Source organism: Nelumbo nucifera, chromosome 2 (assembly GCF_055504915.1).
Source record: "Nelumbo nucifera cultivar China Antique chromosome 2, China Antique-T2T, whole genome shotgun sequence".
Classification (NCBI taxonomy): domain Eukaryota; kingdom Viridiplantae; phylum Streptophyta; class Magnoliopsida; order Proteales; family Nelumbonaceae; genus Nelumbo; species Nelumbo nucifera.
Genome location: NC_142650.1, coordinates 99725475 through 99783844, shown reverse-complemented (window position 1 = coordinate 99783844; position 58370 = coordinate 99725475). Strand labels below are relative to the sequence as shown.

At 36.5% G+C, this 58370-nt stretch overlaps 2 protein-coding genes across 2 annotated transcripts; one reads left to right on the top strand and one right to left on the bottom strand.

The window, feature by feature from the left end:
• Positions 1–3286: 3286 nt before the first annotated feature.
• Positions 3287–5667, bottom strand: LOC104606300 (xylan glycosyltransferase MUCI21-like). The gene is made up of 3 exons (XM_010271420.3): positions 5251–5667; positions 5086–5160; positions 3287–4955 (listed from the first exon to the last, which is right to left on the bottom strand). Exons 1-3 carry the CDS (start codon positions 5525–5527, stop codon positions 3649–3651), a joined length of 1659 nt encoding a protein of 552 aa, XP_010269722.2. The 5' UTR covers positions 5528–5667; the 3' UTR covers positions 3287–3648.
• A 40251-nt stretch (positions 5668–45918) lies between these two features.
• On the top strand, positions 45919–58041 carry LOC104606299 (Cyclin-like family protein). The gene is made up of 7 exons (XM_010271419.3): positions 45919–46460; positions 47961–47985; positions 54818–54947; positions 55038–55168; positions 55316–55404; positions 57503–57579; positions 57670–58041. Exons 1-7 carry the CDS (start codon positions 46108–46110, stop codon positions 57801–57803), a joined length of 939 nt encoding a protein of 312 aa, XP_010269721.1. The 5' UTR covers positions 45919–46107; the 3' UTR covers positions 57804–58041.
• Positions 58042–58370: the final 329 nt, after the last annotated feature.

Here is a 58370-nt window from a genome sequence, read left to right as displayed (position 1 = left end):
AAGAAGAAAGGCCACTAGCATTTTTCAACAAAGCAATGACAACACAGAAATGGACCAAGTCAGTATACGAACGTGAACTGATAGCAATTGTTCTCGCAGTTCAGAGGTGGCGACCCTACCTTCTAGGGAGGAGGTTCATCATACGAACTGACCACCAGAGCCTGAAATTTCTGTTGGAGCAGTCCGTACTATCCCTGGAATAGCAGCGATGGATAGCCAAATTACTCGGCTATGATTATGTCATTAAATACAAGGCAGGGCACACTAACAAGGTGGTGGATGCACTGTCACGCCAACCACAACTATTTCCATTACTTCTCATGGGCCCAACATGCTCCATCATGGGTCAGCTAAGGGAAGAAGCTGAAAGGAACCCACAACTGAGCAAGCTACGTTCACAGGTCCAAGAGGACCCTACTAGCCACCCAAGGTACAAAGTGGAGAATAACTTGCTGTTGTATAAACACCGAATGGTGATACCACAAGATTCAGCCCATATTCAACAGCTTCTGGAAGTGTTCCACTCATCACCAGCAGGACACTTAAAGATCCTACGCACTTACAATAGACTAGCCACCCAATTCCACTGGAAAGGCATGCGGAATTCGGTCCAAAAATTCATAGCTGAATGCGTCATTTGCCAGAAAAATAAGGCAAATACCCAGTTTCCAGCAGGACTGCTAAACCACTCTCAATTCCTACACAAGTGTGGACATATATATTTACGGGCTTCATAACGGGGCTTCCCCTTTCATATGGCAAGTCCGTCATTCTCGTAGTGGTTGATAGATTCACCAAATAATGTCATTTTCTCCCTCTTTCCCACCCCTTTACAACCTCAATGGTGGCTGAGATTTTTACTAAGGAGGTGGCACGACTGCATGGTACCCCTAACTCTATTGTCTCAGACCGCGACCCTATTTTTATGAGTTGTTTCTGGGCAAAACGTTTTTGACTACAGGGAGTGAAACTCTATTGTCTCAGACCGTGACCCTATTTTTATGAGTTGTTTCTAGGCAAAACGTTTTTGACTACAGGGAGTGAAACTCTTCAAATCTACCAGCTACCACCCTCAAACAAATGGGCAGACTGAGGTGGTCAACTGGAGTTTGGAAACCTATCTAAGGTGCTATGCAGGGGATAGGCCACGCCAATGGCTCAAGTGGCTTCATTGGGTGGAATGGTGATACAATACCACGTATCACAATGCAGCAGGAATGACTCCCTTCCGAGCTCTATATGGACGGGACCCACCTCCCCTATCCCATATGAGAAAGGGTCTACAACAGTAGCAACAGTGGAAGACCAACTCCTCCAGCGAGATAGGGTGTTACAAGATCTCAAATCCCACCTCCATCGATCCCAACAATGGATGACAGACTCCTACAACAAAAAGCATAGACCTGTCTAGCACCAGATTGGGGAGCAAGTCTTCCTTAAACTACAACCATACAAGCAAGTTTCAGTAGTAGGCCACAGGTGGAACAAACTGAGCCCAAGGTACTTCGGCCCATTTCGGATTGTGGAACGCATTGGGTCTGTGGCATACAGGCTTGACCTCCTAGCAACTTCAAAATTGCACCCTGTATTCCATGTATCTCTACTAAAGAAATGGCCAAAAACAGGAGCAATAACAACAACCACCCTCCCATCATTCTCGGAAGATGGCCAAGTTCAAACTGAGCCCACTCAAATAACAGATTTCAGGTGGATACGCAAAGGGAATCACATCAAACCAGAGGCATTGGTGGTATGGTCAGGTCTCCCAATTGAGGATGCAGCTTGGGAACCTTACTTGGACTTACAGAATAGATTTTCACATCTTGACCTTGAGGGCAAGGTCGCTTTCAAGGGAGGAGGGACTGTTGAGACACAAATAAAGGGAATACGAGTGTACAAGAAAAGGCCATGCCAGCCTTTAAGTAATGTAACTAACAGCCAACCACTAGAACAAGCTAAATAACAAACTGGACAAGTGGAGAGGCTGGTATAATAGGATTGTAACAGAAATGTCTAAATAAGGAAAGGAAGCGAGGAGGGGAATTATTGATTTTGGGAATACAATCTCTCTCTCTCTCTCTCTCTCTCTTCTTCTTCTTCTTCTTCTTCTTCTTCTTCTTCTTCTCTCTCTCTCTCTCTTTCAGGAGGCAGGCTTCCTCGAAAAAGTCCCTGAGTTAGGCAGTTCCTAACAATCTCCAAATAAAGTTTTTGATTTTAGAACCGATGCATGTGGTATGAACAGAAGAGTTGAGTTCACAGGCTAAGCAACCTAGAAATTTATATGTTCAATGCCATTGCTCATTGGTGTGTTTCAAATGGTACTAGGACCTCTCATGACAGTTGCACCGATACAATGATGGGTGCCTACAAACAAGCATATCATCCATGGTTGAGGGAAAATTTTAAACATGGGAACTTAAACGATTAGAAATGCAGAAGAATGCTCAATTGCAAGAATTAGTCTGCATGTTTAGAGTTGGATGGGATGAAGTTGAACATGGTTTAGGGTAGTCCCAAACAACAAATGTGTTTATGTGCTTCTGGGATATAAATGTATTTCCTGAAAAGCAAGTTTCAAGTAGAAGTGCAAATATGCAATACTTACCAAACTATCCTATATATCAAAAGAGTCAAAACCAATTATTGGGTGACAGAGGAAGATGTGGTTGAAGAGGAAGATCGAATTAGCAGCAAGTTTATGCATTGGATCTGAAGTGAAAATGACAGAAATACATGTTTTTTTTTTTTTTTGGCTAGGCAAGGCAGACCTAACGGAGGCGGTGGGGAGTGAAAAGGAGGGATTCGGTCCCAGATCAGTGAGAAACTACATCCCAGCTGGTTGAAGTCAATGTTCCTGATTCACATTAACAATTTACTGACACAAAAGCTATCCATGTTGTTTAAGTAGTAGGATCAAAACATATAAATGAATTAGCAGTTTAATATGACAGATATTTCAGTGATCTATGAAAATTTTATTCATAAACTGTAATAATGTCCATCAGACCACAAACTAGCATATTTGGGCAAATAATGCATTACACCTCATGATTCCATGGTGATTGCATGGTTTAATCTGTTAGAGTCATCATCATTCCATTCTGTTCAGTTGCATGGTTTATCTGTTAAAATCGGTTCAAATTTTATTCATGTGGTAAGGAAATTTTAAGATAGACTGCCCACAAGACATGTGTTTGAATAAAAAGTGTATAGCATTATTGTTTTCCATGATATAGTCAAATAAAATCTGAGGGCCCATGTACAAACCTAAAATATCAATTCCACTATAGAAAAGCATGAATTTTGCAAGCCTTAGTGTTTCACATGATAACAAAGAACTTTACAATTATTTCTATAGATGGTTCATTGAAGCAAATGAAATTTACAAGGGGCCAAAACTGAAACAAAGACTATGTATAAAAAATTTGGTGATTACTTATCACATCTTGGTTTAATACAAAGTATGACTAATTTCTGCTACTTTATATACAGAGGCAGGATTACAGCAAACCAATCTCTACATGCACGAATTCTTTCATCTTCTAGTGTTGACCCCATGAAGTAGTAATACATAGTGCTGTCCAAACAATTGATTGAATAATGTATAAAGAGAGAACCATGGAGTTAGAAAAATGGAAGCTATTAAGTTCATTGTGGTTGCCACTGATGACCCTGGTTCTTCTTTGAGATGTAGTTATAGGCACAAACAAGCCGTTTGCCAAATCGACTGAGGTCCAACATGACATTCTGCCCATCTAAATAGACCTTCTTAGTGAATTCCCATCCCTTGGAGGTTATGCTCTTGGGATCTCTTAGGACAGGATCTTCCTTGTGATACTTCCTGTACAAAGAGCTCTCTCGAGGAAGGATTTTATAACCAACATACTTGAGCCCAAGCTTCATGGCAGGTTCACCGTAGTATGTCTCTGCAGCCCAGTCAATGCCCAGTGGGATCACTTGAATGAAGACAGAGCCGGGCCTCATGAAGAGTAAATGTGTCATGGCAGCACCATGGACTCCTAGCAAGGCATCACTAGAATTGAGAGCCCGATAAATCTTTGCTAGCTCTGTAGTCCGGCTTGGCCTCAACACTTGAACATGAAAACCAATTTCCTCAGCTAATTTGATCATGGCATCCTCGTTCACTATCCTTCTTGACCCCTTTCGCAATATAATAACCAGTTTTGGCTTCTTCCCTTCTTCTTCTTGCTTCTGTTCCTCCACTTCTGATGACAAAGGTGATGGAGATAAGGACAATCTCTTTTTAAATTTCAATTGGGCTTCCCCTCCCAAACCTCGAATTAATTCTTTTATTCTAGGCCGATATGCCTGGTCTAGAAGGTTGCGAAAATCCAAAATACTCTTGTTCCCCTGCATTTGGGAAGAATCCACCGTGAGCTCATTGTGGATTCTGAGACCAACTATGGCTTCAGGAAAGCAATGGGTTCTCTGGTCTCCATTAAAATCTATTGGGGGATAATCAGAGAGCCGGGAGAGGATGTCGCCATACTTGGACATATACCACTTATGATATTCAAGCATAACAAACACAACCTTCTTTTTGAAGTGCTGAGAAGTAATATAAAGAGGGATAATTCCATCATTGAAATCATGATAAACATTCCCTGTATACCCACCTGTCGAGAAGAAGATAGCAGGAACAGAGTGCTGGACTTCGCATTCATGGCGCCCCCCAAATTTATATTTCTTCATAATAAGGTCTAGTTCGGGAATGGTATCCATGATGCTTGTCTCCCATTTCCGTGTATATGGCTTGATCTTCTCGTGCTGTAACTCCTCTTCCTCTTCCAAAGAAGCCATAGGATAACTATGAGAGCTAGTGTCGTTGTTAGAACTATAAAGGAAGATTGAAGAAGATGCAGATTGAGTCCTTATATCCCCTTTCATGAAACAGATGTCAAAACGGAAGGCACTTCTATCACAGAAAATGCTCCCTGCATGTATAGTTTGTTCCCAGAAGAAAGTAAATATTAGAAAAGATAGAAACAGCATTCTTTCAATCTGTTTCTGTTAGTTCGGTATAATGAAGAAAGGAAGAGAGAGAGAGAGAGAAGACTGAAATACCACTAGGGATTGCAGAACAAGGGGGACCATCTGCTTCTTTATGAGAAGGCGGCCCATTATGTTCTTCAGAGGGATCTGTTAGAAACAAGAAATAACGAATTTAGAGAGAAACCCAATAAAGAAAAACTGAAAAAGAAACCAGAAAAGAGAAAAGAAAATGCTTACACAGGAGGGAAATGGTGGAGGAAGAGCTGAAAATCAGAAGAAGCAAGAGTAAGCTGCAAGAAACAAGGGAGAAGAGGAAAAGCGGAGGCAGAAACTTGGGCCTTGTTCGCTTGAAATAAGTAGAGATCCCACACTCCAAAACGAGGGTCTGAGCCTCCTCCTCATCTCCACACTTTTTCATCTGATGGTAACGCTGATAATGCACCATCTCTCTCCTCCCTTGTTGCTTAGCTTCTTGAGCTGACGTGAACCATGAAAGAAGTGGGCTTATATACATCAGGGAGTTGTCACCTTATGGGTTGTTTCTGGGTTTTTTTTATTCTTGAATTTTGATTCTTCTTCGACCTCTCTGCACCCACAGAGAAGAAGAAGAGGAAGAAGAAGTCAAAGGAGATTCGTACGTATGTATGTGACCATGAAGGTTAATTTGGGGGAATATGGAACGTCGGAAATAGTCAATCAAACGCGTGAACCAGCGGAGATTCGAGGAGTTAAAGACATGGACAGCCCAACTTCAGAAAGTTTATTTATTCCATTTTTGAGTTTAAGCCTCAATTTAATACGATTTTAATACATCCTTATTCAATTTCAAAGCGTCCACGAGACCACGATGCTTGTTTGAGGCGAGGCGGAGCCAAACTTCCATTAAATTTAGCGCCTCAATTTGCAAGAGATCACACTTCTCTAAGTGTAAGGATGCATACATCTAAACCCAATCTGGTCCTTAGACCCCACATTGTTAACTAAGTAGGGCTATCAATCGATCGGATATTGGTCTAACCCAATCTGGTCCAATATAAATCCGTTATAGATGGACCAAGTCCAATCCAATCCAATAAATATTTTGGATTGGATTAGTCCAATTAATGTGATATTGGACCATGCATCCAACTTGATCAAAATGGTTTTAATTCAAATTGTGTTCAACTCAAACCTAATCCATTGACACCCTTATTCTTATTTTCTGTCAACGAACTGGATATCGATTCAATCCGATCCAGTCCAATATAAATCCATTCCAGATGGGCCAGGTCCAATCCAATCCAATAAATATTTCGGGCCATAAGCCTGTACTGGTCCAGTTCAACCCAAACCCAATTCATTAACACCCCTATTGGCAAGAGTCTCATGCACTGGGCTGCCCTTTTTTTATTCTGTTTAAGAGGGTTGGTACTCTCGTTTATTTTCTGTTTAAAATTCTCTTCTTGGATTGTCTTACTGGATAACCATTAAAAACATTCTAATATTTTGCTGAGGTGGCAATTGTTTTTGTTTGCAATGCAAATTCATTTGCACTGGTGTGTAAAAAAGAATGGGTATGCATATGAATGAAATGCAAATTCCATTTTATTTTTTTTTAATTTTAGTTTGTAATTAAAAACCCACAATAAAAGTGAATCAAAATTTACTCTTCTACTGGAAATTAATTTTTACTGAAAGCAAACAAAGCCTTAACAACTTAATAGACACAAATTCGAATAATGATTTACCACAACAAATGAAAAGAAAAAGAAGAAGGAAGATTTGCAAGATATAGCAAGCATCCTTAAGTCTTAACTAAACCAAAATACAATTCTAATTTTAAATTTTAAAATGCTAATATATATATATATAGAGAGAGAGAGAGGAGAATATCCTTTATATAAACAAACAAGAAACCCCCCCCCCCCCATATCTTGAATTCAAACAAATAGGAATTAAAAGAAAAAAAATGGAATCTCTACCTTCCTCTTCCTCTTACATGGCTTTATCCAATGAAACACGTTTTTATGTTTGACCTTCATTTTTCTTATTATATGCATGATGAGCTAATAGCATTAAAAGGGGGACCATTAATTTGAATTTAGTTTACTATTAGTTCATTATATTAATTATATTCTTATAGGAAAGTAATATCCATGTAAATCCTCTTTTAATATATTCTATTTAATACATTTTTCCTTTATATTTGTCTTACTTATTAGCTCATCTTCAAGTCATCTTGTAAAATATAAGAATAATGCTTTAATTACTCATGAATTACTACAAGACGACCAAGTCTTTTTTTTTTTTTTTGAATATTCTATTTGAGGCTTAGGGGGAAGATCTGCCCTACAAATCTGAAGCATAATTAAATGTGCACTAGATCCGCTTGATTTGCATTCTTTACATATGTACGTGTATATATTTGACTTCGAGGTTGTTCTCGTCTAGGATCCTTACGCAATCAAAATCATTAGTTTGTTTTGCTTCAATCATCAATTCATCCAACCAAGCTAAAACCTATCACCCTTTTTGTTCAAAGTTCAAAACCATACAAGGCTTGCATTTCCAACTTGATTCCTAAACTGTTTGCTACTTAAAACTTCCTCATTCAGTTTTGGGGTTTTAATTTGATCAAATAATAAGACCTGCCCTAAGCTTTTATCTCTCATCTAAGAGAGAAATATGTATTTTACCAAAAACCACTTCATAATATCACCTTTGCTTCTAAAATATGTACTTTGAAAGTGATCAAAGCAACCTCATTTATAAACCCTAGATACAATTTTACCAACCCAAATTTGTAATATATTTTCTATTATTCATTTCCACAAGATTATGGCAGAAAACAAGTCCCTCTAGGGAGGTATTTTTACCCATAAAATATAAAATAATGTACCATAAAAGGGTACAAATTAATTTTTAAGCACTAAAATTGATGGCAGGTTGAGGGGCGGAATAAATAACTCAATCCCAAACCACAAGGGTGAGTAAGTTAATAGATAAATCCAAGGAGAGGTCTTAATACTTGATCAAAACACTAAGGTTGTGTTTGGAAACGATGCAAATAAGTGTGAATGTAAAAATGTAGTGTAAAATGGTCAATATAAATTGTAAAGTTTGGTTAGTTTTGCACTGACAAATTTACCTTCTTAACAAACATATTTTTAGCTGTAATGGATGCAAACATGAATTCCAATAAAGCATATGTTTTTTTTTTTTTTTTTTTTATATCAAAAGCCCACTTGAATGCAAATTTACTTCTTTTTTATTGATGTACTTTTACATCTTATTATCAATGTAAATATGCATTGATCTATCAATGCATAAATATAATGTTGCCAAACATAGGCAAAAGTGAACCAAAGTACAAATTTACCCTGAATTGGAATTTACACTCCATTTGCATCGTTTCCAAACGCAGCCTAAAGAAGATATACCGGGTTTTTTAGTGATTATTTTACCTCTAAAAAATTTATTGTTTATCAATAATAGCACTGGATTGGCAATTTTTAAGTTTTGAAAATCCTTTCCACATTGTGTTATTGGCACCATGCATGGTTATCTGATACCACAAAGATAAATGCATCCTAGAAAGTAGAAAACCTTGTTATACCTAGGACTTTGGCATTTCTTACAAACTTATAAAATAAGCATATATATTCATTCTTAATGAAAAAGATAAAAAGATAGCCTTTGCTTGCTATGGTAAAAATCGCAACTTGGTTGCTTTATCTTTTTTGAAAAATGTGTACTTGTATCTAATTGATCATGTGTGTACTCTTCCGAATCAGAATAGAATGGTCCATTTCCGTATCTTGTTTGATTTAAACGAGAAGAGAATTAGAATAAGCCGGAATGAGATTTCACTCCCAAGAGAAGAGAGAGAATGATCATTCCATCAAATGGGGAAATGTCATTCCACTAAGAATAATAATGGAATTCTGTCTAACTAAATGGTTGAAATTGGAACGGGTCATTCTTATTTCGGTTCTAGACTCTTATTCTCGCAAACCAAATAGGCCCTTAATGGGCCCTCACATTCTAAGCAGTTGCAACTATATCAATCCTGTAAAACCATTATCTTTAATTAAGGGGGTGTGTCCAAATCACTTTTTTTTTCTCTCTCTAACAATCACTATCCAAAAATTTGAGTTTGAACTAGTTGTTAAGAGGCAAATAAGAAGGACATGTCATGAAGTCTTCAAAATTTATATAAAAAGGGTTCTTAGTTCAAAGTCCAAAAGCAAATAAGAGCTTGAGTTTAAAGCGATTAAAAGCCATTGATAGCGGCGTCAGCAACCAGCCAACCAGCAATCAGCAATCAGCAATTCAGCATCGTGAGAAAAGAAAAAGATTTCTCATTATATTGATCGTTAGTCGTTACTTTATGTCTTCCCCAAGCAACCACAGTTGCTGGGTTTTTCAAAATTTCGACTTTCCGTCCAGTAATTCCAAACAGGTCATTGGGGAGTTAAGGACTTTAAGTGGAAGTGTGGGACCCACTAGATCCTAGTTTCTGACGTTAAATGGTTGGAATGGGTCTTTATCAGAGACCCTTCAGGATTTAGAGCCCAAAAGGCCCATGGTCATATCCCTTACTCGTAATTTTCTTTTAATATTTTTTTTCGACTAAAAAACGCCTTCGGATCGATGCACATGTGGGTCACGTATCTGGTCGGAAACATCTACATAATTGGAATATTTATAGGAAAACAATCGGTCAGCATCCATAATCTGAGCAGAATTAATGTATTTGGAACCCACTTTCTAATTGAGCCCATGAGCAGCAGATCATGACAAGAACAAGATCTCCCCGTGGGCTCAAGGCCCTGACACCAATTCAATTCACATCAACCATACATTAATGATAGTAGTCATCAATAGGGGTGTCAATGAATCGGTTTTGGGTTGGATTTCGTCCAAATTAAAATCAATTTACACGGATTGGATGGACCAACAAGATATATTGAATTTGGGTAGACTAGTATGACCTATTAGATTGGACTTGGTCCATATATAATGAATTTGTATTGGACTGAGTCAATATTTAATTCATTAATAGAAGATAAAAATATAGGTGTCAATGGATCAGGTTTGAGTTAAAATCAGTCTAAATTAATAGGAATTTGAACAGATTGGATTGTCTTTGAACAGGTCCAAAATGATCCATAATATTCATTGGACTGGATTGAACCAGGTTCATTTGTAATGGCTTCACATTGGACTGGATTGGATTGGACCAAATCCAGTCCAATTGACACTCCTAAGCATCAAAAGATCAAGGGGGACCGGTCCAAATCTATCTGTTTTTTAATTAGAACCAAGTTGAGCCCATTGAATTAGAGTTATAATAAGCAGATCTTGCCGACAACTTGGGTTGTAGAAATCTGTGAAACAGTAAATCGAGCTGGTCCAATCCAATTGTTTAGCCATCCGGTCCACAAACAGCCTGACCCACCAAGGGGTCCAATGTCCGGTCTAGTACTGGTTTGTTACAAAATGAGCTCCCTTGAATAATTGAATGCAGATTTATAATAAGCAGTTCAACTTAGGAATGGCAGTGGGGCAGCGCAGGATGGGGAGTAGGGAGTGCTCTCTCCATGCCCGTTCATCCCTGTCAATAAGGAAGAACCCGTGAGAGAAAATCATCTCCACCCCCACCCCATTTGGCGTGGGCCTCATAAAGATCGGGGCAATGGTTAAAATTGCCATTCCTATTTCAATTATGATGCATTTACTAACACACGCTAAATTTATATCTCAACCAATTACATTAAAAACTTCTTATTTTTTATTAGTTCATATTTCATAAAATATATTTTTATCTTTGTGAACTTAAAATATTATTGGTCCACATCTTTTAATGCAAGGACCAGCAAAGAATCCACCATTGACTTTTCTCTAGCATTGGTTGAAAAAGCTATTCTTTGAGATTAATGATGATTGATGAGATGAGGCCAAGCCTGTTTTTCTGGTAGGTGAGATCGGTTACAAACAAATCAAAAAAGGAAATAGTTTGTTTGGCATCAAGCAAAAGAAATAATAGAAAGAGAAGAAGATGTTAACTCACATGGCTGAAATAAAGAAAAATCCAAACCCACATCATATCTCTGTAGCTGCAAGGAGAGCTGTTGGGTTTAGTCTTGTTAGTGCAGAGAAATTAAAGATGATGCAATAGGGATTGTGATTGCCACCATTAGATCTTAGATGAGTTGTCATGATTGCTACTTGATGAAAAGGGACCCAAAAATAATAGGTTTTTGAGGGAAAAATCCTTGATTGTGACTTCCTATCCAAAGTCCAAACAGACCAATTAATCAGTTTTTCTCTTCCCCATCTTATTTTCAAAGGACAAGGGCCTCCGCTCTCAATGCTGCAATTTTGTGACGATTTTTGTGATGCAAATTGCAGGTATTTTGGGTTCCACCATGAGAGATTGCTTCTTGTAACCAGGCGGTTAGATTGCAATCTTGTATCTTCTAGATTGGAGAAATGTATCCATTTCTTGATGGAGCAATATCTGTGTATGATGAGGATTAGAAATTGAATCAGCATGTTATTGGGTCATTTACATGAATAAATTTAGAATCAGTATTTTCAACCCCAATATATGGTTTTCAAAATGCCATTGACCCGGGCAGTTGGACCACCGTTCAGGCAATTAGTTCTATTTTACCCCAAACCGGTCCCTGGCAAAAAACTGTTGAATCGGTCAACGTACTGTTGACCTGGACAGTCGAACCATCAATCCATTCAACCAGTTTTTGTCGTTTTTAAATTTTAATTATTTTTTTAATTTATTTTGTTAGAATGGGCCATCCGTTCAGACCGAATGGTTGAACTATCGACCTAAAAACCGATGGCCAGAACGGTTCCAATGCCGGGTCATTTTTTAAAACATTGCTCTCAATAGGGAGTTTGCATCTACAACAACCGAAGTTGTCACAACTTACGCGATAGCCAATGAAAATTTGCCACATTAATATGTTAATAAAACTCATAATTCACGATCAACTTCAACGTTAGCAGTTTGGACGTAAAAAATAAAAAATAATTTTCATTTAGATTGGAATTTGGATTCATTTGGGTTACAGAAGTTATAGTTGTACATGACACCATCTACATGTCTCCTCACAACCTCCAAGTGCCGAACAACTGGTGATGACTCTAGTGCTAGAATCCATCAATTCTCTCTCTTGACATCATATCATTAGCACTGAAGCCTTGGTTGCTAAATACTACAAATACTAGTACTAGTTCAGTTAGGTTTAGATTATAGTATTATATGTGATAGGATAGAGAAGGTTAGGATCAAGAGTTATCTTTGGCAGAGTCCATGTAATCTGGGGTCTTGCATGTCTCATGTATGTGGCTTCGAACTATTGTTCTATTAGCCCCCCGCAAGCTAAGTGGGGTGACGTGAAGCTTGGATCGAATGATTTCAAACTGAGAAGAGGAAAGGGGTTTGGTGAAGACATTCACAATATGATCACCTATTGGTATGCACCGAATCTAGAGTTTCTTGTTGATGATGTGATCCCGTAGAAAATGAAAATCAACTTCAACATGTTTGGTATGAGCATGAAAAATGGGATTGATGGCTAGATGTGTCGCACCCATATTATCACTCCAAATAATAGGAGGTGGTGAAGTGTAACTAAGTTCCTTGAGAAGGGATTGGATCTACAAAAGTTTGGTAAGAACATTGGCAAGAGCATGGAACTCTAATTCCATGCTAGACCGAGCTATTGTTGGTTGTTTTTGGAACTCCAAGAGATAAGAATTGAACCAAGAAAAATAGCATATCCTCTGGTTGATTATCAGTCATCTAGATAGCTCACCCAATCTGCATCAATATAGGTAGAGAACTAAAGCGAGGGAGAAGAATTGAACTGAAGACCATAAGAGATGGTGGCTTTGAGGTATCTGAGAATTCTCTAAACGGAAACCCATTGTTCACTAGTGGGGGAATGTAGGAACTGACAAACATTGTTAAAAGAAATGTCCGAGCGAGTAATAATAGCATACTAGAGAGCGCCCATAATGTTGTGGTACTCAGTTGGGTTAGGTAATGGAGTGTCAAAGTCATGGGATAACCAGTAGGAAACGGCCATGGGTGAGGAGATAGGCTTGGCTCCTTCCAGATTGGTATGGTGTAAAAGATCTAGGATGTATCTTTGTTAAGAGAGAAACGGTCTACGAGGGGAGGAACTTACTTTAATTCCTAGAAAATAATACTGAAATCATTGAGAGGAAAGATAGTAGATAATGATCAAAGAAATTTATCAATGGTAGATGAGGAATTCCCAGTTAGGATAAAATCATCAATGTATATGAGCATAACCGTACCTCCATGATCAAAGATAAACAATGATGGGTCAGTAGTGGAGTTGTAGAAACCCATGTGAAGAAGAGCAGCACTTAGACGAGAGTACCAAGCTCAGGGTGTTTGTTTTAATCCATAGAGAATTTTTTCAAAATTTGCAAACATGGGTAGGACGATTTAGATCTGTAAAACCCTTAGGTTGATGAACATAAATATTTTCATCAAGAACCCCATGAAAAAAGTCATTGTTAATGTCGAATTGTCGCACCGGGCAAGAGTGAGATACTACGAGGGCAAGGACTATACGGACGTGTCTGGTTTCACCACCTAACTAAAAGTATCAAAATAATCAAGTCCAGGAACCTGATTAAAACCTTGGGCGACCAGCCGAGCTTTGTAACAGTCAAGAGAACTATCTGATTTCTTCTTGATTTTGTAGATCCATTCCATTCCAATAATATTCATAGTAGGGTCGTATGGTACTAACTCCCATGTGCCATTGTCAATTAACACCTTATATTCCTTTAACGTGGAAGCATGCCAATGAGCATGTTTGGCTGCCTGAGCAAAGGAACGTGGCTCTCGTTCTACACTGGAAATAAGAGACATGAAGGTCGATGGGATTGGATACCTCGTGGCACTATGAGAATGAGGAAGAGTACCATCCATCGATCTGGTTCGCATAGAGTGAGAATGGGTGGGTGGAGGTACTAGTGCACTGTGATCAAGAATCTCCTAGATACTCTAGTATCTGATTGATCATCTAGAGGAAGAAGCAAGTTTGATAGTGGTGGAGACGATTGTAGGTAATAACCAAATCAGTACAGAAGATGTCGAAGATGAAGGACCCAAACTGTAGGTTGGACCTGATGGATCAGTAGGTGGACATTCATGTCGATGTGGCATTGGGGCAGAGATATACACCCCAGTTGATGGAGAGGAAGTGTTGATGGAAGGGGGTTCTGAAACTCCTGGGAACAATGTTTCATCAAAAACGACATGGCGAGTAACAAAAGTGCAGCCTGTAGGAACATGAAGACACTTGTACCCTTTTTGAGAACTACTATAGCCAATAAATAGACATCAAAGAGATCAAAACATGATTTTTTCATTGTATGGATGCAATAGAGGGTAACAACCACATCCAAAACAACAAGCATGGAATAATCTAGAGCTCTATGAAATAGTTTTTCATAAGGAATCATACCATTCAACGAGGTAGTAGGCAACCAATTTATCAAGTATATAGTAGTTTTAGCTACTTTGGCCTACAAGGAAAAGGGGAGTTTAGAAGTAGCCAATAGAGATAGCGTCAATTTAATAACATGTCGGTGCTTGCGTTCAACAAATCCGTTCTACTCATAAATGTGTGGACAAGGTAGTTGGTGAGAGATGCCTTGTGAATCTAGATATCGAGACAAATTTCAATACTCTCCTCCCCAAACAAATTGGAAGGATCGGATTTTAGTATCAAAGAGGGCTACAACATGCCTTTCAATTTTTAGAAATATATCAAAGACATCTGACTTGCAAGCCATAGGATATATCCAAGAAAAGTTTGAAAAATCATTCAAAAAAATAACATAACAAGAATAACCATTGTTCGACTTAATTGGAGTTGGACCCCATACATTAGAGAAAATTAAATCTAATGGATGCATAGATTTGAGAACCAGAAAACTGCAAAGACAACCTATGACTCTTACCCATTTGACATGATTCACAAATTGACTAACTCGACCTAGAATTATCAAAAGAAATACCATAATTTGAAATAACCTGTCGTACAATACATAGTGTTGCATGACCAAGATGTAAGTGCCAACCATGAATAGAAGTTCGTTTTCCAACAAGAGCTTTCGGTGCTTGAGAAATTGTAGCTGATGATGGAAAGTTGTACAAGCCATCTCAAATAACTCCTTGTAATAAAACTCCCCAAATAATCCTTTACAAAGCAATAATCACGATAGAATTCAAAAAACAAGTCATCATCCCTTGTGAATCAACTGATTGATAATAAGTTCTTGCAAATAGAGGAAACATGAGAAATATCATTCTAAGTATAAGGCATGTTGATTAAATAACATAGAAGATGAACTAGTATGATGTATGTGCAAACCTTGGCCTTTTCTAACCTTCACCTGGTCAGATCCCATATATTTAATGTGATTCTGGATGTTTTCCAAATCTGGAGTCATGTGATGTGTTGCCCAGAGTCTAAATACTAGGTGGGGTCAAACATATTGTCATTATGAGGATTCATGAATTGAGGAGTGTCAATTCCTCCATGAAATGCAGATGATTCATTATAGGTGTTATCGTTTTGGAAGCCAAAAGCATACTTTGCTCGACGACATTGAAGAGCACCATGTCCAGTTTTGTTGCAAATTTGACAAATCACATTATTCTTACCTCCACGTCCACCATTAAACTGATATTGCAAATTGGGAAACATATTCTGTTGATATTGTTGATGATTGTACTGAGGATAACCACGTCCTAGTCCTCGGCCTCTGTTGTTATTATTGAATAAGGGAGAAAACTGTTGTGGAGACTTTTGTTGTTGAGAAGTGCTACCTTTGTTTTTCAAACCGACCCCAACAAGATTAGCATTGTGAGGATCTGAGAGGTGTGTCTATTCCTCTAACCAACTCTCATTGAGAAGGGCTCCCATGATATCTGAAAGTCTGAGATTAGCTACATCAGACTAGTTGGTAAGAGCAGTTACTACAAACTCATACTCACTTCTGAGGCTAGCAAGGATATAGAGCACCAATTCTGACTTGAGAACAGGTCCAAAGACAATGGGCAGGCTGTCGGTAATGAAATTTGCACGTTGAACATAGGCTGATATAGAGAGAGACCCCTTCTTGAGTGGGTAGAATAACTCCGACCAAGAGTGGTCCAGACTTCACCTACTACTGATAGGCCCACAACTTGAGCCATCACTCCTTTTGTAAGGGAGGAGATCAACCAACTTAGTACAAGTTGGTCTAGGTCCATCCATTTCTCGAATTTCGGGTTTGCAATTTTTTTGGCACCGGTTGAATCTGGTATCTCACTACCTAGTTTAATAGGCAAATAGTGAGTCATATTCTAGATTGAAGGGAGTGAACTCATTCCACTCAAAGGAACATATTGTTGAGCATTGTTGGAGGAAGCTGGGCTGCTATCTTGAGCTCCAGTTTCAGTCGACATGGCTCTAATACCAAGATAAAGCTCTAGATAGATAATAATAAAAATAATGGACAAGATAAATTTCTGATGAAGAAAGCAATCTACCGGGTCATACTACATGGCCAAGACTTGTATATATTTATAATAAGAGAGTTAAATTTACAACAAACTTCTATCATAGATAGGGAACACTAGCTAGAGCTCAATACAAACACTAGTTCAGTTAGATTTAGAATACAGTATTATCTATGACGGGATAGAGAAGATTAGGATCGAGAGTTATCTTCAATAAAGTCCATGCGATCTGGCGTCTTACATGTCCCATGCACATGGCTTTGAACTATTGTTCTATCAACGCTAATAGAAACAAAACACCTTTTAAGAATGTGTTGTTGGAGAAAATAAGATTATGCTCTGATCTCAAAACTATAACTTGCGTTTAGCGATTGATCAGTATCGAGAAATGAAAACCCCAACCTAATTTATCAAAAAAAAAGAAACAATTTCAACATCTTCAAATAGTTTTTGGCATGTTCTAGAGAAGAACAAAACTCTTTTCTCCAAGTCTATGTTTCCCAATTTGTTAAGGAGAATTTGTTATATTTCTTTGGAATTTTAGTGTGTTTTCTTGAAGTTGGAGGCTCTTAATTTGGGGTGTAAGAAAGATGGTCCAAAATTCGATTCTAGAACCATAGAGCTAGGGCTTCTAAACTTGGGAATATAGGATTTTCATACAGGGATCCTTTGGTGTTGAAAGCAGAGGTGCCCAAACTAGTTGGAACCTGGAGGATCTCCTCTCTATGGACTGGAGTGAAGAGTGGTTGTAACCATCATCCATAATCCATCATTATTGTGGTTGCTGGATTGGAGTGAAGTGAATGGGGTAGGCTAGAATCGTATAATTGGATGTTGTCATCCACCACTAAGTGAGGGTTACCGTTAAATTGAATTGTAGAAATTTGGATTGCTGTGTACCATTTTCAATGAATGCCGTCGTAAGTTGCAGCGACTTCGGTCACCACAGATGTGAACTCCTCAATTAATTGCCAATTACTTGTACCTTTGTTTGGAATATGTAATAATTGTTTTTGTTTGTTAGTGAATTTTGAATAGTTATAACCTTTGGCCTTTATGAGGTATTTCCTCAACCACATTTGTGTACAAAGATTCCAAGCCACTATTGTTTTAAAGAACCCAAACTCTTGTTAACTCAAAGCTAGTAACTTTCTTAACCCTACAATCTCTCTTTGGATCTAATCTTCATCTCAGAACACTCAACAACTTATGGATGATTCTAGATCTACTCCTCACAGAACATGCCTCATACTGACCTCACAACAAGTCTTGAACACACATCAGGAACATCTCCCATACTTGCATTTCTTACACATGGGGAGATAGTCCCAATACAGGATGGGATGTGGTTGTGAGGCATGCTCTATGAGATGCATATCCCAATTCCTTATGGATTTCCTGAACATTGCCCACTGCATCTTCTCAATTATCTAGACTATCCAGGAAGCCCTACAATTCCCCCAAACCCTCCATAGATATGCTCCTTTGCACTCTCAAGTCTCAGCTAAGGTTCCACCAAAATAAGTAGATGGTGGCTTTGGCTGAAAGCGTACTACCACAACTACTAAATTGTGCCAACTCTTCCTCCTAAGGCCTCATTTGCTTTCGCTAAGTTACTTAGGCTAGGTTTGGAAGTAGTGTAATTACAAAACTTCACTGATGGAAATAAAGAATGGTCAGAATTGTCTGTGTAAAAAGCAAAATGGTCGAATGCTCATTTTACACTTGTGCGTTTGGAAACATGGTGTTAAATCCTTGATGGAGTTTTTATATGCGTTTAGAGTGAACCAACGGTTTTTTGGAGATTGAAACCACAACAAAGAAGCAGGGCACCAGTGATTGAAACCATGATGAGTTGGAGAAGTAGCACACTGAAGAAGCAAAAGAGAGTCACGCAGAGATTGAAACCACGATGCAGAAGTAGGGTGCCGGAGAAGTAGGGTGCAAAGACAAAGAAGAGAGTCGCACGGAGATTAAATCCACAATGGATAAGCAAGGCGTCGGTGATTAAAATCGACAAGGTGGAGGTGGAGTAGTTTTTCGGAGGAGAAGAGAGAGACACTAACTTGTATATTGATGGAGATCTTGATAGTTTTTTACATCGATTTTTTTATGTAATTTTCACATCAATTCTCAATGTAAAAGTTTGTTTAAGCACTCATTTACATCAATTATCGTTCTTGTTTTATATTCCATCCAAATGGCCACAAAAGTTAACCATAGCATAAAACTACACCAAACTAGGTTTTACACTGCAAACAAACACAACCTTACTCAAGTAAATGCACTTACTTGTATAAGTGTTTCCTAGATAAGTGCATTTACACATGTTCTTTTATTTTCTAGGTAAATAAGACAATGACCACTTTAGCCATAAAAAATCATTATTAAAAGGGGCAATTTTGTCTCATCCAAGTGTTGGCAACTTTCCCCTAGGTGGAAAAGTTAGTTATATGGATAATTCCCTAATCCCCACATAAATCTAAAAAAAAAAAAAAACATTGTTTTCTTGATCAATGAGAACCAAAATCCCATTGACCAATTTCCCCCCTCTCAAAATCCAAAAAAGCAACAGAGCCTAAGATCCTCTTCAACCAATTCCTTATAGCATATCATAGTGTCATTGTGCTCCTGGAGCTTTTGTGGTGTAAAATCCACTGCATTCTAGCTCCTAATCACACTCAACATCCCGTCACATCCCATGATAAAGAACTCATCCTCCTTTGTCAACCTTGTACTCTTGAGGTCATGCTCACCACTGATAAGCCCACCATATTGGTCCTTCATCCGTACAATTCAGATTTTTTGAAAGGGAGCTCCTGCAAAAATGAAGCCTTCATTTCAATCCTGAGCGATAGGAGCAAAAACATACTCCCCCCCCCCCCCCCTCCCCGGTCTGTTTCTTCATCGCTAGAGGTAAAATGGTGATAAGAACAATAAAGACAAGAACAACCATTACCTATGCGGTTGGCAAGTCTTTTTGTGTGGTCTTTCCACTTTTTGAAGTTTGATAAACCAAAGTTTGTTCTTTCTCGATATAGTAATGAAAGATGGGAAGTTGGAAAGACCTTTGCCTTAAAAAACTCATGGAAGTAGTCCAAAATGGACAAAAATATGGACTGTCTTTTGTGGCTAAAATACTTCATTTTACAACTTAATAGCCCATGATTAGTAGGATACTTACCAAACTATCTAGATCCTTATAAGACCCCAAAAGCTCATGGCTCCGTTTGGCGCATCTTTTTGTGTGGGCTGTCAGCTTTTTAGAAGCCCGACAGCCAACGTTTTCGTCTTTTTTCCATTTGGTTGGGAAAAGATCTAGCCGTTGAAAGTCATAGCCCCGAAAAGACACGGGAAGCCCATTTCGGGAAGCTCCAAATGGAGCTTTTTCGCTTTTTTTCAACTTGTCTTTATGCGAAAGATGCACTTTAACCAAACGGTCTTTACGATGGTATGATCTTAATGCAAAACTTCACATCGTCTTTTGATTATCAGGTCTGCTAGAAGATATTCGAAAATTAATATTTATTATATTCTTAGTAATTATATATTGTATTTTTGATAAATATGTTTTCAATAATTATTTATAAATCTATTTTTCTTTTGTTATTTAACAAAAAATTGTCAATAATTATTAGAGATTAAACAACTATTATTTAACTTTTGAAATTTAATTTATTGTATTTTTGTTATAAATTTATTTTTAGTAATTATGTATTTTTTATAATTTATTGATTAATATTTATTAGAGATTAAACTATTATTTGAGATTACACTATTTATTAACTAATTTAATATATTTTTAGTATTTATTGTATTTTTGTGATTATTGTATTTTTATTAGATACATATTGTATTTCCATTATAAATTTATTTTTGGTATTTGTGTATTTTTTGCTATAAATTTTCAATAATTATTGGAGATTAAACTATTATTATTTATTAGATATTAGACTATTAACAATAAATTGTTATGTATTATACTTTTGTGATTATTGTATTTTTATTAGATATCTATTGTATTTCTATTATAAATTTATTTTCAATAATTGTGTATTTTTACTATAAATTTTTAATAGTTATTGGAGATTAAACTATTATTATTTATTAGATATTAGATGATTAATTTAGTTAAAATTAGAAGTGTTCAAGGATCGATTCAGTTCAGTTGCAGGTTGTTTTGCCAACCAAATTGACTTGGTAAGGTCAGGAGTTTGTCACCCAAAATCGACTAACCATTAGATAAAACCTGCCAACTTGGGTTGTATCGATTTGAATCTAATTTTGGCTTGGTTTGTTTGTTCAAAATATTTAAAATTAAAAATTAAATTTAATAAATTACAATAGTATTATTAAAAAATTAAATTTATGATATAAAATATTTTAGACTAGGAAATACAAGAAATTTTCCACTTTTCCATATTAAAAAATCATATTTAAAAATAATATATATATATATATACCTATGGTTGGGTCGGTTAGTTTTGGTTGATGTACAAATGGCCAAACTGAAACTGACCTAACTTGGTTAGGTCGGAAAATTGTTGAACCAAAGCTAGTCAGGAATACTAGAAAACCAACCAACTTGGGTCGAGTTCAATTGAATTGGTTATTAAAAAGTTAAAATATAAAATAATTATATACTCTTGCTTTTTCTTAACAAAACCCATGCATCGCATAGGTCCCCACTAATTATTATATATGGCAATTAATCGTTTTACTTAAATTTTTATTAAGTTAATATTTGTTAAATGATGTGCACGCTGAATTAATAACTTATTTATTTATTTTGGTCATACCATATCAGCTGATAAGGAATGTCAGTTGTTTTAGAGATCAAGGGAAGCTGTGGAGATGGTCATAGAGGGATTATGATCAGATCCATCCAAACCCATTTACAATCCAAATTCAGAATATTCGAATCCGAGTTGATCCTAATTGATCTGATTACAATATCTGGATATTCATTACTACAAATCCAATCTAACTTTCAAATATTCCTCTCATTTTGAATCCTAACAGGGGTGATGACAACGAGGGGTGGAAATTGGGCTACCTGATTTGAAGGATCGGATTTGGGCTTGGGGCATTCATAATTTAACACTTTGTCAACCCAATCGGATTAAGTTGCATACCCATAACGACAAATTTGTTGCCAAGAATCTAATATATATATATATTAAAGGAAGGCTTTCAGGCTACAGCCCTCACCATTCAAACACGTGGCTTTTTCAAATTTAGACACATGGCATTTTCTGAGAGGTTAAAGCCCACAGCCCACTACCACCATTCAAACAAGTGGCCTTCTCATTTTTTCTAGAAAGCTAGACACGTGACAATTTCTAAGAAATTCTTGCTAAAGCCCACAGCCCACTACTAGGCTATAACTCCCCACCATTCAAATACATGACCTTCTCATTTTTCTAGAAAGCTAGGCACATGGCATTTTCAATCCCACAACCCACTACCACCATTTTCAATCAATTCCTAAAAAATGCAGAAAATGCAAAAGTGGTTATCCACAACCACTTATGCCTACATTCTATCAATCTCAATTAATCATTAACCCTCTACATATCATAACAAAAGAAAACTATCCATATTCTAATAATTATTGAAAAGTTATTTTTTAAAATAAATATTAATAGATATAAATTTAACAGTATTGATTCCATAATGTAAATTTAACATTACTGATTCCCCGTACTTAGTATTGGTCACTCACTAGTTTAGAATTAAAGTAGCATTCCCATCATAATTTGAGTTTATTATTTAATTAATTTTAATTTCAATAAGATTTGCATGATTAAAAAAACAAAGTCAAATTATTTGAATTCGTCCCTTACTAGCAAAAATGTTCTTTTTTTATTTTATTTTTATATTTTTATGGATGCCTCAATCTTAGAAATGTTGATTTGGTCAGAATTACCCCGAAGCATATATTGTTTTAGGCGTATTTCGATTAAAATAGCTTTAAAAGATAGTATTATATAATTTGCTATTTTATTTTTTTCCTTTTAACAAGTGGAACAATTAAACACAACCAAACTGAATGACTAAGGTTGCATTTAGATTAAAGCCCAAAAGCACAAAGCCTATTTTTGGAATTAAAGGCATTTTAGCTTATCAAGGTTCAAAGCATGTAAATGTATGATTGTACAATTTGGAGGGATGATACTCTTACGGCCCATTGTTTTTCGATATTGAGAGGGGAGAAAGTTGGTCGATGGATTTTTGGTTTCCATTGACCAAGAAATCTATGTTCTTTTTTAAAATTTATGTGGGAATTTGGGAAAATTTATTTTCCTATGTAAGTGATAACCATCTCTTAAGTGGGTAAATAATTTTTTCACTTAGGAAAAAATTGCCAACACTTGGATGGGACAAAAATACCCCTTTTAATGATGGATTTTTATGACTAGAATGGTCATTATCTTATTTACCTGGGAAACAAAAGACCATGGGTAAATAACTTACTGAAAAGCGAACGGGCCTTAGATTAAAATGTTTTAAAGTTTAAAAAGTTGAGACAAAAAATTGTAAGAAGGGTATTAGCCATGGTTTTCAAAACCAAACTAGACCGAACAGTCAGACTGGAAAAACTGAGAACCGGTCAGGTGACTGGTTCCGTTTTTCCCCAAAACTGGATTTTTGCCAAAAAAAACTGTTGATTTTGTCAGCAAACCGCTGACCTAGGCGGTTGAACCATTCAACGGATTTGACCATTTTTTTTGTCATAATGGTCCATCGGACCATTCAACCCAGGAACCAACCCCTGATTGATTTGATATCCGAGTCGGTTTTTAAAACCTTGGTATTAGCTTTTAAAAGTGGCCACATGTCCCAACTCCCAGTGTTGAGAATATTGGCAGATTCAAAAACCAATGCATATCATATGACACACACCTACATTGTGAGAGTTTGAACCTTGCTTCATCATATTATTATGTTTTTAGAAGCAACTCTCACTAAATGCCCAAAATAGTTTTTTGGCTCATTTTTGCTTCACACAGCCCACCATTTAAAAACAAAAGCTCATTCAAAAACAGATCTCACTAACCACCAAAGCCGAATATTTGAGGAGAAAGAGGAAAAATAAAAGGCTGTTTTCTTTGGGCACATGGTGAAAGGGGGACTTGCCCAACACATGAAGCCCTTTTGTGATTAGTGGGAGATCCTTGTCTGACCTAGATTATGTTTCTTGACCCACTAGCAAAGCCCTAATAACTGCACAGCACATGAAAGGTCTGAGACCTTTGAGTTACATATGCGACTCTGGATCTCCTGCCCACGTTTACCCACAACACATATATCTTTATGCATCGATAACATCTTCCCGTGCATAATACTATGTAGGAGAATGAGTTATTCCTCATGTATAGCTGCGATGTTGGGTAGATGTGGGCATAGTTCTTATCAAGAGATCCAGACTCTACATATGCTTCATGGCAAAATCTATGAAGCTTGGTCCCCTAAATACCTTCCATCCCATCATGTAATGGATCTCTTAAGAGGCTACTCACTTAAGATGTGATATTAAGATAAGATAATCCTTAGTTCAAGGTTGTGTTTGGATAGGTTTCAGGATTTGTGTTTTTAAAGCCCAAAAGCAGAGCCTCAAACCGTCAGACCCCAGTTTTAAATTAGGGAAAATCCATAATACAGGAAAGATATGATATGAAAAGAGTTTTAATCAATCAAAACCCATCTATATGAATTTTGATAAATAACATCTGATTTATGACCACGTTTATAATTCCAATTTATTAGTTAATTGTTTTGGGATATCATATCTTTTTCATATCTTACTCGAACCCTTTAAATTATTGTATTTTTAAAAGTAACTCTTACCAAAATAGTTAAAACTCCTATAATGGCTGTCTCATTATAGCAATTGGGCTTTTCTCAGTCCTGTTTGAGGGGGATGCTAAGAGTGTGATTCAGACTCTGTTGGAGACATCGTCTCCTCTTCCATGACATATTCAACGTACGATTGCCGACTGCAGAGCTCTTCTCCATAGTTTAAAGGATTAACACATGGTCGGTGTGTCCCAGTTTTCTTTCTAATCGACTGCAGAGCTCTATCCACAAACTATTCTCACATCCCTATTTACAACAAGTTCGAATTTACACCCCACAGTATCCCACGTGCACATCTTAGCGTGCACTGGAAACATCTTCCATTGGGAGATGTTCCTAATATACGGTAATATATGCAGTGGGGTGGAGATGCAAATTCACTTACAATACAGTTCGTCCGTGCATTGGAAACGCGGAACATGCCCATTATTTGTGGGTAGAAGATCCTAGTTAGTTGTCAACATTATATTTTGTTAAAACTTGAATAGGTCTGATCTGATCTGAAGGCCTAAATACAAAATAGTGTAAAATGCTAACTTGGGCGAACTCAAATTGTATCATGATCAAAAACTCTCAAGCGCCATGAACAGATGGCACAAACATATGATGTGTCTAGCACTGTTTGTTGCTAATATATCTGGAATACGCCCTTTGAGCTCAATAAAAATAATAATAATAATAATAATAATCATAATCATGTGTGAGCACTGAGCCAAGATAACCCTAGCTTTGGTTCAAAATGCATGAGCTAGTACTGAATTCAGCACCTTGGGCCAATAATGTATGTTTTTGGTTTTATTGGCATTTATGAAAAAATATTGCTACATCAGCGCCATATAGGTTTTGGTGTTTATTGTATATGAAGCAAAATAAAACAACTATTTGGTTTCACCGTTTATCAAATAAATAGCATAAAACTGAAATGCTTTGATTTTTGTACATGAGGAATTTTGGAAAACGTCAAAATCTTGTTTCCCCAACGCCCCAATATTTCTTAAAACCAAATGCTAATGTAACACACTTTAATAGGTATTAATCTAAGATAGAGAATAAAAGTTGTTTAAAGTGAAATCCAACCAAACTAAAAAAACAGGAACCATTTAAAATAAAAAGTATAAGTAAAATTTTAAAATGAAAAAATACAAATAAACAGTTACCCATTAAGTTGGGCCGGACGTATCTTTTGGCCCAAAATGAACTCAGCCCATTAAGAAGGGATCCATTAGGAGTGACAGGACAAGTTGGGTCAAGGACTCAAGGTGTATTTGAACAAAGTAAGAACAATAATCTGAATCGAGATAGTTTAATAATTAAATCCACTTGGTGTAAGAAGGGAAGTAATATAATTAAGCTCAGATTGACAGCATAGCCTAGCCTTTTAAGCAAATTACTGAATATTTACCCATTTACCCTTCCCAGCTAAAAGAGAGATCTCTGGATGAAGAACCTCCGAAGACAGCAGAGGATCAGTAAATTCAATATATCAGAACTTAAGCTCCATTTCGAAAGAGTATAAATACAAATATGTAGAGCGTAAAACCTTATATTTTGTATGAATTTGTACTATATATATTTGTATTTGTACTCCTTCCAAAACTGAGCCTTAGGCCCTATTTGGTTTGCTGGAATAGGAGTCTGGAATCAAAATCGGAATGGATTATTCCAATTCCAAATGTTTGGTTGGGTGGAATCGGATTCTCATTCGCATTCTTGCTGGAATGGCATTCCCCCATTTAAGGGAATGGCCATTCCCTGCCCCTCCCTTGGCATTCCCATTCTCATACATGTCTAAATCATACAGGCTATGGGAATAAATCATTCCGATTCCAATTTCGTAGGATTTTGATTTAATTCCAACTATGAACCAAACAGACCCTTAAAGCATGAAACTCTTCCCATGAGACACTTTTACTGAATGCACCCCATCTGAATCCAACAATCCTGTTGAGCACAAAATTGGTGAACCAAAGTAATCATATGATAACTGGCCATTCCATTCATACTCTCACTTGTTTTACCTGTCTCTCCTCTTTCTTTCTTTCTTTCATCATTCTCAACTAAATTTTTATTTGAACCATGTTGATCATGCAACAAGGCAGGAACACAAGCAATTATTCTTGAAAGTTCACCCTTGTAGATTGACACAACATTGTCATCAAGACTAGTAGGAACATGCAACCTGGGCCCTTCATGGGATTCTAGAGTATAGTCAAGGTTTAAAATTTCAACATGATGTGCCTGATACAGGGTGTATTGTATTGTATCTTTGAATAGCCGGTTCAAGGAAGAAATTGGTGTTCTCTTTTTTTAATTTTTCACCATATCACCCCATATTGGTAGTGTATATGTGGTATATCAACTGATACACTATTATATCGCTGGTGTATCAATGGATACACTATGAATTCCTAAAGGGCATAAATGGAAAAAAAATAGGGGAAAGAAGGCTTCTAACTCCCAAAAATTACCCTTCTTTCACCCCCCCCCCCCCGCAAAAAAAAGCCTCTAAAAAAATATACCCCCAAATTGTGAGATATGTAAAAAAACATGTCAGTCCATCAAGTTTTGTGAAGATTTTTCAGAATTAGGAAAATATTGAACGCTTTAGAATGGTTAAATATATGTTGATCAACATTTATTTTGTTGAAAATCATATATTTTTTGGTGTTATGAATGTTCTATCATATCTACAAAACAATTGTAATTTCTTCTTTCAATATTTTTTTTGTAATTTTTTAATTAAAAATAAATAATAATTATTTAAGTTTTCTTATGATCTATAAATAAAGATTGAGTAACATTATATGTCTATTCAATCATATCCATAGAACAATTAAAATTTCTTCTTCAAAAATTATTTTTTATTTTTATAATTATTAGAATTAAAATATAAATAATAATTATTTATTTTTTATCTTCCTGTAAAGATTGAGTATGTTGTATATCTATGGATGATTTATCACATCCATATACAATTGAGATTTTTTCTTCAATACTTATTTTTGTAATTTTTGGAATTAAATAATAAAAACTAATTATTTATACTTTCTTGTGATTTGGCCATAAGGATTCAGTATGTTGTAGATATATGGATGATCTATAATATCCATTGAGCAATTAAAATTTCTTCTTTAATATTTATTTCTATTGTTTTTTTTATTTTTGGAATTAAAAATAGATAGTAATTATTTAGATAAGAAATAGTTATTAATTGTATATTCACTTAGAAGTTGTGCCAATGTATGTTTTATAGTTGGAAATAAAATTACATAAAAAATAAATTGATATGTTCTATATGATATGATCATACAATTTTATGATTTCTTTTTAATAAGAAGTATAAATTGATATTTCCATAAACCCATCTAATTTTATGTCAAAAAATTAATAAAAATAAATAATAAAAACCATTTGAGTACCCTTTCGCTACAAGCATTAATGGACAACAAATGTGAAATGATGGTTAAACACAATCAGTTAATGGGGAGTAACATAATAACTCCTCACCATCTCAGTCACAAGCAAAAGGACTATTAGAAACAAAAACCAACCATCATAATCATGGCCTAAAAATCTAAGCATGGAAAAACATAAAGGATGAGTCAAATTAACCAATTTACACAGTCAGAAATTATTTCTGAAACAAATTTGTTTCCTGCCCAAGGCATTAGCAAGGACACGTCACCCTTCTTGAAGATTACTCAATGAAGACATCAAAATCAACCTACTGGAGATCAGGGAATTCAAAAGACTATATGAGCAGAGGTGTCAATAGCCTCAAGTACCAAGAGAACAATCAAACCTAAGCAAGGAGATGTCTCTCGAGCAATCTTTCAAAGTTTGTTCCCATTTAAGAAGAGAAGCCATTTTAAGCAAATATCAAATGATGACCAAAATTCAAATAGTTTTGAACACTAGTTGAAACTTGCAACATCTTGATGAATTGGCTATATATCAAGTCTTATAGTGGCTGACAAATGGAAAGTGGATATGGAAAACAAACGTCAGTAAATTTTTCAAACCAAGGGAAAACAGTTAAAATAGAGAATACCAAGAATATTTGGGCGCAGTGAATTGGCCATTGGCCGTGTACTGAATTTATAATAGAGGAGTTTTACATGAGAGGAAACTCTATCTTATGTAGAGTCCTACAAAGATAACAACCAACAAAGTACATTTCATTAGGATAACGATTATCCTAAATCTCTAAGGATAATTGTTATCCCAAGGATGGAGTCCTGATTGATATGTACAACCGGCTATATACCAGATATACTCTAATACACCCCCTCAAGTTCCATGTTCATCATAAACATGGAGTTTGTCTCTCAAGAAGTAGAAGCGATCACCAGCGAGAGGCTTGGTGAGAATGTCAGCTACCTGATCCTTGGAAGAGATCAAACAGACGCTAAGTCATCATGCAATAACCAGATCTCAAAGAAAATGAAAGTCAACCTCAACATGCTGAGTCCGAGCATAGAACACAGGGTTGGCAACAAGATAGGTGGCACCAATGTTGTCACACCAAATAATAGGTACCGTAGAAAGTGTAACCCCAAGATCTCGAATGAGAGATGTAATCCAAAGAACTTCAGTTGCTGATGTGGCACAAGCACGAAATTCAGACTCAGTGCTAGAACATGCAACTGTAGCTTGTTTGCGAGAGCTCCAAGCAATTAAATTAGGACCTAAATAGATAGCAAAGCCTTTGGTAGATCTGCTATCATCTAGACAACCAGCCCAGTCAGCATCTGAATAAGCACGGAAAGAAAGAGAAGCAGAGGATGTTCGTGAGAAGACCAAGCATAATAGTATGTTTAAGGTAACGCAAGATGCGTTCCACCGCTGCTCAGTGTTCCTTAGTAGGATACTGAAGAAACTTCGAGACTGAGCTAATAGTGATTGTGGTAATCAATACCTGGTCTTGAAATGAGAACGGGGAGGAAGAGAACCCATAGAACGAGTAACCATAGTATGTTGTCGAGAATGCTGAGGAGCAACTAGAACTGATGCAACAAAAATGTCCTGCATAGGACAGGTCCCATGAGGTCCAACTTCAGGAGAAGACATGCCTGTGGAGGAACTGTCGAATGTTGAGGGCTGTCAGATATCGGTGAAATAACAGAATTATCCTATAACAGTGAATTGGTAGTTGGGGAATCTTCAGTGGAGGCCAGAGGTGCAGTTGGAGTTACAGTTGGCGGCTGCAGATAAACGGCAGTTGGCTGAACTGATTCGATGGGAGCAGCAACAGAGTTTCTCAGAAAAATGATGCTCATAAAAAATAACATGTCGAGAAATATATTGTTTCCCAGTTTTAGGATGCAGACAGCGATACCTTTTGTGTTTGTTGCTGTAGCTAAGAAATATGCATTGCTGAGAACGATAATTGAACTTGTGTCGATTGTACAAACGAAACAGTGGATAGCAAGCACACCCGAAAATTTTGAGGAACCTGTAATCTGGAGGGGAGCCGAATAATACTTCATGTGGAGAATTGTGCTGGAGAATAGCAGTTGGAAAGCGATTAATTAAGTAATCTGCTGTAAGGGCGACATCTGCCCAAAAGGATAAGGGGAGCGATGAGGAAGCTAGTAGAGACAGGGTTGCTTCGATGACATGGCAATGTTTCCGTTCAGCACAACCATTCTGCTCATGTGTGTGAGGACAAGCAAGTCAATGAGTAATACCGACGGAGTCTAAGTAAGATGAAAGTTTCCAATATTCTCCGCCCCAATCAGATTGCAAAGCCTTGATTTTGGTATTAAATAAATTTTCAACATGACGCTTAAAGGATAAAAATACATCAAAAACATCCAACTTCCACTATAACAGAAATAACCAAGAAAATCAACTATAAGCATCAATGAAAATTACATAATAGCAAAACCCTGCATTAGATAAAATTGGGGCTGGTCCCCATACATCTGAAAACACCAAATCTAGTGGACTAGAAACAACTGAGGTAGACAGGGGAAGAGATAACCTATGACTCTTACTGACTTGACATGACTCACAAATTAAATTAGGGCTGAAACATGATTGACCTACATATGGTAGTCCGAACTGAGTGATAACTTGCTTCACAATTCACATGGCCAGATGCCCAAGATGTTTGTGCCAATCATCAATAGAAGCATGCTCTCCAATTAATGTCGAAGACTGATTTGTGTTAATCACCTTGCCAGGAAACTAACACAACCTGTCTCTACTAGTTCCTCGTAACAGGATGTTCCCGTATAATCCTTCACAAGAAAATAACCACCATGAAATTCAAAAAATAATTCGTTATCCCGAGCAAATTTCTGAATAGATAACAGATTTTTGGAGAGTTCCGGTACATGGAAAATATTATTTAAAGAAAACTGATGAGTAGCGGTATGTAGAATTGAAGAACCAATATTCTTAATTTCCAAACTTGAACCGTTACCAACTTTGACTTGATCTGACCCACCTTATTTAGATCAAGCTTGCAGATTGTCGACATCAAGCGTCATGTGATGCGCGGCACCACTGTCTAGGTACCAGGTTGGATCGAATACCGATTGAGATGGAGCAGTGTTATTGTTGTAGGCGGCTAGTTTTGGCTCCTCATTCTTGTAATTAAGATCATATCACTGACAACATTTGATAACTCCATGTCTTGGCTTATTGTACAGCTAATAGACAATTGGACTGCCACTTCCTCTACCACCATTATTCATGCGGTTTTCTAAAGAACCACCCCTACCTCTCCCGTGGGTGTTCCCGAAAGAGGAATATAGATTATTATTTTGATTCTTATTTTTAAAATTACCCATATTGGCCGCAGGGGGTGAATTATCAACTGTAGTAGCATTCTGTTCTAACCAGCCCTCATGGCCAAGAAGAATGCCTAAAACATCATCAATATCGAGGTCCTCTATATCGAACCTATTAGTAATGGCAGTAACAACAAGCTCATTTTTTTATCCTAATCTAGGCAGAATATAAAGAACCAAATCACTCATCTTTACTGGTTCTACAACAACTGCAAGGCTATTGGCTATGGATTTAGCTTTCCGGACATATTCAGAAATAGACATACCTCCTTTTTTAATACTCTGAAGTTGTCTTCCTTACTGCATTAGCCTAGACTGTAAATAATTTGCAAAGGACTTGGCAAGAACGTTCCAGACATCACGAGAATATCGATGTCCTACAACTTGAGTGAACACGTTCTCCATGAGCGACGCAATGATACAAGATAAGACCAGTTGATCTTTCTCAAACCACTTTGTATGCACTGGATTGAGAATCATCCAACTTCCATCTATCGGATTTGGTATATACTGAGGAGGTGCAGTGATTGACCCATCTATGTATAGAATCGACAGCAGTTGCAACTTCCAGAGTAGGTGGTTGTCGTTGGTGAGCTTGATAAGAAGATAATGAATCCTACTATGGGGAGCTAAATTAGAACCTGCTGTGTTGCTGGAGGTAGACGCACATGTTGATTGTTGTGATGTAGAACTAAAGCTGCTGGAAGCCATGGGATCGGCAAGGGCTCTGATACCAAGTTAAAATAGAGAATACTAAGAATATTTGGGAGCAATGAATTAGCCATTGGCCTTGTACTGAATTTATAATAGAGGATTTTTACATGGGAGGAAACTCTATCTTAGGTAGAGTCCTACAGAGATAACAACCAACAAAGTACATCTCATTAGGATAACAATTATCCTAAATCTCTAAGGATAATTGTTATCCTAAGGATGGAGTCCTAACTAATATACACAACCAGCTATATACCAGATATACTCTAATGATATACTCTAATAAAAACAAACCTTCAAATATCTAAAAAGTGGTTTCCCGTCCACAAAATACAAGGTCCCTCCATCCAAAACCAGCAAACCAATCCTCAGTCACTTTAGAAACCCAAAGTACAAACAAAGCAAAGGGTTCTAAGGAATTGGTTCAATAAAGGGGATACAAGCAATGAATACAAGGACGAGAATGATCCAATCACTGAGAAAGAAAGAGACAAGGAAGAACTGCTACCAAGTCTTGATGAAAACAACCCCATACTGGAAGCAGGAATGGAAGGTGATTATGAAAACATCGAAGGAGAGCTAGAATAGGGGGATGATGATGATGATGACCTTCATCTTATGATGAGAATGAGTGCTTGGACCAACAATGGGAAGTACAAGAGGACCAATCAAAGCCAAGCATGACAAACTTGGAAACCATACCAAGAGTGCCACTTCTAGACAGAAGACATGAAATGGAAAGATTTGAAGACTCAGCCAACAAAAGGGTAGGCTCTCGAAAGATGATCAATGACTCATATGATTGCATGGAACGTTAGAGGAATTGGGAGCCAGAAGCGTCATTGGCATGTGCTAGATCATGTTAACCTCTATAAACTTGATATTTTGTTTTTGATGGAAACTAGAGTGAGTCCCACTATGGGAGACATTATAATTAGGAAATTTAAGTTCGATACATTTTTTGTAGTAAACCCATCAAGTCTTGCTAGCGGGCTTTGGATACTGTGGAATGAAAGTTTAAGTTTAAATATCATTATGTTGAATGATAGACTTGGGCATGCTACTATTACTAAACAAGACCCAAACAAAATTTGGGAAGTAACATTCCTTTATGCCCCTCTGAACCGAACTAAACAGCCACTAGTTTGGTAGTGGATCAAATACATTAGTGAAAACGTACAACACCTGTGGTGTTTGATGATAGCCAGGTGCAATCTCATTGAGCTAGAAGACAAGGGAAGTCAATATACATGGAGGAGAGGCAACACCTTCAAAAAAACTATATTGGGTTGGGTTTTAACAAATAGCCAATGGAGCCACCTCTTCCCCCATGCCTCTCTCTAGGATCTTCCTTTCTTAAGCTCGGATCATACCCCACTCTTTCTAAATATGAAAAATAAAATAAATTGGGCCCTAAACCTTTCAAATTCAAACAAATGTGGACCCTTTATCAAAATTTGGAAACATTAATCAAAGAAAATTGGAATATGAACCTGAGAGGTTCAATGATCTAAAAATTCCACCAAAATACAAGAAACATAGCCAAGTGTCTTCGACAATGGAATCATAATACTTTTGAAACATTTTCCAACAAAATGAGAATTAATGAAAGTACAAGTCGAAAGGGAACGAGAGCCCCAAAATTGAGCCATGCAAAAAAAAAAGCAATACAAAAACAATTAGGGGTGGATTCGAGCCGAGCTGAGCCGAATAGTATGAGGCTCGAGCTCAGCTCGGCTCGAGTTTGATTTGAGGAAATTTTTTTTATAAAAATAAAAAATATTATTTATTTGACATTTAAAAAATTAAGAATTATAATATTTTTATTTTCTATAATTTTATTATATATGTATATTTAAAAAATCTATTAGGCTTGAGCTTGGCTCGTTTATTAATCGAGCCTATAAATTGGGCTGGAGCTCGGTTGAAACCAAGCCAAATCGAGCACGAGCAACTCGTGAAAAGCTCGGCTCATTGCCACCCCTAAACACAATTAAACAAATCCCTAGAAAAGGAAGAAGTATTTTGGGCTAAAAATGTTGGACAATGTATGTCCTTAGCCCCAATCATATTGATGTACATAAACATTTATCTGTAAATGAATAAAGTACATTATTGTTTTATGTTAATGATGATATGTTTTTTATGAATTACCCCTTAAACTACACACTTATGATACTCATGTTAATTTAGAATGTTCCCAACCATTGGATAGACGTGGGGAGTTTATTCTGACAAGGTTGATGTTGTTGTGCTTCCAAATAGTTAGGGCAGCTTGTCTTAACTATTAGGGTTAAACCCCAAGGAAAAACAGTAGGTGTTTGGAAAAAACAAAACCTGGACCAATTTCCAATTATGCTCTAGACCTTAGAGATAAATGGGCAAAATTGGAAAGTTACACATAACCTCAGACTTAATTATTATATTGCACTAAGTAGTGGATTGGACTGCTTTTGATGTGCCAATTAGTGAGATCCATCACGGTCAAAAAATATGGGCATGTTGGGGCAATTTGGGAAATTACTTGAGTAATTGATCATAGTGATAGGATCAAGCCCTTTGTCAGACAAAGTGAATATCAGGCTTGCACTCTCTCTGATGGAAACCTAAATTACCGGTAGTGGATTTCATCTGTGTTTGAAATTTGGTTTTGCAAAACATATTTATATATTATTAAATTACTACTTTATGAAAAATGTTTGTAAAAGGTTGTAATCCTGGGATCTATCTGAGTAGAGAGTTTAACATTGTATCTTGTAGTCAGGAAAGAAGTCCTTCCTTGTGCGTAATGTTCTAATGATTATGGGCCGAGAGGTTAAGTGTAAGAGACCATTATAGCGCTAATTACTTGATGGGCCTCATCTCACATAAGTCCATTATCCTTGGATCATCATAGGGTTGCTGAATCCAATGATCATTTCGGTGTAAATGTCGGGACTAGACTAAACCCATGCTGATTAGCTCAGGTGTTCACTACCCTAAGCAATGAATTCAGCCTAACATCTTTCAAAGGTGGGGTTGAACCCTCATGGACTTGTGTGAGACCTTTGTGGGGTTCCACGCCATATAAAATCAAGCCGAAAATGGCCATGCAACACTTAGGGACATAAGCCTTTGAAGAAAATGGGCCAAAAGCCCATTACTAATGAGATTAGTTAAGCTGTCACATGACAACTATTAGACCTGTTCACAGGCCAGATTGAGGTGGGCTTTGCCTCTACATTAACAGAAAATGCTCAGGCCCGAAACCGAGCCTGGCCATAAATTTAAAAAATATTTTTTCCTTTTTAATTCAATTAAAAACTAATTTATTTACGTTAAAAGACCTCAAAACCTAAAATAATAATGAAAGATCTCATTATTACTTGAAAGAAAAATATATTATATATAATTTTTATTATATAAAATATATTTTTATTATATAATATATTATCAAGTTAGGCTTGACTTGGGTTGGGCTTTTTTGAAAAAGCTCAATTCCGAGCCTGGACCAAAAAAAAGTTGGGCCCAATATTTCAGGCCCAAGCCCAAGCCCATGAATAGGTACATGTGATTTGGGTCAAAACTAAGCATGGTTTTGGGTATGGAGCACCTATCCTCTTAAGAGGATAAGGTTTATCTCTTAAAAGAGTGTAGATCCAAATCAGATTTGGATAATCTCCTAATTAGATAAAGTAAGTGCCCAATAAAAGGAGGTTAGGAGGAAGAGGGCAAAGAGAACTTGTTCTCTTCACTCTCTTGCTCTCTCTCCTCTTCTCTCCTAGAAACTCTATTGAAGGGAAGGGAGATCCATCATATGGATGGTCGAACCATGCAGGGTGGCTGGACGAAATTTCAAAAATTTCTTTTCTCCCTTCTGGGAATCGTATTCCCATTTTTAGAAAAATTGCACTTTTCAATGATCATTCTTGAAACAAACTGAACCAGATCTGAAACCAAAAGAAAGTGAGAGCAATACATGATATGGAATCCACATGTGTAGCTCCCAAAGTAGGTGTTCATGCCCAAAGAGGGTACCAAAACCCGCTTCCACTGATGATGGCACAACTTGAGATGAAGCAGGTTCAGCAATGTAATCCTTCAGCAAGAACTGCAATCCTTCAGCAAGGATCAAGTAAGAGAGGGTGAGCATGAAATCTGATATGATTTTCTTGCAAAATCAGAGGTAGGAACTGATCTTTATCAGCCCAAAAACTAGAAATCGAATTAGGGTTTGGGCGGCAAGAACTGAGGGACAGAATTGAAAGCAGAAAGGTGAAGACTGAAGTAGTTCGCCCCCTCTATTTATAAGCCTTAAAGATCAGATTCTCCTAATCCAATTAGGAGCTTCCTAATCCAAACCTTTATTTCAATATGAACTCCTTAAGTGAATAAAAGTTATCCTCTTATCCCATTGTTGATCTAAGCCCATATCCATACCCAAACTCACCCAAGTCACATGATTGCTTAAGTTGTCATGTGACTTCTTAATTAGTCCAGTTAATTATGGGCCTTAGGCCCATTAAGTTAGCAGGCTCACTTCCCCTTTTAATTTTTGGCTAACGTAGCTCTCTTTGTATAGCGTGAGACCCTAACATTGATCTCACAAAAGCCATATGGGTTCAGCTTAGCCTCTATTACAAGGCCTTGCTAAATTCATTCTTGAACATAGTGAACCCCTAAGTCCATTAGTATGGGCTCTTAATGGGCCCAACAAATGGTCATTGAGTCCAACCACCTTATGAAGGCCCAAGGACTATGGTCTTAAGTGAGATTAGTCCATCAAATATAAAAGCCCTAAATGGTCTTACACTTAACCTCTCAACCCATAATGATCAAACACTGCCCGACAAGAGAGGACCTCTCCCTTGGCTGCAAGGTACAATGTCACACTCTCTACTCGAATGGATCTCGAGAATTAAAACATTTTGCAAACCTTTTCATAAAACATAATATATATATATATATATATATATATATATATATATATATATATTCATTATAATATATTTTGCAAAACAAATCTCAAACATGGTTGAAATTGACTGCCAGTAGTTCTGGTTTCCATCAGAGAAAGTGTAGTCCCTGATCATTCACTTTGTCCGACAAAGGGACTGATTCTGTCACTATGATCACCCACTCAAGTGAATTCTCAGACTGCCCCAACATACCTAGGTTTTGACCCCCGAAGGATCTCATTGATTGGCATATCAAAGTCAGTCCAATCCGACACCTAGTGTAGTACCATAGTCGAGTCTAGGGTTAGGTGTAACTTTCCAGTTTTGCCCATCAGTATCTAAGGTCCAGGGCACAACTGGAAATTGGCCCGGGTTCAATGTTTCAAGCAAACACACACTACATGTGCTTTCGATCTAACCCTGGCAGCTGAGACAAGCTACCCCAATCGACTTGGCAGCACATTAGTGTTAACCTTGGTAGGATAAACCTCCACAGGTCTATCCAACAGCTAAGAACATTCTAAACTAACACGAGTCTCATAAGTGTCCAGTTTAAGGGTAATTACATAGAAATATACTAGATATAACATGAATCAATTATGTACTTTTATTCATTTACAATAAATGTTAAATGTACATCAATCTGATTAGAGCTAAGGGCATACACTGTCTAACACCTATCACTACCTAGCCATTGAAAGAACTAATTTTTATTAGTTTTCCCATTATGTTTTTGCAAGAAAAATGTTGGGAAAATCATGCTCACAAATCCCAGTTGATCCAAGGCAATTGGATTGTAGTTTTGTAGAAAACAGTATTGTTGAATTGACTTTTCATTCACTGTGTCATCTTCGGTTGTAGGCCGGTTTTTGGGACTGCTTTTGGACATGAACTACCACTTTGGGAGTTGTAATTTGTGGATTCCATATCAAGTATAATTAGTTTTAATTTCGATTCAAATCTGGTTTGGTTCAATGCAAGATTAATCCAAAAATTTCAGATTTCAAAAAATTTGGGAAATCGGTTTCTAGGTGGGGTTAGAAAATTTTTGAAATTTGGCCAACCATTAAACCTAGTTTGACCATCCATAATTTGGATTCTAACCCTTCCACCAAAAAAAATCAAGAGACATGTGGCTAAAGTGTGGAGAAAAAATATAAGTAAGTTCTTTCACATGACTACAATGATAAGAATATACAAGAACTAAATCAATGGGATTAGAGATCAAGACAACAACAGGACCACATTAGTTGATCAAGTAAAAGATATTCTTGTGAATAACTTTTCAAAAAGAATGGAAAGCAAAGGGATAGAAGGAACTGAAGATTTCCTTCAAATGATCACACAGGAAATTAACAAAGAAGACAATGCTCGCCTTATCAGAGAAATTGAAAAAAGTGAAATCTTAGAAGCCTTGGATGCCATAGGGGAGCTTAAAGCCCAGGGACCATATGATTTAAGTGTGGGATTCTTTAAAAAATATTAGCATATAATTAAAGATTCAATAGTGGCTATTATTAAAGCCTTTTTCCATTCGAGTAAATAAACCAAGGACTTAAACAAAATTTATCTGGCTCTTACTCCAAAGATTAAAAGTCCTGAAAGGCCAGAGCACTATAGGCCAATAAGCCTCTATAATGTTATATACAAAATCACAACCAAAATCTCAGTAAACATATTGAAGCCACTCCTAGAAAAACTAATATCTTCTCTCTAATTAGTCTTTGTTCTGGGGGGAGACAAATTTTGGATAACATTTTAATGACCCATGAAATTTTACACTCGATGAGGAAAAAAAAGTAGGATGGGAACAATGGCTTTCAATATATATGGAGAAAGTTTATGAGAAATTAGAACGGAACTATCTACAATTAGTTATGCAAAAAATGGGGCTCGATAAAAAATGGATAGAATGGGCCATGGAGTGTGACTACCTCAAATTTTCAGATTCTAATAAATGAAGCCCTAACAAAGACTTTTTATCCTATTAGAGGACTGAGATAAAGGGACCCTCTATCCTCTTTTCTATTTGTCCTTTGTTTTGAAGCTTTTACAAGGTAAATACAATCCCTATAGACTAGACAAAAGGAAACCCTAGGAGCTAAAACCTCCAGAAGTGGACCAAGAATTCCCATACTACAATTTGCAGATGATTATGTAATTTTTGCAAAAGCCAAAAGAGAAGTGTGTCCTAATATAAATTATATATTGGATAAATTCACAAAAGCATCGGCGCAAAATCCAAACTTTCAAAAATCCTCCATAATGTTCTCCAAAAATGTTCCCCCTAGACTCCAAAAATTTTTATCAAGGCTAGTGGAAATTCCAAGATCAAACAAAGAAGGAAAATACTTAGGAGCACCAATCAAATGAATGGTTTACAAAAAGAACCTTCAATGACGTGGTGAAACCTCCAGAATAGGGGCTTAAACATCCAAACGGAATGCTTCTTTTATGGAATCGTAGACGGACCCAATCTGGAATTTAATTAAGTGGTGGGAAAATGTGGATCAATTGAAACTAGACAAAATAATCCATCTATTTTGGGAGAAAGTAACATTCATCTTCTGACTTCTTTGGAAAAACCAAAATGGACAAATTTTCCAAAACCAATCCTTTACCCCTCAAGAAATACTAGCAAAAGCTCAAGCTATAGAAGCCAACAAAGCCTTAGGCATCCAACACTTGAAGTCTTCAAATCAGTTATAGTGGATAAGGCGGATACCCCTAAGAGTGTCAATGGACCAGTTTTAGATTGGACCCTTCCAGTACAAAATCAATTTGGACGGACCAACAAGACATATTGGATTGGATCAATCTAGTCCAAAATATTTATTAAATTGGATTGGACCTGATCCATCTGTAATAAATTTATATTGGATTATGTTGGATTAAGCCAATATCTAGTCCATTGAAATAAGATAAGAATATAGGTGTCAATAGACCGGGTTTGAACTGAAACCAATATAGATTAAAACAAAATTGAACAGATTGGATGGTCCAGACATTGAATTGGGCCGATCCAAAATGGTCTAAAATATTCATTGGATTAATTTGGACCTGATCCATTTGTAATGGACTCACATTGGACCAAATCCAGTCCAATTGACACCCCTAGATACCCCCACCTCTAAACACCATTAAAATTAATTTTGATGCATCGACCAAATCAAATGGCATATGTGGCTATGGATGCATCATGAGAGATGTGGGAGGAAAAACTATAAAGGCGAAATTGGGAAGGATTGACATGACGACAATCACAGTTGTTGAGATGCGGGCGGCCTTGAGGCTCAAAAGCCTGGAACACATGTTCACTCAAAAAATGTCATCATCGAAGGTGACTCTCTTCTCGTCATCAACATTATTCAAGGCAAGATAAACATTCCATTCCATGGATGTGTGTCTCAATAATTAAGCGCATAGCGCAAAGATCTCATGCAAGGTTTATGTACATGATTTTTATGTATACATACCTTATTGAGGCCTTGTATTTAGTGTTATTGATATATTTTTAAGATTTATTGAAGTGTCTATAGTGTTTGCATGTTTATCTTGATTTTTCTCTAATTAATATACATATATATTTAAGGCATGTATCAATAGTTTCTTAAAATTATCTTTCCAATACACACTGAGTTTCTAATACTTTAAACATTGAGTATAGTTATTTATGAATTCACATTTCTTTGAATCTCCTCCTTATAAGCCAATCTCCTGACTTAGTTGAGTTGCATAATAGGGAATTTGTGCATGTAGTAAGGTCTATATCCTTGAAAGTAGAGTCAGGTGTTGAGCCACAAAGATCTATATTGGCAATAGATTCACTATGACTATAACCGATCAAAAGTTTCAATCCTTTACGTCTTTACCCATTTATCACTAACATATTAGTTCATATATTTTTTAATTATTCACACATATATAGTTTCAATCATTTTCATATATCAAAAAAAGTTTCAATATTTTACATCTTTACATACTTACTATAGTTAGCAATGGTCGAGGAGGGTCAAGGAAAATTTAGGGATCCCCATTTGCCGTGGGGGCAGGAATGGGGATGGCATTTCCATCCTTGTTGGGTATAAAGTGGTACGAGATGGGGTACATGTGTTCGGGGTTGGGGCAAGATATGTAAAACCCGACCCTACCCCTCTCCGTTACTATAATCCTATGCAACACATGAGATAGGGCACCCAGTTGCAACTATTAGTAGGTAGCTCCATGATGTACATACTATAGAACTATATAAGAATACATACTAGAATACAACATCAACTTGTACATACTACCAGGGTGTTTTGATTATGTAAGACACCACATAGAGGATTGATAGTTCTAGAACCTCCATCTTGATGCTTCATAATTGCAATTCAAGCCAAGAGTAAGAAGGTCCAAACTGTTTATATAAGCTGAGAGGTGAAACTTGATATGGAGTTGTGAACAAACACTTAACATTAATGAATGACTCGAATGAGCTATTCAGTTCGATAAGGTCGAGTCGAAAATATGCTAAAGCTAGTGGGATGTTAAGTTGCTCTTAGTGAGCACAATGAAGACTAAGAGCAATCTTGTGGCTAATACAGGTGATAGATACCAAAGACCACTGCAATCTTAGGTTCTTGTTTGGCTACAAGAGGGAAGCTGAAACAAAGAATTGCCTGGTGAATGGGGAAAAAGAGCAAGGAAGGAGGGATAAGAAGAAAAAAGGAAGAAGAAGAAGAAGAAGGGTATAAAAAAGTAACAAAGAAGATAAGAGTGAGGGATTAATGGAGGGAATGGCAAGTTTAGTCATTGATTTTGATGGATACAGAAAAATAGGGGGTGGATGAAGGAAAAGGAAGGAGAAAAGAAGAAAAGGAAGGGGAAGAGAGAGAGAGAGAGAGAGAATGCGAGAAGTTTTTTTTTTTTTTGAAAAAATCCCCTAAAATATAAAACTTTGAGGAGTTTCAATAGTAGGGTTTGTGGTTATTTTGGGGATTATTTTGAAATTATTTGGTAATTTTACAAGGCAATGATCAAATGAGATTCCAAAGGGTTAAAGATTTTGAGGTGAATTTTTATGATGGTGGAAATGGGGTTTGAGGGTTCAATGTGGTCTCAAAGGAATGGGCCAATGGGATTATACAAAACATAATCTTTTCTGATTAGATGGTAACTAAAGGTGCTTTGTTGAGTGAAATTGAATGTGGTGGGCAATTGAAGAGTCTGATTGGCTGAACTGTGCCTTGATCAAAGGGATTTAAAGAGTGGATGCTCCAGCTAGTGAGAAAACCCATAGTGAGATTTTGGTTTGATGATGTGTGGAGTACTTTATTGGTGGTGTTTGATAGGTCCAATCCTGGAGGGTAGATTTGGGGCTTGAAGGTTTAGGCCAGTGAGAAAGCTTAGAATGGAATGTAAGTTTGATGGAATGTTAAATGGTGGAGATCAATAATGAAATTTTATGGATAGGTGTTGGAAGGTGTTTGGCGTTTAAAGGAATATAATAGTCTTCTTACCAGATGGGTAGAATGGGAAATTTGATGATTGTCACATTGGGTCGGTCAATGTATGGTATCGTAATAGAATCTCATATTGTTTATGGATCAAACGAAATAGTTTTGTCATGAAATTTGGTAAGTTGGCTAAGCATGTGCTTTTTGGCTTAAATGTAGGGTTTAATGTGATTGGTGAGATGTGGTTGAGCAATTTACTGCTTTTAGCGCATTGGATAATTGAAATTATTGAAACAGAATCCTTAGTGGATGGAGGGTGAGATCTTGATTTGAACAAGTATTTTAAGTTTTTAAGTCTCATGGTCGGATTTGATTTGATGGTAAGAGTATGGTTGGAGATTGGTCAAGGACATTAGATTAGGATCAGATAGTTTCAATGGTGGATCTAGAGGATTTTATTTTTGCAAAAAAAAAAAAAGAAGGCCTTTTTTAGCCTTAAATCTTATTTTTTAATATAAATAAATTGAAACTAAATAAAAATATATTACAACAGAATACAATTATACATTTTCAATATATGTATATTATATATATATATATATATATATATATAGATATACATGTATATATTTTAATTCGATCGGGTTTAATCTTTGACCCATGAACCTCTCCCTTTTTTTGGGAGAAAACAATACCTGCAATGGTTGTGGTAGAACAAATCAATGGCCCTCTAATCAAATGCAAAATGCCATTGTTTAAATAAAAATGCAACTGATGTGATGTGTTGAGTTTATTTTGAACAGTGGCATGTTCGTTGTTATGGCTGTAAATAAATCAAATCAGATCCGATTTGACTTTGAATTCAAACTGTTAAAAGGGGATTTGGATACCTCTGTTAATCATATTTAATTAGTTAACAGATCAAATTCGAATATACCCCAATACAATCCGTTAGTTATGAAGTATTATATTATATATTATATTATTTATCTAATTATATATTATATATTATAATATATTATATTAAATATCATCATTTTTTTATTATAATTCAAATCGAATTGGATTCAAATCAAATATCTAATAAGTAATTCGAATTTAAAATCAAATCATAATCTTGAAAACATGAAATGGATTTGGATTGCTTTCATTACTTATCAAATCCAATGCATTTGCAGCCATACTCGTTTTCACTAATTGAATTTCTATACAACCATGGTAATGCGATTTCCTTTTCCAAGTCGACGCTCGTCCAATTATCTTACCATTAGTTGCAAGCATTTGAAATCAGACCCTACACAAAAATCGATTAAAACTAGCTAGGGGTGAGTAAGAAAAACTGAAAAACCAAATCAATGAGATAGAACCAAAAATTTCAGTTAATCGAATCGGTCAGTTCGGTTTCAGTTTCAATTAATCAATATAAAAAACTGGCAGTTAATCTAACTGTTGGTATATATATAATATTTATTTATATTATATATTTTTCATATATTTTATATTATCTATATATTATAAATGAATAATAATTAATATGAATTATATATACAAATATATACATTTATAATATGTAACATATTATTTATTATTTATAATATAATATTTTATATGTATTTCTAATTTTTTGTTATATATTTATATATTTATTTATAATATATTTTATACAAATAAAAAAACTGAAAAACCAACTATTCAAATTAATACTAATTAATCGATTGACTTCAATTCGGTTTTCGTTATTGGTTTTCAAAAAACCGGTACTACCGCTTCAACTAAGCAAATTGTGAGAACCCCTAAAATGGCCTTATCAAGGCGGGTTAATGGTTGGTTCCAATTGGTTTGGGGTAGAATTGATCCATTTGTTGAGCCCTCACTCTCAGGGTGTCAATCGACCGGTTTTGGGTCGGATCCTATCCGATCCAAACCTTATCAAATTGGATTTGGACGGTCCATTACAATTATTGGATTGGACCAATCCAAAATAAATAGGTCCATATTCTTATTGGTATGAATTGGACCTAAACCAAATTTCCAATAATTCGATCATGAGGCCAAACCCTTGTCCAATTTGAAACCAATCAAATTTGAGGTGGCATAAAATCACTTATGAAAGTACTTTTACGAAAGTACTTTTACGGAAAAGCTTTCACAAAAGCACTTATCCATTTGTTGAGCCCTTACTCTCGAGGTGTCAACCGACCGGTTTTGGATTGGATCCAATCCGATCCAAACCTTATCAAATCAGATTTGGATAGTCCATTATAATTATTGGATTGGACCAATCCAAAATAAATAGGTCCATATTCTTATTGGTATGAATTGGACCTAAACCAAAATTCCAATAATTCGATCATGAGGCCAAACCCTTGTCCAATTTAAAACCGATCAAATTTGAAGTCGACATAAAATCACTTATGAAAGTACTTTTACGAAATCACTTTTACGGAAACACTTTTACAAAAGCACTTATCCATTTGTTGAGCCCTCACTCTCAGGGTGTCAATTGACCGGTTTTGGATTGGATCCAATCTGATCCAAACCTTATCATATCGGATTTGGACAGTCCATTATAATTATTGGATTGGACCAATCCAAAATAAATAGGTCCATATTCTTATTGGTATGAATTGGACCTAAACCAAATTTCCAATAATTCGATCATGAGGCCAAAATACGAAAACACTTTTACAAAAGCACTTTTATAAAAGCACTTTTATGAAAACACTTTTACAAAAATATTTTTACAAAAGTACTTTTATGAAAGCATTTTTACAGAAGCAATTTTATAAAAGCACTTTAATAAAAGTACTTTTATGAAAGCAATTTTATAAAAGTACTTTGACATGAAAGCACTTTAATGAAATCACTTTTACAAAAAAACTTTTATAAGAGTACTTTACAAAAGCACTTTTATAGAAGTACTTTATAAAAGCAATTTTATGAAAGCACTTATGAATGTAATTTTATAAAAACATTTTTACGAAAGCACTTTTACGAAAGTACTTTTATAAAAGCACTTTTACGAAAATACTTTTGCAAAAGTATTTTTACAATCACTTTTATAAAAACACTTCTACGAAAGTACTTTTATAAAATACTTTTACAAAAGCACTTGTACGAAAAATACTTTTATGAAAGCACTTTTACGAAAGTACTTTTAAGCATTCTTTATTTTAATATATTTTTATAAATTTTTTATATAATTTTTGATATTTATTTAATGAATTGGATTGGATTTGAATTAGATATAGTCTATTTGTAAGTGTATTCACATTGGACCACTCCAATTGATAATTCTACGCTCACTCCCACGGTCCCACCTCAAACCAAACACACCCATTACATGAGTTAGAAATCGCCAATATTTCTATTCGCAATACTCAACCAGTCAGAAAACACCACGTTACTTTTCTTCCGAAGAGTCCAATATGTACGATGACGTGGCTTTTTGTGATTGGATAATATAGTCAGTAAACGAAGAGGATTAGACTGGTCCAGTGGTCTATTCACGTAAGTCGCGTTCGTCGCATAAAAGGCTAAAAAGTAAAAACCGCCTTACAATCTCCTATAAGTTACCTGCCTCCTTCCTTTTCCTCCATTTTTTGTGCGTAGAGGGGAGAGAAGAAGCAAGCTTCGAGAAACGTTCCTCCTCTCGCCCTTTTCCCTCGAGACCGACTCATCCTTCTGAGATATTCTCTCACCATTTGAACCGAACCAAAACCAGAACAAAAAAACTAATTCAGTGATCGATATCCACATACACGTATTAAGAGTCGGTGTGATTAATGGCGGACGCTTACTGCTCTGACTGCAAGCGGCACACCGAGGTGGTTTTCGACCATTCGGCTGGCGACACCGTCTGCTCCGAGTGCGGCCTCGTCCTTGAAGCTCACTCCATTGATGAAACATCCGAGTGGAGAACCTTCGCAAACGAGTCCGGCGACAACGATCCCGTCCGTGTCGGCGGCCCTTCTAACCCTCTCCTCACCGACGGCGGCCTCTCCACCGTAATCTCTAAACCTAACGGCGCCTCCGGTGACTTCCTCTCGTCCTCTCTCGGACGATGGCAGAACCGCGGATCAAATCCCGATCGATCCCTTATACTCGCTTTTAAGACCATCGCGACCATGTCTGATAGGTACTTGTTTAATTCCGATCAATCCCTAGTTCAATTGAATGAGAATGTCGTGCTTATCTGTTATTCTCCTTGCGGTTTTGGTTTTGCCCATATCTTTTTGCTCGTCGTTTTCCCCACTTTTCCAATTGAATGTGACTAGAGTTTGAGTCGTTAGTTATTGATTTCGGAGGTTGGGTTATTTCATTATGTTTGAACTTTGAACTCGAATTTTTCGAAATTGTTTATGGGTTTTGGTTGGGATTGAAATGTTGAAAGCAACTTGAACGTAAAATTACTAATCAAATCAGCATCTCGGAACCTCTCCGTCAGATCATAGTAACCTCGTTTTCTATTCCTTGTCTGTTGTTTGTTTTTATGTATATGGTATTTATGGTTTGATTATAACTGCTTTACAAAACATTTCTGTACTTCAATGAAGTTTCTACTGGCAAAAAGAGTTTTCCATGCGTTTTAGGGTGTGGTGATCTATTACTCTAAGCGCCAACTTTGGGGCTCGGTTCAGTTTGGAGGGTATATTGAAAAAATATCTTTAGAGATAACAATGTTTTGGATAAATAAATGAAGATAGACATAATATCAATAAGAAATAGTAGAGGTGTCAGTGAGGAATTATAATCCTTGATATCAATCCCCCTTCAACCCCATGCTATCACCCCCGGAGTGCTCCACGTTGCCAGAAATTGTAGGTTGACATTGATATGTATCAGCCTAGAGACACGGGCTTTTCTTCGTCAAAATTTCATTTAAAACACAACCCTATTCCATCATCTACTTCCCCTTTTTTGCTTTCTTTATTACTCCATTTGTCTTCCCCCTTCAAAGGTTAACATCACGTATACATATCAGAATCAGATAGTGATGCCTTATTGCCTTTTTCTTCTTCACTTGCTCACCCTTATTCTATACAAAATCTCATGCCTTGTATGCATATAACTACCTCGGGTAGAGACATTTTGAAATTTCAGTTTTTTACTCTTTTGTTGATTTTTATTCAGTCATCAATAACTGACTTATTATTTTTTGGTGACTTGACGGTGTTATCATTTTTTGATGATTTGGTTCACCACCTGTTTGGGCTACATAAGTGCACTCTGGTGGGTGATAAGATGAGGATGGCAGAGAGAGCAATGATAGAGATTAACAATTCATCAGTAATTGATAATAGTTAAAAACTTAGAGAAGAATTATGAATTCTAGTTAAAGCATAGCAATGGAAACACTGATTTTTGGGGAAAAGGCCCCTCCTTTGATTTTGTGATATTTCAGTGAAGTTCCTATTCCCTAATTCTGATTTTGTTCATATGGAATTGAAATTTGAAATTTGCAAAGCCCTTAGACTTGAAATGTCTTATTTTTCATGTCATTCAAATTCTTCACATTTTCACCTGCTAACATTGAGTTCAATTCTTTGTTTTAGGTTGTAAATGAATGAGGTTAATTTTGTATTCTAAATGAAGCATTTAGAAATATAACTGATGCCATGAATAATTTCTTTTTCAGGTTGGGTCTTGTTGCAACTATAAAGGTATGCTATTGAGTTATCTTTATTGCATTATTGTTTTGGATATCTGTATATTAGTGTGGCACCAATAAATCTATCTTTGTCTTTCTGAACAAACAATCCTGGAAAATACTAATGTCATCCAGCATGGTATCCATAAAAAAGGTCTAATCTTGATTGTTTTGGATTTGGATGTTTAGCTTATATAGACAGATTAGGTTTCATTTAACAATAGGATTTGATGCATATCTAATGCTATTTGATCCAATTATGATCAGGGCCCAATTAAATTTTATATAATATGTATATTAAACGTTGTAAAAGTTTACAGTTAAATAGTTAATAAAATCTATTATTTTATAAATACACATAAAGTCAAAGAGAGATTAATTTACTTATATTTTCAGTTTTTTACTTTATTTTTTAATATGGTGAAAATGGACACATATCAAGTCTGAAAATCTGATAGGATCCAAATCGGATCCAAGTAGTGTTTTTAAAAGCTCTGGAGGCTTATACCTCAAGGTGAGGTGCTAAGGAAATGCTTCGAGAGCAGCCTTGAGGTGTACACCTCCAGCATAAAGGCATAAGCTTCCAGCCTAGAGACTTAGGAGGTTTATGCCTCCATTGTGCTTTATACAAGAAGCTTATACCTATTATGCTTTTGTGTTCAAGCACATTTTATGATGAAAATGCGGTAGATAAAAGCAGGGGAACCATTTTATCATGCTCCCCTTTATTTATTTATTTTTTTGATAAGTCATGTTCCACATTATTATGGGGACTGCTTTGGGTCTAGGGCTACAAAACCCATAGCTTGGGTTTGGGGTCCATATAACAGTTAGTGTGTTGGTCATGTTGGATATTCAGAAGGTTAAGATCCAAACCTGCACCAGAAGTAGTGTGTTAGGAAGTTCAAGCATATATTTTGAGCAACGATAAAGCCTATGGGGCCGTTTGGATCTTGTGTTTCCAAGATCCAAGATATTTTTCTTTAGGTGTTAGTGCCAAGTATAGCATGGTTAAAATATTTTTCTGTAATCTAGGCATTGACTAGATAACTAGATGTTTCAGAGGCCTATTGGCTAGGCAATCAACTGGGCAGGTGAAAAAGGTATACATGTATTTTTTAAATAAAAAAGAAAATTTATTATGACCAACCCACATAAAAGAAATGAAACCAAGACTAATCATTCTTTAGACTCCAACTAAGACCAACCCATAAGCCCACATCTTGCAATTCTTATCCCAAAATAGATTTGACTGTCCTAAAGAAACTCTAACAACATTAAAACCCCCTTGTACACCTAACCCAAGAAAGAACCACTACACACCTTTACAAACCCTACACAACTCCAATCCCAAACTCCAACCCAGACACCCTACAAACAAAACATTGCTTCATTTCTCCATTTGCAAGGGAATGAGCTCTTTGCTTCTTTGTTATCTTTATCTTCTTACCAGGATTGACTTGGGTATAGGGGCGAAAGATTAATCGAATCGTCTAGTAGCTGGAGACTAGGTGCGAGTTCTATCGGGTAAAGCCAATGATTAGAGGCATCGGGGGCACAACGCCCTCGACCTATTCTTAAACTTTAAATAGGTAGGACGGTGCGGTTGCTCTATTGAGTCGTGCCACAAAATCAAGAGCTCCGAGTGGGCCATTTTTGGTAAGCAGAACTAGCGATTCAGGATGAATCAAAAGTCGGGTTACTGTGCCCAACTGCGCGCTAATCTAGAACCCACAAAGGGTGTTGGTTGATTAAGGCAACAACACGGTGGTCATGGAAGTTGAAATCCGCTAAGGAGTGTGTAACAACTCACCTGCTGAATCAACTAGCCCCGAAAATGGATGGCGCTGAAGTGCGCTACCCATATCTGGCCGTTGGGGCGATTGCCAGGCCCTGATGAGTAGGAGGGCACGACGGTCAGTGTAAAACCCAGGGCGTGAGCCTGGGTGGAGCGGTCGTCAGTGTAGATCTTTGTGGTAGTAGCAAATATTCAAATGAGAACTTTGTAGGTAGAAGAGGGGAAATGTTCCATGTGAACGGCACTTGCACATGGCTTAGTTGATCCTAAGAGACGGGGGAAGCCCGTTAGACAGTGCGATTAGCATGGGCTTCGAAAGGGAATCGGGTTAAAATTCTCGAACTAGGACACGGTGGTTGACGGTAGGGGTGGGTTTGAGTCGAGCCAAGCCGAATACTTGGCTATTTGAGTTCGACTTGTAGGAATAGTATCAAGCTCGAGCTTGATTCGAGCTAGAGACTCGAGCTCGAGCTTTGCTTGGTTCATAGCTTGCAAGTTCGAGCTTGACTATAAGCTAAGTTTTTTTTTTTTAAATAAAAAAATAAAAATTATATTATAAAATTAGTTTTTATTTTTTAGACAAAAAATTAAGAATTATAAAAATTACTTATTATATATATTTATGTATGCATGTATATTTATTATAATATATATTTATGTATATATAATAAAAATTATTTATTTAATACTAGGCTTGCAAGCCTCATGAGTCGAGCTTCACTGGGCTGGAGCTCGACTCGATTAGCAAATGAGCCTATATATTGGGCTCAAATTTGGCTTGAAGCTCGGTTTAAATTGAACTGATCCAAGCTCAAATAGCTCGTGAAAGGCTCAGCTCGTGGCCACCCCCTAGTTGATGGCAACGTTAGTCTAATCATTGGCAAGCTGTTAAATAGAAAAGACAACTCTTCCCTGGCCCCAAGGAGACCCAACTTCAATTTGGAAAAAACCTTTGAAACTTGCACATTTTGATGGTACTTCCTATTCTTAAACCTTTTCACAGCATTAGGCAACTGATCTCTTTCATTTAAAACTTTAGGCTTATCAATAATCCTTTTTAATTCACTCACAAAAAAAAATCCTTTCTAATTTGAGGACCACATTCCTTTTAAATGTCTGGGCCACCATCATCTCTCCAAATCCTTCAGAGTGTTCTCCTCATCAGGAGGAGCTAAAGAGGTTTCTAAGATCAATAAGAGGACTACATTTGAGCCCAAAAAGAGAAAAGAAGAATTTTCAAATTGCAGTATTTTCACTATTTGTTTTGGACAAAGGCACAAGTGAGAAAAAAATCCACCAAGAGGGTCTCCTCCACTAAAGATTTTCACAAGTATTTGTTTAACCATAGAAGATCTCCCAACATAAGGCTCTAACCTTTGGAGGAACAAGACCATTCCAAAAGGCATTAATTGGGCAAACAGATACAGGGTTAGTGTTTCTAAGAAGGGCTTCAAATAAAGAGGCACAAGAGAACAAGCCAGAAGAAGTGAGTCTCTGCACCCTATTGTCTTCTTTTGAGACATCCAAGAAAACCCCATCTATTGAATTCAGCAAAGAAAGCACAATTGAGGTTTCTGAAATCTGAATCTCAATCCCTTAGGCCCCTCCTTAAACCAAGGTTCCAAACCAAACTATTTGTAGAAGTTGAGGCAAAAAACACCAAAGCATCTTTAAATTTAGAAATTGAAAAATGACATGGAATTTATCATTTAAAGGGTGATTTTCCACCATAAATCCTTCCAAAATATGGTTTTGTTTGTAGAAAGCACATAAGTTCTTACAGAAGGCAAAAGGAAGGAAGTATTGACAACATAGCTTTTCAAGGAGTAGCTTTGGGGTTCAGATTCACATCCCAGCCAGTGCCCCCATCATGGATTCTTTCGATGGTTTTGTAACACAACTTTTTCATGTTTTAGGGGAATCTCCACAATCATAAGGAAAGAAGCATTTCTACTCAACCTACAAAAACCTAAACCCCTTTCCCTGTTGCTCTTGCACATCCATCTCTAGTTAATCAAGTGCATGCATTCTAAAAATTGACAAATGATAGATTGGTAAGTTTGTCAAAGTTTGATTTTATTAACATGATTTTACTCCTCAAGGTGATGTAATTCTTTTTCTCGACCACTAGTCTCTTTGAAAACTTTTCAACAATAGGATTCTAGAAATTGGCTGACCTGGGATTACCCCCTAAGGCTGTGTTTGGAAGTGGTGTAAAACTCTATTGACGTAAGAGTCTATTGATGGTTTAAAATCTGTGAACCGTTGTTCTTTGAAAAATGTGATAATCGATGTAATAATACATTGATAAAATCGATGTTAGTATTTACATTGATTGTCGATGTAAAACTTTACTGTAAGTGGAGTTTTACATCAATCTTGACTTACACTGCAAACAAGCGCCGACAAAAACGAACCAGCGGTGGAGTTTTATATTGATGCCGATTTACATCACAAACAAAAGCAACCTAAAGGAAGGTCTAAAGTATTTGGTTGGCCAATCAGATGTTGAGCAACCCAATATCTCTGTATATCTTCTCACCATGTCATTCTCCAAATTGATTTCTACTATACAACTTTTTACCTAGATTCACCTTTAAATTAATAAATCATCTCAAAACATCTCGTTATTATCTTAAGATTTCTCACCCGCTCCCCAAGATATTGACAAAAGATTATTACATCATTCGCAAATTGTAAATGGGATACAACTAATTTTTCCCTTCCAACTCTCCATCTAATAATTAATTAAATTCTATGAGCCCTATCGGGTAGTTTGCTTAGCTTATCAATGGGTGTAAACACAAATGGTGGTAGTGCGTCACCTTGCATCAAATCCCTCTTAGCCCTTTAAGTCTTTAGCCACCCCATTCACCAAGATTGAATAATGGCAAGATTGTAAACCCCATCTTATGCACTTCTCCCCCAAGCCACAATTAAGTAGAACTAAGGGTTTCATTTGGTTTGCAGGAATAGGGGACTAGAATCGGAATCACAATGGGCAATTCCAATTCCACCCGTTTGGTTGGGCAGAATTGGAGTTCGATTCCCATTCTTGGTGGAATGGCATTCCCCCATTTGAGGAAATGCCTGTTCCAGCTTCCCCCCTTGGGAATGAGAACCTCATTCCAGCCGATCAAGTGGTTTAAAACCCCTCAAACCCTATTTATCCATACTGATGCCAACTCTCCTTGGGAGTCATGCATATTTTACGCAATTTGATTCCTATTCCTGTCTGAACCAAACAGGCGGGGGAATAGGCAATTCCATTTCTGATTCTTGGGGACTTGGGCTCTGATTTTGATTCCAATTCTGATCGTAGTCCAAATGGACCCGAAATCTAGAAATGACCAATCTAAGCCTCTTCCGAATAATGTTTATGTACTATTGTTGTTGTTGACTTGTTAATATCTATATGCATACATTGTAAAGTATCGTCGTTATCATCTTCATCATCATCTAAACCTTGCCTAAGTGGTGTCTGCTACATGAATCCTGTTTTTCCATTCCATTCTGATCAGTACCATTAGGCACTTAAATCATTTATAGCTTGTGCTGTATACATTATGAAGTATATGTTTTTTTTGTTAATTTTTGGAAAATCTATGATGCCTGAAAGACGTGATACCGTAAAGGCTTTGATCAATCAAAACCCCCTGTGAATTCTGATTAAAACTGAGTTGATTGGTTACCACTCTTACGATGATGGTTGATTGGTTACAAGCCTTTCCAGTATCATGTCTTTCTGGCATCATAGTCGAACCATTAGGTTTTTTTTTTTGTTGCCTAGGTGTTTGACTTGCCTTGCCACTTGCCAGACTGAAATACATAGGTTTTAGCTTTGTTGATTTAAATACAATGGTTCTAAGTTGTATGTTCAAGTATGCAAGGAGAAAAATAGAATGAAGCAAGGAATTCTAATAACAGACAGAACTACATGCTCATCACATCTTTCTTTCATGAGATCAGAGAAATGGGACCTCAAACTCCAGAATCTCAAAAGTTGCAGAAGTAAATCCGTTGATGAACAGGTTCTCTTTTGAGTTTTGACCAAAAAAAAAGGTTGATCAGAAAAATCTGCCAATATGAATGGCCAAGATACACCATGGGCTTTACTCTCCAATGATGGACAAATCCGATTTCAATTTATTGTTAAATAGATAATTACTGTGATTTTTCATAACATCCAATGAGCCAAGCATCAATTTGACTATGTGTGTGACATCTACATAACATAAGAAAGCATAATTCGGGGTGTGGAGTAGATTAAAAAGTTTAAATAAACAAATGCAAGGAATACATAATTCAATCCGTTCTTTATCAATAACTAATTTTTTGGTCAATTTTATAATTCACAAATTTGCAAATACCTTATAGTCATAGTTGTCCTAGACTCTAAGTCCAACTGAATCAGAAACATGCATGTTTTGTTTTAGATGAATGAAAAACATGCATGTTTCTGATGGGATTTTTGTTATGAACCTTGGAAGTCTCGGCTTTGTCATTCATGTAATTGGAAAAGATTATGTAAACTATTTATAAAAAAAAAGATTATGTATAACTTTTGAATAATAGATCATCAAGGAACAAAGTAGTAGTTTTGGCCATCATTTTCTTCTTTGTATTCTTTGATTGACAGGATTGAATCTTGCTCTTTTCCCTTGAAGTTTTAAGGGATGCCTTTATGTAATATGTTGGGTAATAATCCTGATGTGATACCTCTTGGTGTTGTTTTGACCTGTAAATTGGCATAGTCCATATCTAACTCACGCTCACATGTACATACACACTAGTACATGTTCAAGTGTTTGATTCCACTTTATTAGGTTTGGCCCCTGGGCAACTCAACTACCAAACTCATGTGCTTTTTGTTCTTGTTTTGAGTATAGCATACATTAGATTTGTTAAATAAATACACATGTATTTGTGTATATGTACAGACATTCAAGTCAGAGTTTCCTATGGTTATTTTTTCTAGTTTGATTTTTTTTTCTCTTTTTTGATGTCTGTATCCAGAATAATATTTTCTTTTTATATTGATTTGAAGGATCGGGCCAATGAGATATATAAGAAGGTGGAAGATCAAAAGTCTATTAGGGGAAGAAATCAGGATGCAATTTTGGCTGCCTGCCTGTACATTGCTTGTCGACAAGAAGACAAGCCCCGCACAGTAAAGGGTACAGCCTAAGCTTCCTTTACATCTGGATGCTTCCTGATTTATCTTTCTCAATGTGTTTCAACTTCCTGAACCTGTGGATTTCAACTAGAAATTTGCTCGGTTGCCAATGGAGCTACAAAGAAGGAAATTGGCCGGGCAAAAGAGTACATTGTGAAACAACTTGAGGTCGAGATGGGTCAATCAATGGAGATGGGAACTATACATGCTGGGGACTTTTTGGTGAGTTGGTCATTTAAGTTCTTTTTTGTTTTTATTTTCTGTTGATCAGTGACATTCTAAGCATTGCTTTACCGTTTTGAAGCATTGTGTTGTTGGAATTGTTAAGTTTGTCCAACACCAATTGACATAATCAAACTTAATCTGCAGAGACGTTTTTGTTCTCATCTTGGCATGACAAATCAAGCAGTCAAAGCTGCCCAAGAAGCAGTCCAGAAATCGGAAGAGCTAGACATCAGGTGATTCATGTTTCCCTCTTCTGTTACATTGTACCCGGAGGTCCAAATTTATTAGTGAATGGAGCATTGTTAAATTTATAACCCCTAATGATGGCAGAGGTTACAATTATTTATATAGGCCACATATTGTGGGAAAGGTGCTGAAGGTATGGAAAGAGGATTCTTGTCAAGTAGCATAGACAAGCTTAGGGATTACCTATGGTTAACCCTAGTTAATTTTTTAACCATAACAAGGTCAAGGAGTTTAATGTGTGAGGAGGTAAAAAATATTTCCTCACTTGGATGAGGAAGGACTTTAGACAAATAGTAGTGAAACTTGCCAGAAGAACATCCTTGAACTGGTTAAGCCATTATGTATTAGAAGTTATCTATACAACTGACCGGGTGGTATTTTGATGATACCTTATCCTTGTCAAGGCCATCTCCTAAGGTGTCGGGGGATATTTGGTCCCATGAAAATGATGTCAGTACTGTTGGCCAAAAATCTTGCATCTGTAATGAGGTGCTAATGCTCCCTCTACTTCAGAACTAAATATAAGTGATTGGTTTATTCAGGTGTATAAACTGGACTACTAGTATAAGTAAATGTTTTTACAACTATTTCTGATAATCTCACCATGTCACTACTGTATATATGGGAGCCAGTGATTTAAAATGCATGCCTCTGGCACACCTAGGCGAGACACATTTCAAGGGGCTTGCCTCGAGGGAATATCCACTTGTATTTGACCAAAACCCCAGGATAGGGGCAAGTACTTTATCCTATTGAGGAAAGCCCCTTACACCAAACTCCAGGAGAGGTGTAAGGTGTATAACTGGACTACCACTTGAATAAGAAAATGTTCATACTGTTTAGGACACCATTGTAAATCTTGTATTTGTGCTGGGAATGGAATGAATCTTAATGGGTGAATACACCCTGTCATTGTAGTATCCAGATTATCATTTTAATTTGATCCAATTTCCTAGCTGATCAAAAAATAAGAAAAAAAAAAGAAAATGTTCTTCCAACCACTCCCACCATGCCACTGCTGTAACTATGGGAACCCCAGTTTTCATTTGATTATTCAACATCATATTCCATAAATCATATAATTTCTATACTAGAAAATTTGTTTTTGTTTTAAAAAAAATATTTTGTTGGTTCCAAAAAGATGCATTGTTTTTTGAAATAAAACAAACTTGTTTTTCCCTTTGGGAACAAAAACAGAGTTCAAGAACATGTTTTTGTTTTTGTGCTGATGTTGTCATTCCAAACTAAGGTTCATGTTCAAGCTGGTCTATGGTTGGCCCCCAACCCATCTAATTTATATCCATGCTTTATTAGGGAGGGTCAAAAGAGTCTAAAAGGCATTTAATAAGGGATTTGGGGGGGGATTAAGAACAATTTTATTATAGAAGAGTAATGATATATTTTAGTAGAAAAAATTATGGAGACAAAAGGATTTTTAATATTTCACATGCGTGAAATCAGAAAAGGGAAGACTCAGCATGAGGCCTGTGGTGAGAGACCCAGAGCCTTGTCTCCACACACTCCTTTAGATAGATTAGTAAAGTAGGCATGGTTATCCACTTGATAGGTTTGCTGTGCCCGGGAAACTATATGTAAATCATAGCTGGTTAGCCACCCTACCAAAACAACCAATAATAGGAGTTGGATCACCCATTTAAACGTCCCATGGGCCTTACTCGTTACCTTTATGGAGCAATTTCAATTCTAGAGGTTACCAACTTATCTCTTTGCAGTTTGCACGGGTGTCGTTGTGGTTGTGTCACAATTTGTAAACCTCAAGAAAACATGTAATACATATAAATAACCCTCTCTAACTTCAGAGCTTCCTGGATTCTTTAAACTTACTGACATCCCACTAACATTCGGGCTTTTGCCTTGTTGGATTCGATTTTTGTTATGTAAAGCCACCAGGCCCACCAGCACTGTGACCAAACTAATTTTTCTTCGTGTGGCATTAGAATAGGAGAGATTTTCTTTTTGGGTAATTAATAGAATTGGAGAGATTGAAGAAATGTAGAAAGTCTATTTTTAAATACAGAAGTTTGAATGGACACTAAATCGACCCAAAAAAATTTCCGGTTTTAGGAGGAGCCCCATTTCAGTAGCAGCTGCTGTTATTTATATGATTACTCAGCTATCAGACGACAAGAAGCTTCTTAGAGGTATGAAACTGGTGTTACTGTTGTCTTAAATTCACGAGTAATGCATAACTTTGCATGGTCATTAAATCAATTATTTTATTTTGGGTGCAGATATTTCCCTTGCTACTGGAGTTGCGGAAGGCACAATCAGGAATTCTTACAAGGACCTTTATCCATATGCGTCAAGGTTAATCCCAAACTGGTTTGCCAAGGAGGAGGACCTTAGGAATTTATGCAGTCCCTGAAAAACAATAAATTACAGTGAGAACCATAGAAAATATCAATTGATTCAATATGACGGGAACCTTTTTTGGTTTAGTTAATGTGTTGGGATTGCTTTTTATAAGCAAAATGTTTAGACTTTCTTTTGTTAGACACTATTTGGGATTATACCAACCTTTGATCATTAAAGAACTTCTCAAATTTTCCTTGTTTTTTCTTAAGTCAAAAATCAAAATGGAAGAGCTTCGCCTTTTTCCCCAATTGAATAGAGTAATTGTCTTCTTTTCTACTATTAAGTATTAACTTTATTCAGCAACCTGTCCTATTCCTTTTGTATTTTATTTCAACTTTAAGCCATCATTGATCCGGATGGTTGAACCGGTGGTATACCTGAAGGCCCACCTGACTCTGGATTCTTGTTGGTTTTGACCATTTGTGAACTGCCTACTTGAATCATCCCGTGGACCTTCATAGTTTACCATTTGGTGTTTAGAACAGTAAGTTACTTAGGCCTCGTTCGTTTATGGCCATTTTACTGAATCAGGTAAGTGTTTCTTAGGTAAAATTTATCAGGTAAGTTTATTTATCTA

What these genes read in the sequence shown, in the direction of transcription:
- LOC104606300 (XM_010271420.3), bottom strand. Translation starts at nt 5,527, where the DNA reads ATGTATATAAGCCCACTTCTTTCATGGTTCACGTCAGCTCAAGAAGCT. An exon ending in CTCCACCATTTCCCTCCTGT is followed by an intron (nt 5,161 to 5,250) that starts GTAAGCATTTTC and finishes TGTTTCTAACAG; the next exon opens with ATCCCTCTGAAGAACATAAT. An exon ending in TTGTTCTGCAATCCCTAGTG is followed by an intron (nt 4,956 to 5,085) that starts GTATTTCAGTCT and finishes CTATACATGCAG; the next exon opens with GGAGCATTTTCTGTGATAGA.
- LOC104606299 (XM_010271419.3), top strand. Translation starts at nt 46,108, where the DNA reads ATGGCGGACGCTTACTGCTCTGACTGCAAGCGGCACACCGAGGTGGTT. An exon ending in TCGGAAGAGCTAGACATCAG is followed by an intron (nt 55,405 to 57,502) that starts GTGATTCATGTT and finishes TTCCGGTTTTAG; the next exon opens with GAGGAGCCCCATTTCAGTAG. An exon ending in CGACAAGAAGCTTCTTAGAG is followed by an intron (nt 57,580 to 57,669) that starts GTATGAAACTGG and finishes TTTTGGGTGCAG; the next exon opens with ATATTTCCCTTGCTACTGGA.